The sequence below is a fragment of the Erigeron canadensis genome, chromosome 3 (assembly GCF_010389155.1).
Source record: "Erigeron canadensis isolate Cc75 chromosome 3, C_canadensis_v1, whole genome shotgun sequence".
Lineage (NCBI taxonomy): Eukaryota > Viridiplantae > Streptophyta > Magnoliopsida > Asterales > Asteraceae > Erigeron > Erigeron canadensis.
The window spans coordinates 1,691,267-1,763,355 of NC_057763.1; the positions used below are offsets into that span (position 1 = coordinate 1,691,267).

General features: G+C 33.0%; 6 protein-coding genes and 1 long non-coding RNA gene across 8 annotated transcripts; 3 read left to right on the top strand and 4 right to left on the bottom strand.

Moving 5' to 3' along the window:
• The first annotated feature begins 486 nt into the window (after nt 1–486).
• Nucleotides 487–3,705, top strand: LOC122593759 (LOB domain-containing protein 4-like). The gene is made up of 2 exons (XM_043766205.1): nt 487–752; nt 3,250–3,705. The coding sequence occupies exons 1-2, from the start codon at nt 555–557 to the stop codon at nt 3,583–3,585; spliced, it is 534 nt and encodes a 177-aa protein (XP_043622140.1). The 5' UTR covers nt 487–554; the 3' UTR covers nt 3,586–3,705.
• Nucleotides 3,706–10,162: 6,457 nt separating this feature from the next.
• LOC122594389 (zinc finger protein CONSTANS-LIKE 5) lies at nt 10,163–11,921 on the bottom strand. Its single transcript, XM_043766854.1, has 4 exons — nt 11,539–11,921; nt 10,965–11,105; nt 10,462–10,683; nt 10,163–10,377 (listed from the first exon to the last, which is right to left on the bottom strand). The coding sequence occupies exons 1-4, from the start codon at nt 11,908–11,910 to the stop codon at nt 10,297–10,299; spliced, it is 816 nt and encodes a 271-aa protein (XP_043622789.1). The 5' UTR covers nt 11,911–11,921; the 3' UTR covers nt 10,163–10,296.
• A 6,582-nt stretch (nt 11,922–18,503) lies between these two features.
• LOC122593326 (uncharacterized protein At4g15545) lies at nt 18,504–23,657 on the bottom strand. Its single transcript, XM_043765720.1, has 10 exons — nt 23,234–23,657; nt 22,927–22,995; nt 21,479–21,532; nt 20,961–21,024; nt 20,750–20,821; nt 19,832–20,068; nt 19,691–19,736; nt 19,395–19,473; nt 19,181–19,311; nt 18,504–18,715 (listed from the first exon to the last, which is right to left on the bottom strand). The coding sequence occupies exons 1-9, from the start codon at nt 23,522–23,524 to the stop codon at nt 19,219–19,221; spliced, it is 1,005 nt and encodes a 334-aa protein (XP_043621655.1). The 5' UTR covers nt 23,525–23,657; the 3' UTR covers nt 18,504–18,715; nt 19,181–19,218.
• Nucleotides 23,658–36,511: 12,854 nt separating this feature from the next.
• On the bottom strand, nt 36,512–39,701 carry LOC122593854 (sperm-associated antigen 1). Its single transcript, XM_043766304.1, has 3 exons — nt 39,421–39,701; nt 37,242–37,430; nt 36,512–37,141 (listed from the first exon to the last, which is right to left on the bottom strand). The coding sequence occupies exons 1-3, from the start codon at nt 39,610–39,612 to the stop codon at nt 36,701–36,703; spliced, it is 822 nt and encodes a 273-aa protein (XP_043622239.1). The 5' UTR covers nt 39,613–39,701; the 3' UTR covers nt 36,512–36,700.
• A 2,954-nt stretch (nt 39,702–42,655) lies between these two features.
• Nucleotides 42,656–43,556, top strand: LOC122594333. The gene has a single exon (XM_043766809.1). The coding sequence runs from the start codon at nt 42,717–42,719 to the stop codon at nt 43,335–43,337; it is 621 nt and encodes a 206-aa protein (XP_043622744.1). The 5' UTR covers nt 42,656–42,716; the 3' UTR covers nt 43,338–43,556.
• A 614-nt stretch (nt 43,557–44,170) lies between these two features.
• LOC122590786 (probable LRR receptor-like serine/threonine-protein kinase At1g56140) lies at nt 44,171–52,247 on the bottom strand. The gene is made up of 24 exons (XM_043762959.1): nt 52,160–52,247; nt 51,008–51,200; nt 50,659–50,730; nt 50,423–50,494; nt 50,277–50,348; nt 50,110–50,181; nt 49,957–50,028; nt 49,606–49,677; nt 49,456–49,527; nt 49,280–49,345; nt 49,117–49,188; nt 48,945–49,016; nt 48,704–48,769; nt 48,541–48,606; nt 48,352–48,396; nt 48,189–48,253; nt 47,720–48,087; nt 46,958–47,153; nt 46,707–46,874; nt 46,043–46,161; nt 45,713–45,923; nt 45,296–45,527; nt 44,680–44,830; nt 44,171–44,542 (listed from the first exon to the last, which is right to left on the bottom strand). Exons 1-24 carry the CDS (start codon nt 52,245–52,247, stop codon nt 44,171–44,173), a joined length of 3,054 nt encoding a protein of 1,017 aa, XP_043618894.1.
• Nucleotides 52,248–62,710: 10,463 nt separating this feature from the next.
• Nucleotides 62,711–64,668, top strand: LOC122592810. Of its 2 annotated transcripts, XR_006322766.1 has the most exons (3): nt 62,711–62,725; nt 63,426–63,513; nt 64,474–64,668. It is a non-coding gene; the product is annotated as an uncharacterized LOC122592810 (long non-coding RNA). The 2 variants fall into 2 exon arrangements; XR_006322765.1 differs by lacking the exon at nt 62,711–62,725 and having other exon boundaries at nt 63,393–63,513.
• The last annotated feature ends 7,421 nt before the right edge of the window (nt 64,669–72,089 follow it).

Genomic DNA, 72,089 nt, shown 5'->3' on the forward strand with positions numbered 1-72,089 from the left:
ACTTTTACTTTATTCTCTTAATCTATCATCTTCAAATTTGATACCTCATTATATTACACAATACATCCAATCAAAATTAAACAAAAGAATAAAATATTAAAAGAATCGACCATTACCTTCATATATATTTTACTTCATGTTTTTAACCGTTCGCCATTTTCACAATCTCACATCATGGATCCCGGTCTTATGAATCGTGACTCACAAGATTGAAAATTTCACACACATATTTCACCAAACAAACTTATCGAACTCCTCTTGAACTAATAAATGTGATAATAATATTAGTAAAAAAAGGGATATTCTTGAAGTAAAATAAATAAATAAGAAATGATATAATGGGACAAGGTTGGGGTTGTTTTTGTCTAGTGAAATCCAAGATTCTTTCAAGTCTTGGGCCCATTAGAGATTGTGTTATCTAATTTTGTCTATATATTACTACCTTATACTTTCTTCGATGACCCCTCCTTTCTTCCTTTTGCTTTTTTGTTTTGCTAGTAGAATATATATATATATATTTGCATGCATTCTTCAATCTTTCACGATTTGATACAATGAAAGACAGTTCTAGCAGCAGTGGTGGCGGAGGACGAAAGCAAGGCGCCGCGTCACCGTGTGCGGCGTGCAAGCTTTTGCGACGCAGATGCTCTCACGATTGTGTTTTCGCTCCCTATTTTCCTGCCGACGAACCTCACAAATTCGCTAGTGTTCATAAAGTCTTTGGGGCTAGCAATGTTAACAAGATGCTCCAGGTTAGCCTTAATTCGAATCTCCTTCTTTTAATTACACCGCCACCAATTAATGTCACTTTCGACTTATGCTATAATATTTATTTATAAAATAGCATGGTAACAAAAAAGTCATATTGAATTTGTAGTGGGACAACATTTTGTGACTATCTGAACGTGCTATATAACTTTTTATTGTATGCTTAATTTGCACCTGTTAATATTATGAGTTATAATGTTATATACATATGCACAATCAAATATATATACTTCATTATTAGTTGGTTAAATATAAGGATAATGATCTGTACAACAAGTTTAAGAAAAATAGTTTGTTTTTTTTTTTAAGTTTATTAAATGTACATACTGAACGATTTAAAACTATGGGGCGAAATTAATAATGCACCCAATTCAGTGTGTCTGATGGGCTTGACCATGGTCTTTAAACGTACTCACCCACATGATCTAGCTAGCTAGTTCCTATATGTCTTGTCTTATTGCGAAAACTTTGTTTCTTTTGTCAAGTCATGATGATCTAGTAAACAATTTACAACAGTTCATCTATCACTATCTTTTGGATTTCATTGTTACACCAAATCCTTCATGTCTATTCTTCATATAATACCTATTCTATAGGGGTCCGGACTCTAGACTTTAGTGGTCGGTAAGATGCATGTTGTCATTATCATTAGAATTGTTAATGGTATAGCAAAGTAATAATACTAATTTCTTTCATATTACCATTAGGTTTTAAATGTATATATTGTACTCTATGACATTTTATATTTAAAATGGTAAAAATTTTTATGGGCGTACGAACAACAGCACGGACACGGATCATCCGTGTTGTTCTCACAATAAGGTAAATAGTTTTTTCTTCATTTGATCACGTTATGACAGGGATGTCAAAGCTGCTGCAACTCGCAACAGTTTTATAGGATCATTAATTTGCTAATTCTTTATATAATCGTTGTTCTCACAATAAGGTAAATATTTTTTTCTTCATTTGATCACATTATGACAGGGATGTTAAAGCTGCTGCAACTGCAACTTGCAGCTACAGCAGCTTTACAGGATTATTAATTTGCTCGTTCTTTATATAATCTCGGTTCTCCTTACATTTAGCATATTATCATGACATGTAACATCAACTATTATTCTTACATTGTCTCTCTGATTGATCTCGTCATGCATTTTCATATCGTTTTTGTATGAGAACTTAGCGCAGTTACTCAACAAAAAAACACTAATGAAATTGCACGTAACGTTGCAAAAGCCTGTTTTCTTGTAGTGCAACTCAATCCAATTCCAACTCGTCTTTGAAACCTAGCTATATGTTAGCTCAACTAACTTGTTTTGCTACGAAAATACTAAATTGGATTCACAATGAACAGGAAGTATCTCTTTTTGTTCGTTGTAACCGAAATTTAACAAAGCCTTTTCGCCATGAATTCGGTTAATAACAGTTGAAAGCCTGTGGGACCATGGTAAAATCTTAAGTCAAAGAAGGGTTATGAAGTACTTTGCACGTACTTCGAAATTTGCCATGTTATAGTATCTATATCTATATATATATATTTAGCTTTTGTCATTTCAAGTCATATTCGACAACTTGTCTTACCCCTTTTTCCATTTCCTATCATCATTATTTTCCATCATTTCTTTAGACTTTTTCTCTTCTATCGTCTTCTTTTTTAACAAAAGATCCAAACATGTGAAACACTTTCCGCAAGAAACAATCCCACCGCACATTGATTTTTTGAAACTTTCGAATTTAGGCTTTCATATATTGCAACAAATAGTCTACCATATATCAATCTTTTTACCAAATATACAATGAATTGAATTTATAGGGTGAACTAATTACTAATAAAGGAAGTGTGAACCACAAGTGTTTAAGCAAATTAAAATTAAAAGAACGTACGATAAAAACGGTTATGATTTTTCTGGTCAAATGATTCTTGTGAAAATTAAAGGATTGTGAACATGCCTCTTTATTTTCTTCTTATCAATACAATACAAATCAGCTACATTACATGATTTTAAACCAGAAATACAATTCACGTTATAATAAACAGTTGGATTCTTTTAAATTTGTCCTTTCTAGCTTTCTTCAAATTAGTAATCATAAATACTACGTACTATATTCAATGTTAAATAAAAGGAAGATGCAATATATATTAAGGCAATTGGTCGTAATTCATAGGTAATCATGATGATGGACAAACTTGTCTTCTTTTGATTTTAAATCATAAACAATTAAACATCAACTCGTATAGTAGGTCAAGATTTTGGGTCCCAAATGGGATGATATTTCTTGAAGCCGCTAGCTAGCTAAGATCCCAAATGTGTGCCCCCTTTTGAGAGTGTACGTACGTACATGTAAATTAAATGACTAATAATTTGTTACTTTGCTTAACGTAATTATGATTTGATTGCTAATTAATCAAGTGATTAAGAAGTTGTTTAAACTAATTGACACTCATAAAAAAAATCATACATGTTTGTATTGATCATGTAGGAATTACCGGAGCATCATAGAGGAGACGCGGTGAGTTCAATGGTGTACGAAGCCAATGCTAGGATCAGGGATCCGGTTTATGGTTGTGTAGGTGCGATATCATCTCTACAACAACAAATAGACGTACTTCAAGCACAATTGGCCTTGTCACAAGCCGAGGTTGTTCACATGAGAATGCGCCAATACTCATCGAGTCCAACAAACCAATCACCCGAAAACATCTCACCTCAATCACGACACCACCCATCACAAACACCAACAAGGTCCCTTTTTGGCATGGACATGGTGGTTGACCAAACTAATATGGGCATGGGGGAGTCCTTATGGTCCTCATAACTAAAACCCATATAATATTTTTACTACTACTTGAGGCTTTCTTTGTTGTTTGCCGCACGCCCCCCCCCTTTTTTTTTATTTCGGTTTTGCTTTCTTTTATCTTTTATTTTCTTGATATAATATCCATAATATATATACTATACTAATATATATATATGTATCTCTCCACTATATAGTGAGACGAAGATGATGATGTTGACGATATATGATTAACCATATTGTAAATTTATAAATTATTGGTCCTTCCATTTTATATACTATATATGGTATTTGATTTGATTGAGCTAAACAAAATATATATTTGTATCATATTTTAAAGGTTATTTTAAGTATGATGGTTAAGTCTTACGTGCTTTTATATATTTAAAAATTGATCGGGTATGTACACTTATATTTGATGGTGGGCCGGGTTTTAATGATATGATATGGATGGTCTATATGAGGTCCACTTTGATGGTTCTAGAATTGGAACAACAACAAATACAAAAAGCAAAACACACTAATTAGAAATGGTTGAACCATGCCATGCCATATTTATGGGCTATATATATCATCATATCTTGTCCACAAAACACATGGAGAAAACAATATGATGCATATATGTTTATGTTGGTATCTTTAAGGTTTCTTTTGAAACATGGTGGCCTCTTTCCGCATAGCATAGACCAGTGTACTTTACTTTCTTTTTCTGGTTTACTTTGTCGCCAAGGAATTGAATATATGATGCATGCTTGTTACTACTCGTTTAAACCTCTTTTGGTGTGGCATATTAAACATGAAATGAGGATTTGAATTGAAATTAAGGTTTAGCCGCTTAAACATGTCCGGTTGAAATATATCCTAGTAGAGATTAAAAAGTTTTATATTAGTTAGAGGTCGGAGCGCCATAAACACCAAAGCAATTTCCAACCGATAGCCAAGGGAACATCACCTCGTGTGGCCGATAACGCAAAAGTGGGGAGTGCTTTCGGGACCGTGTCTCGTTTCTCCTCACCGGCTTTCTTGCTAGCCGTTGTCCTACAAAATTTGACCATTGAAAGTCAAAGGGTAAGTGGGAGGAGAAGGTAATATTCCTTGCAAGTAGAAAGAGATAATAAAAATAGGAGATATTGGGGAGGGTGTACTCCCCTTCCCCTATTTCTTATTGACAACATTTAAAAAGTTGTTACCATAACATCCACACTACATTAATAATTGTTAACCTTTAAATTTTGACCTACTAAATCTCACATAATACCATTATAGTTTTATAATACCCAATAAAAAAATCAAATGCATTTCAAACCCACCATGTGCCCACCATTTTGGTGGGTGTTGAGTGAACCAGGAGTTTACTATCATGGAACCAATAACTACGCTATTATATGTGATTGAAATTAACTAATTAAGTATATAAGTGACACATCAATAACATTTTATTTTTTTTTTAACAATAAGACTTTGCTAAGATAAAAGATTACGAAGAAGGTACTAACAATCAATATACCAAAACTAGAGATACAAAAATTTACAAAAAACTTTTGCTCAATCTCGAAACTTTAACTATGCTCCATACTATGTGACAACATATTTATATGTCTTATCTAACATGGTATTGTTAGAACTACTTCATCCTATATATGTTGAATCTATATTTGTGACATAATTTTAAAACTATGTACAATATAACGCCGAAACTTATTCTTGTTTTAATTTTTCATTTCTTTTGTCGGTATCTTGTTACTGTTTAAAGTTTGTTAATGGAAGCTGATATTCGTACTATTATTATTGATGGATGTATCATAACGTATAAGTTTTATAGATGCTTGTACAAACTAGATTTGCACAATAATGATAAATCTATCAAAAGAAATGGTATTAATATTACTCCCCTTTATAGATATTAGTGTTTAAACCATAAACTAGTAATCATTTCAATCTCCTAACGTATGGGTCAAAGTAACACGAAAACTTAACGACTGTTTAGTCAATAAGAGTCGGATAGTAAACACATTTTAATAAAATGATTACTTGAAAGTTTAAAATAAAAAGCTCATAACTTATTTTGAACATTAAAACAACTTAATGTTGAAAATTCTGATCATACCATCATAACATCATTAGCCCCTTTGACTAATCGGATAGGTCAGGTTATTGAGGTATTAAAAACCTCAACTACTAGTCTACTATAGAACATGCATCTTTTATTTGCTTTAAACTATTATATATAGACTACTGATGAACATTAGGGGCCCAATATACTAGGCCCAATAAGTTACCAATTTACGGGTACCTTTGGGCTTAATTAACCAAAAAAACACAATTCGATTTACTTGTAAAACGATCAAAGACTCCTTATTCAAACACCGTACCTTTTCATTTTTATTTATTTTCGTTCGATTCTTTTTTTTTTTTTGGCTAATGCATATATAAATGTTTATTTATAAAGTCCACTAAATTTTGTATTTTTTGTTTCTAACCAAATTTAGGTTGGTGATTTTATAACCTAGCTAAATGTCTATCTATCTGTTTAATATTTTTGATAGTTTAAATTGATGTTAGAAGCTATAATTTGAATGTATAAAACCCATAATATCTGTATTATCAAAAATTTAATATATATTAATCATCTATATCCACGGGCGGTACCAAAGGGGGGCCGAAATCGGTACAAACAAAATACAAACTTCGGTACGTGTTCTACTAATAAAATTTTAAGATATCTATAGCTTTAAGAAATTTGCTTTCTCGGAAAAAGGTTACTAATTAAAAATTTAACTAAAAAATGAAGTATATAGATTTGTTGACCATTTTTCTATGATAAAATAAAACTAGCTAGATTTGATTCATGTAGGATCTATGTACGTAAAAGATTACTTTTGTGATATATACTAGTGGCCCGGGGTCTTTTCTTCATGAAGTGGAAGACAGTCTACCATCATTATCATATATAATTTCTCTAAGGATTATTGTAATAACAGTACTCACAACCCAACTATACGATTTTAGTATGAAGTTAATTTTAAATCCTTCTTATTTGGAACCGACTCTTGGAGACAAGGGCTAGAAGCATTTATCCACATTTTTAGTTAACGTGAACAAATTAAAATTTTTGTCACGCTTTTATGTGCGTAAAAATATGTGGAACTAAAGACGTCTAGAAAATTATTCACATTAAAAAGTGTGTAGAATTAAATTAAAGTTCACACTTTTTCATAATTATTTTGTAACACCCCATTTGTCCACGCTAACTAAAACCGTAGCGTGGACAAATGAGGTGTTATAAAATAATTATGAAAGTTCACACTGAAAAGTGTGAACTTTTAATTATACACACTTTTTAGTGTGGAGAAATTTCTACACACTTTTAGTTCTATATATTTTTACAAACACAAAAGCGTGACAAAATTTTAATTTATCCACGCTAATTAAAAGTGTGAACAAATATAACATTATTTGTAGCGAAAGTAAGCTTCAATTCTTTTACAACGTTTAGTGTAGTTTTTATTTTAAAGATTTTAGTACGAAGTTAATTCTAAATACTTCATATTTTTAAAAAGAGCTTACATTTTTCAAAACGAAATGCTTTAATTAAGCTTAATTGGGTAAAAACTTGTTATTAAACTTACTCATGATTTGACACATAGTATTGCTCGATCGTCCTCCATCAGCATATTTTTTTGTTTTACGCAAACGAATGTAGACACACTAATAGTGGAGGCAGGAACACTTGGAATTTCGTTTTTTCACATAGAACCTTATATTCTAAGTTACGGGAATTTGGAGCAGACGTTGGTATCATCTTCTTTTAATTTGTAATTTTATTGGTTGATCAAACTCGAGGAACTCGATCAATAGATTCATATATCTGCAAAAAATTTTGAGCGCATGGAATTTATTCGATTAGTACTACTTTTTCAAAGAATCCACATACATATTAAGTGTACAAAAATACTAATAAAAAAATGTGAAAATTATAATATTTGTTATCATATGTAATAATTAAGTCAAACCACTTGTTATATGAGTTAATCAACGATGATAACATGAGAAATAAAATGAGTATTTGAAAATAGAATAAATTATGTCGTTTGATACAAACAATTATGATTCTCACCTCTTCATTCTTGATTTCGTTCTTGGGTTTAATTAAACAAGGGAAGTCTTTCTTATTTCATTTCTCTTTTTTCTATTCTATCGTACCAAACACCCCGTTAGATCGAATGGCCAACTGGAGCTCTCTTTTGGGGATGAACCGGAAGGGGGGGATTGATGATTGCTTGGAGACCCATGATCGAATCTTGATTCCCAATATTTTCGGTCATTTACTTATTGAGCGTGTGAGCATACATGTTATCACTCGTGTTCTGGCGGAGTGTGTGGGTTCCAACTTTTAGTATACTATCCACCTTGAATGTCACTACCGTTCAAATCATTAACATTTAACACTTTCGGTTTAAAAAAGTAGATAAATAAATAAATAAGAATAAAAATAATAATGTAATAATAAGTCAAAAGTCAACTAACTAACAAAGTAACAACCAATGTATATATGTACAGTTGATGTCTCTCAAATCACATCCCAAAAACAGGAAGAAAGATATAGTTATGAATCAACCACAACAACCATGATAATATATATATAATGATGACTCCAATTATATATGATATATCTCAAAGATATATGGTTTCATTTTCAGCCTTGTATTCTTAATTGCTCTTATACATCGTTTTCTTTAGTGGGGTGTCACCATTTCAATACATGTACATATATATATAGAGATATGTACCCATATATAATATATGTGGTCAACCAACCTCCATTACTATAAAGATTGCACCAAAGTAGCTATCATCAACCTTTGATTACTGCACAGATTGCTGATTTTGTGGTGGAGAAATGGGGCCATATATATATATGGAAAAAATGAATATATAAGGTTCCGGCATCTTAGCTTAGGTGTGGAACCCCTCACATACTAATTTTTTTAAAGTTTTTTGTTTAATAAATAAATTCTTGGGTCCCATGAATTTTATGAATTAGAAAACTAATATGTGAGTGTTTCACACCTAAGCTGAGGTGATGTACAATGTTATATTACCATCCCGTGTATATATATATACACTATATATATGCATGGTGAACAGTTAGCCCTCATGACATGGGATTGTGAAAGTTGGTTACACAGGGGGTGTACAGATATGAAACTAGATATAGCTCTTATTTGGCTTCAAAGGACAAGTTAGTTAATTGGTTAGATGATTTTGATATATAGCCAAGATTCTCGGATCCACTTTCTTAATTAATTTATATCGTCGACTGCTACTGGTTCCATTGTTATGGGTTGGCCCCTGTGGTCGAAACACAATCATTGTTTTGTCCCGTCGTCGATCTAATCACAGCTACTACACTTTTGTGCGCACTTTGGCATGAGATCGAAATACTGGAAATGAAGTAGATCAATAAGACTAATTGCTAATTACTACTTAAATGATAATCATGGCTTATAAAAATAAGTTCCTAGTGAAGTCTTTTGGGTATAATTAGGATAGAGTATTAGAGGCCGGCAATTATCATAAATCCGCGATAAGAACAGTAGGAATTTTGCCGATTTGAGTCATTTGGGAAAATGCACTAGGAAATTGTTTGTTCTAATTTTATGTAGGCAGAGGCAGCTTAGTTAGCTAGGACCATTATTTTATTTAATTATATGTATATGTTTTACTTTAATATTTGTTTTATTTTACCTAAAACCTATATATATATATATATATAAAAGTTAATTTTATCAATTTGCTTGAATATATAGAATGTACAGAAGGGAAAAGTTTCGAAATCAGATATAGTGTTTGTAGTTTTGATGAATAAGTAGTAATACGAAATAGTGTCCAATATATATATATATATAAAAATACAAAATTAACTTAATTAGATCTTGTGCTCCAAGCAGTCGATCAATCCTCTAGCTAGCTTGGACTTTCTTAATTTCCATTGTAATTACACTTGTCAAGATTCTAACTTACTGTATATAAGTTCGATCGGTTTCTATTATGGGTATGCTAATGGGTTGCATGCAAGACTTAAAAAAGTGTGTTCATTTGATGTTTTAGCAGGAAACCTAGCTTAGGCACAAAAAGTAGTATAACTTTGAAATCTAGGAGCATATTAAAAGGCATCTAATCCCATCCAATCCAATTCCAATCCCAAAAAGGAAGACATGATATTATTTACTAGACCATCTTTTTCAAAGAATAAATTAAACAAAGACTGGATACAATATTATGCTTTCTAGCTTTCTCACTTTCTTTATCTATCACCCAATCTATGATTACCATTTAATTACACTTAGTTCCCGTAATGACATGACTAATCATATGTTATTCCATTAATCATTCCCCAATTGTACTTCCAAGTACTTTGATCTTCCAATAAATACATCCATAAACTGTTACGATCTCTAGGGATCCGTGAAGCAAGGTTCGATCAAATTTATTACTTCTGAGGTTTAATTGTTTACACAAAATTACATTCTTAATTAATTTTTGCTATAGTAATTAAAAACATTCAGATAATCAATAAAACTGCAAGAGAAGACCCTAAAAATCTTTTAAACTGATTTTCATTGATCGATTGCTTGAAACCGTAATGGATATATATATATACATGGAAGGATATATATATTATGATCGATCATATAGCTAGATAAAAATTGAGATTAACAAATAATTGATCTAAATAATCTGTGGTGAATACAACAAACTAGCCATTGCTTCTTGCAGCCATTCTTCCTCTTCATCATAATCCTCCTTCATCTGCATGCATTAATTAACATTCAAATAATTAGTATTTGTTTAATTAAACTAGTGTAATATGTACACCATTTATATATTTTATACCAGAAAATTGTTAGGGTATTGGCGTTGAATCTCTTCCTCAGAAGGATTATAATTGGTAGTAGATATATTGGGAAGCGCTTGATCTTCACACGGTTGATGATGATCATGATGATGATGATGCTCGTGTTGATGCTCGTTTTGATGAAGATGATCATTGATGTTCTTTGCAAACCTCCCTCGAACTCGTACTCTCTTGTCAGCTAATGTCTTTCGGCATTCATACTACACAACAATTCATCTTGACATTAACAAAGTGTTTGGTTACAAGGAGTAGTCTAGCTTGAGTTTGAATTTCTAGAAGCACTATCTAGCTTCTAAGATTTCATATCAAGATATGCATATTATCATTAGACAATTAAGCTCAAAGAATGCACTATTTTTTTTTTTGTTAGGTATGCACATCTTCTATAAGGATATATAATTTTTTCTAAGGTATAAATCTACCGAATGTTCTAAGGTTTAAATTTTATTCTATATATAAACAAAGATAGATCAAAAGAAACCTTAATGGTCTTGTTGAAGTTCCTTTGGTTTCTCTTCTTGAGATACCTCATGATCTTGTCTTTCCTTTCCTCCATGGAGTACCTCCCAATTTTTAGAGTCGGTTCTTCGACTTCCTTGCTCGTTTTTGGGCTTTCAGATTCCTGCGTAAATGTTTTTTTTAGAACGACAGAAATTTATTACACATAAAAACCAACTAGCAAGGCGCTAGATGATCACAAGACAAAATATTACAAGCCTAGTATACACAAATTAGGATATTGCAAACCTAGCTAGAAAATTAAACAATAGTGCAACCCTAATTAAGTAATTATTTGTGAGCTAATAATATAGGGAAAATTTATAAGATAATTATTTGTGACTTAAGGGGGTAAAGCTAATTAAAAATTTTATTAAAAAGTTTGAACATCATATATTAACAACAAAAAGGAGGTAACACTCTTTCTTTTCTCGCTTATTATCATCAGAAAATGTGAAGTAAAGCATACTTTAATTAGGTTTTGCATGTAACATGCTCATGGAAGATTAAAGCTAGCATAGTTAACTAAAAAATATGTATGGAAGAAATTTGCTTACCCAATTATTAGTTGGAGTGGGATAGTTAGATGACCAAGAGTTGGAGTCATAGCCGCCACCGCCGTTACAAAAATACTCATCATGTTCAACCTTTTGATAATCACTTCCATTAGGAATCTTACTAAATCCGGTGGGTGAAGTTGGAACCACCATTTGATCAGAAACTCCAAATCGCTCCGGAATTGAAGCCTTCCAAGACGACGATCGGGATATTATTGGTGTAGGGATTTCATAATCTTGTGGCATTGTGATCCCATAATTGTCAAAGAAACAAGGTGAGATAGTAGTGTCATCACACCACATCGGTAACGGTGTCGCCGGAGTTTGAAAGTTGCCGGAGAAATTGTCATGAACCTTGGAGAAGAAGGCCATATGTTAAGGGTTATGGGGTGGTGACAATTATTAGAGAGTTATGCATGGGGGAGTATTTATAAGCAAGGCATCAAGGAAACGACATCATGCGGCTTTGAAGGAAGTTTGCAAAGGGTCCCATTTATTTTTGTACATTTTTGATATAGAATAAAATGTTAGTTCTGATGGTCATGTATGAGTCAAACCATGGTACCTAACTTTCACTAAATGTAAGCTATCTTTGATGATTTGTTTGGTTGGGTTTTTTATAGCATTAACATTGTAGCGGTTCAACTAGTTATAGTTGAACCAATATATTCGATCGAACTGGTTTTTAAAACATTAAATAATTGGTACATTGTATTTTTGTTTTTGGTCATACAAAACGAAGAGCATGATGAGATAGACACCAATATCATGTTTGTATTCCATATATATTTCACCCAAAAGTTTCTAGAGGCGAAATGATATATATATATATATATATATAGAACTGTCCAAAAATATTGTCACAACTTACAATTAACTCGTACTATATATTACTAGTGTTTAAAAAAATTAATATATTGATTACAATATTACAAGGATCCCCTTGGGTTCAGTTGAAATGGAGTTCTCCTAGCTAGAGAAATAATTAAAAGAAATGGTTTCTTGATTGTGATTAACTTCAATTCATATCGGTAATCGGTTGATCCAGGATGGGCTAAGGATATATATTATCAACAACCTCTTTAAGTACCGCGCGTGAACTTAATTATTTGTGATAACATATATAATTATGACTTAAAATTACAATTACGTATGTACCATTTCGCAACATATATATGTACGGGCCTGTGTACGTTGGCAGGATACCAATATCATTCTTTATTCATCTCCAAATATTATTTTATTTCTTTTATTAACTTATTACTTTAGCTGACTTTGTAAACAATTAAAACAAAACAGCACTGTTGCAGAACTCACCGAGACGAGCCGGGTACTCCCCGAGTACTTGCTACAAGGTAGGTCGCTAAGTTAATTGGAGTTGCCCGATTACTCCAACTACTTCCCGCCTGGCCTCTTTGACCCCACGAGTAGCTCTCCGTTTAGGCCCGAGTACTATCAACTATTTAGTCGACCGACCTAGCTAGGAGCACCTAGTGACTTTTGCAACCTTACAAAAGAGTACTAGGCATGTACGTAATATATTAAGTTTACGAAGTTTAGATACACTACAATTTATTTATTTTTTTCTAAAAACCATCCAACAGTAAGTATTACGCAGGTATAATCTTTAAAAGTTTAATATATCAAATCACAACTCAAAAGTCTCAATTTTCCATTGATGAGACCAAGATAGAAAAAACGAGATGTCAATCAATTGACTTTCAATTCCACTACCTAGCTACTTATAATTGTCAAATTCCAACTCAGTTTTGCAATGGAGAACCCTATTTGAACTATGCAAAAAATATTTTCATACAAGATCAGCATTACTACTTAATTTATTATTAATAACTACCTAATAAATTGAACATTATACAATAAGACACATGATCTGATTTTGATGATTGGGCCATGTATCATGTTAAATAGTACGGAGGTTTATGGAAACATAAGAGTATAGTATCGAATAAGAAAATGTTTAGGCCTTGAAATTAATGAATAGGATTCCCTTAAACAAAAGAGTGATCGAGGACTGTTTTTTCAAAACGCAATGAGTGTGAGCCACACGCACATCCACTATGGCCATCATTTTATATTTTGAAAGGAAATTAATCTGACCTATATTTCCTAGACCTAGAATCTAGCACGTGCCGTATCCACCCCACTTCTATACCTTTTCCTACGTTTTCACTAAAAGCCTAAAAGAGGTGCTTGGTTGGGACATGGGATTAAGTAATAACAACGGAAAGGCATGCCAAAGAGAATACTAAAGAGCATTCCTTATATCCTTAATTAATCTTTCCAAACACGTACACATAAGAATAAGACTATTTAAACCTGATAAGCAACGTGCAGTTGATGTTCTTTTCTAACCATTTAGGTAGAAATAGGAAGAAGTCTATCTATCTAAGTGGAGGTAAGGTCTGTCTAGCTAAATCTACCTCCCCAAACACCGTCGAAATATTGAGTCCCAAAACCGATACATGATCCTAATTATATATATGGCATGTGATTTACACTTGTTAAGGGAAAGGCTATAGAGATTGTCGATTTTATGTGAATGATGGACTATTTGGAAGTTTTGAAACGAATTGAAGCAGCCTAGCTTCTCGTATGGAAAACATCTAAAGGAACTTCTCTTTGAGTCGATTGTTTCTTACTCCTTTTATTTGGTATTCAAATAAATGTAAGAGTGTTGCATTTCATGGAATAAAAGACTTATAAACTTTCTTCTATTCATATGACTTTTATATTTTTGCATCAGTTTGATTCCTTTTCAACTGTTTAGCTGTATTTTAATTAATATAGAGAATTGTATATACCATTCAAATAAATTATCATTCATATTAACATTGTTTATGTAAAGATTACTTGATTTAAAATCAATAAGATTCATATTTACATGTTATATATTGTATATATGGATCTTTGTATAAGCACATGATTACTAGCTAGCTATTTTAATAATAAACTAAAAGAATCTTTGCTATCATCATTTTTACAGCTACACCAAAAGAACAGTACAAGAAGAAGAAGAAGAAAAAAAAAAGTACAGTTAAAGAACCTCTTGTTAGTTAAGTTATGCCCGACCACTTTATGAAAAAAACATGCAAAAGAAGATTAATTGATGAGTAGAAAAGAAAGATATATATATATATATATATAGTATCGGGTGCCCGGTTGTATGTTATTCTATTTCATCGTATTTGGGACCGATTTCTGAATGCATAAGACTTTTAGTTCCTCCAAAATGAGCAATTACGCAACAATAATGCATGCTTGTTAATTAATTGTTTGATCTCAAACTAGAAGATCGATGACACAATGCAGGACTTAGGATATACTATTCTAGCTAGTTTTCCAGTTTAGTAAACAAGCATTTTGATGTAATTATAATAGCCATAGATAATAAAGGAGCCATTTGCAAAATACGTAGCTTTGATGTGGTGTAGAGGCTTTTTTTTTGGTCATTTGATATCACTTATCGACCTAAATATATATCTTTCTATCTACGAATTTAAATCTGTGGGAAACTATGTTATATAAGCAAGATGAGAAAAAAAAATAGGTTGCAATTAATACACCCCACTATATATCACGACATATATTAGTATAATCTTTAATTTGCTAACAGAGTTAGTGATGGTCCATTAGTGAGGTTTAGTGCCTCGAACTCATGATCATCTACTCGATCGAATTCAACGCCCCTCCCCACAATTGTGGATATGGGGTTATTTGGCACAAAGATTGGTCAAGTGGTTAGTTTAAAATTTATAGAAGTAGGGATGGAAACGGACGGGTAAAAAACCGTGATCCGCAAATATCCACCCGTTATGGACGGGTAATTCCAATAAATTTTACCTGTGGATACGTAACGGATATAAATTTGTACCCGTTTGCGGGTTGCGGGCGGATAATGGATATACCATATCCGTCATACAAACCCACGATACCCATTTGAGAAATCCGCGAATATATTCATAAGATACCCATCTAACCCGCATACTATTTTTTAGTTTATATAAAATTTATATGTATATATGTGATAAGGATATTGGTGAACTTTAGATCTATATATGTATATATATATATATATATATATATATAATATTTTACACTTTCAATTTATAAATATGTTTTCATTGTTATGTTTAATTTCGATTTTATAGCTCACTAATATGCATATATATAAATTGTTTTAAGTTTCCAATTCAAATATAGTAAACTTAGAAATATTATTTTTTTAATGATAACCCGTGGATCTACCCGCAAGCTTGTATAACCGTGGATAATATGCACGGATCAAATATTTAACCCGTTATTGGATATCCGTGAATTGGCGGATCAAGAAAAACCCGCGGACATGGTAATGGAAAACAGATATCCGCACCCGTTACCTGCGGGTGCCATGCCTACATAGAAGTACAATGTGACTAACAATTTTTAAATGTTATTTTGCCATGACATAAGAAAATCCGAGTAAGCAAACATCAAGAGGTTGGCTATCAAGGTCTCTTTTGTGCGTAGACCGAGGGTTCAAATCTTCGAGACGACTGCCTACTTTTTCGTTTTTGAATAGCAAAGCCTAATTTATTATACACTAAATATTAATGGGCTGTCTACTTGGATGCATTTCTTAGGATACAAACCATTAATTAACCGTTAAAAAAAATCCATGTAAAATGATTTGTATATATGGTAGTGTATACCCAATCTAGGGCTACTTCTCAACAATAACCACCATTAATAGATTCTTAATCATATCAGTCAATCATTAGTTTAACTCAACTTCTTTCCTATTGGCCGTAAATAAAAACCTCAAGATTCTAAAGAAGCATAGTCCCCTTTACCAAAAAGTTAATTATCTTTATACAAGTGTTCACCACCACCATCTTGTACAATATGCTTAAAAGGGGACAACATATATTACTTGTATTAGTACCTATATTGCATTATAGCCCTAAAACATCTAAACATAGAAAAACAATAACATAATGACTACCAAGGTAGCCTGGCGGCCAGACATCCTGATTTCATTATAAGGGGTTTATGTTCAGACCCCATTGATAGAAGGTAGCCTGGGAATAAATGTTGGAAAACAATCACAAGACTAACCCGATTAGACCGTAGACACCTGGTTCTATGACTCGCGTTACTCGAATATCCGATTAATCACATGATGACCCCATTGCCAACAAACATGCATGAAAGTCAGTCGAGCCAGTCACTTTATAAGATGGTCAAAAAAACAAGTCCTTAAATTCAAGATGTCATAGAACCAAACAGTCATGTTCGATTGATGCCAATTGTGTAGTGGGCTGCAAAGAGATATGCCATAGTCTACATCAAATCAATTAAAACTAATAATTTGAGATAAATATAGAACTGTTTGGCTGCACCCTATTTGATTAGGGGTTCCAACAAGTATAGCTGGTGTAAGATGCAATTTGCCCTGAGAAAGTGAATTTTATAGAATGAGCATCAAATCGACCTGCCAGATTTTGTTCATACATATACAACTAAAGCGTAGAAAAGAAAAACATATACGCAAAAGGACAAACAGAACATTAACAATAGTATATAGTATATCTACAAGCAAATAATAATTCTACAGATTTTAGTATATTAAATCATACATATACATATATAATGTTATATATGTCTATATATTCTTTGCATTGAACAACATAGTACAACACTATCTCTTTTTCTTTATTGTGATTCGTTTATCTTTTTGCAACACATCTAATATATCTGTTCAATCAGGTCGGCTTCTAAATGTTTCTTCATCTCCATGTCTTATTATTATTTACTTTTACTATTACTATGATAATAACAACTTTTTGAATAACTATTTTTTCATGTTAAACCAATGTTGAAACTGGCACCAATCGCACTAATACCCACTACGCACCAATTTATGTGCTAATCGAAGTCAAGAGGTACTACCAATTTATGTGTTAATCAAACTCAAGAGATACAATAAAATATATTTCATTGGTCGAGTTTCAGACTGATATACTTATAAAACATGCGGGTAACACACATGTAAATGAGTACATGGATGCGGTTTACTCTATTTAGGTGAAAAACGAGTTTTTGACTCACATGTACGCAATCTAAGCATGATATCTTGTGACCGTTTCCACGAACTTCCCCTATTTATAGTAAAGCTCGAACCAGACAACAAATGGTATAAAGAATCTTCACTCCGGACTCATCCCAGGCCCCCAATTTGGTCAAAAGTTCTGCAACTTGAACAATTAGATTTATGTACGTAACGCAAAAGCATACTTAGTCTTATTCTTATATATCACCAAACCTTATGACTAAACACTGTATTCTCACTAAAAATATAATTCAAACCCCATAAACCCATTTCTTTCGGATCTGGGTAAGTAAATTCTAGGGATATTCTAATCATAGAGAATTAGAAATAGAAACAATGAATAAAGATTCAAAGAGGGGAAACATAAAAACATAGGCAAGAATGGACAAACAGAAATTACTATGCAAAAAAGTCTCTAAAACTAACTAGTTTTGGAAAACATCACATTTGCCTCTGATGCTATTAAAAAAATATATTCTATTTTAAACAACACGATCAATTCAAAGATCGAAACTCACAGAATATTTAATCAGATCTTAAAAAAAAATTCTCTACAGACGGATGGGGACACAATATACAAGTGATGAAGGATAAATGAGCATCTCTATCATGGTCTTCACCTTTTGTGGTTAAAACATTAAAAGTGAGACACATGCATATGACTAGTTGAGACTTATCTCAACAGAAGAAAGGGAAAGAATCACACAGGACACATACAAGTGAAATACTAAATTAACCTTTTGCGTTGCACTAAACAAATGACACAAGCTCGCGTCTTTGATGTTTAGCATATGCAAAACAAATGTACTTTAACAAAATAATGATATCCTGCAAATAGATGGTCACAAATACCAAGTACGAAATATAAAAGTGCATCCATCAAAACTGATAAACGGTTAATCAATCATTGGTTATGGGTTCAGGTACGCATTGAAGATTAAAAATTCAGTAATTTACATTTCATACAGGCATGAAAATCAGTAAACACTAAACCTACACAAACCTTTAGCTTCCCGCTACATTGTTTACTCCTGACATCTACGTTTCAACTGATTGTTCTCCGGAAACCTGATATAAAATTAGCAAGGAAATGAAACAGAAGGTCAAATTTTGCAATTATTGGAAACACTGACACAAAGTGGCAGTTTTCATCCATTTGGTCATAAGCAAGACATTTTCTCTAGTTATGTCTGTAACAAGTCAAATGGATAAATTCAAAAGTATTAACTAAACATAAAGCAAATCAAATGGGTTGAAAGTTGCCCAAAAGATGTTTTTGATGCATATGATACAGCCTAATTTGATCAGTTTATATGAAAACTAGATTACTGTAAAAAAAATATTTTGTGTAAACCTTTAAATCTTTAATACAAGAATAACCCATAACAAGCCATTTCAGGTAGACTCGAACCAGACCAAAAGCTTACTTGTTTTGACACAGAACCATTTTGACGGCTACCTGTGCCTGCCTGTGGCCACCTCTAATAATTTATATTTAAACTTACTTAACACACAGAGAAGTGAGACACTCACGTCTTATCAAGAAGGTACATCTGCAACATATGATACACTTATTGCTTATTGCGATTTAGCAGAGCTTGAAATGATAAATACAGATCTTTGTTATCAGTTCCGAATATTTCTTCTGCTTTCTTCAAAGTCTCCTGAAAATATAAAAAGAGCAAGATAAATAGCAAATTCGCAAATGGAGGTCTACTGACATTGAAACATAAGCAGTACTACTCACCTCACGGGATTGCTTTTGAGCATTTAACTCCTTTATATTTGCTAAAAAAGCGCTGAATTGCTCATAAGATAGACGACTCCTGGGTACACATATTTAGCATTTATTAGTGAATCGCCACTTATAAAATTCAATAGTGCATTCATGAAATTGGGTAATTGAAGCAGCAACAAACTACTGGGCAAAATTCCTTCTCTTTTTCCTTTTTGAATGATTAAATATATGTCCAAGGACCTATTCAGATTATTCAAAATTTCACATACATAAAAGCATCATAAGCATCCATGATTAGAACTCACCTTGCTTGACGGAAGACCTCCTTTCCATCAATTTTGGAGGCACGGCCTTCAAAAAAACTCGTGTGAGATAAAGAAAGAGACGACAAAAAAAGTAGACATGGAACAAAACTAGCAGATTTCCTATGGTTATAAGCCTTAAACCTGGCAGTGGGGGACCACGAGGAGGAGAGTTTCCAGCTGAAGATTGCTGACTCGATGAGTACCATGATGACATTGTACTACGCCCTTCATATTGGCTTTTTGTTGGGGATGTAGTACCAGAAGCAGAATATCTTCTAGGAGACACACTTGTAGAGATTGTTTTTGGAGTTCCACTTGGTGTTACACGGTTACTCATGTATGGTGTCACAGAAAACCTTTGACCAGCATGCTTTGAGGCTGTAATTTGACAATTAGCATTGTAAGAGATTAATTGTTTGGATTTGGATTTGCATTTTGGACTAATAATGTGATATTATATAATCATAATCATAACAATAAATCACTGTCATAAAATGAATTTTGACAAATAGTGTTTGGATGTGATCCTACTACTTAAAGTTGTAGAAATCAGATATACAGTTGTTAATGCTTTCGGAAAAACAACGCCTTAGCTAAGAAACTAACAAGTAAAATGATGTTTTAAAAATGAACATATTTCTGGTTTCCAAAAGTAATCAAAACTAAAATCTGCCAACTTGTTTTTATCAACTTGAAGATTATTCACACAGCAAGTTTTTTATATAACATTGTTACATAAAATTCGTGTAGTTACATATTTTGACAATACTTTTCATTAATTAAAATAAGAGTTAAAGAAGTCAAAAGTAAAATCTTAATTTTTTTTTTTCTATATAGTAAACTTTGTTGCAGCAGGTATGGAACTGATTATTTGACCTTTTAAAATCAGATAACCACAACATGAACCCAATTCATCTAAACACTAAAAATTGATTGTTACAGCTTCAAGTCACCGTAAGCAAATAATTGGATTTATAGAAGTATAAAGCACATCCAAACACTCCCTAAGTGGGAGCCACACATCATCACACAACTATCACAGAGAAAAAGTTTTCATACCGTCATCAGGTATATGTCCATCTGTAGAGCCACTAAAAGAGCGGTGCCTTCTATAACCGTTAGTCTCCTCTTCTGTAGGGTAAGAGTATATTGGGAGCACATTACAACCAAAATGGAAGGCATAAGACCATGGAACACTATCTAAAACCATCACTACTTGTCAAAGAAGATAAAGAGGTGCAGAATATTTCAAATCAAACATAAGATTTACCTTTAACCGAATAAGCCCTGGTGGCAGATTGGTCATATGTTCGTATATCTATAGTTGCTGATTGCTGACAATAAACATTATATAAAGGTTAAAGTTAGTTGAGCAGAATCAGAGTTTAGTATCAAATAAACCAAAAGTATTATCAGAGCCATCATATGTGTGAGAAAAATAATGTTAAGAAGTTATATGAACATACATTGACCAGTGGGTATTAGCAAAATTATCCTAATAGTTGCTGGAAGAATCTAACTGAGTAACCGCTTTCACTTCCTAACCATTTTCCCTCTTTCTTTAGCATAATCAATAGTGTGTGTATGTGTGAGTGTGTGTGTGTGTTGTGTAAAGCGAAATACGTGGGTACTTATGTACTATGTTGTATACTATTCACCTTGTAATTTTCATTTTATTATACTTTATTGAGATAATAAAGTTGCTATAATCTTTTGGCATCAACTTTTTTAATTCATTAATGCAATGCATGAGGGAATGATAAAAGAATAATGGTATGGAAATCTTACAGTTGAATCATTGTCGTTTAATGACTGCATTAATTGTCGTTTGAACGTCTCCAGCTGTCAAAACAGATAAATTAAGTTCACTATCAGGACTAGACTAAAACATATAAGGATCTCATTGCCATGAATTAATAGATAAGAAACTACTCAGCATCACAAGCATATTGCAAAATTCTGGTTTGTATGCAAGCATCAAATTATCATCACTTCAGATATTGATTACCATTTTAACAAATATAGGTGTGCAGATAGTTACGAGTATTACTTATTAGCAGGATTTCTATTTACAGAAGAAGCCATGCTCATGTGATAAACTATTAAATTAAAACTTATATCTCAACAAACTAAAAAAAAAAAAACAGTGGACACTATTTGGAATGGACAGAGTAATGATAGCGCTTTAGCTCAAAATATTTGCCATAAACTTCCAGGAAAACAACTATTATTGCCTCCATGACTTGGTAGAAAATATGGTCTCTTTCATACTAGCGAGAAAGACATTTTAGAAGTTGTGTATGGCAAACAAATTTACTAGAGTAGTAGGGATCACTAAATCTGTTAACATCAGAAAACACTGTCATATGACTTATTTGGGCATTGACAATCAAGACTTAATCAGCTTTATTCTGACAAATTACAAATACATGCTAATGCATGAACCAGAAAAAAGTCATTAAGAAAGCAGAAATCTATTGCAAGAGCTAACTTAGGAGTCTACATAAGAGCATAACTAATATACTATAATGCAACTTTCATCATCTACAGAGTACAGATACGTAGAACAATACTGTCAGTTCAGCAAATAGACACATAAAGTCTGAATGGAATACAAACTATGACATCACAAAACTACATAAACAATTTTCAATTTCCAATCAATTGAAGGAAATAATAAAGTTCAACTAGTCAAGCTATGGTATAGCAAATTAGCAACAAACTTTCCAATTAGCCCCGGCATAGGGGACATGTCCAATAAGATACTAAATCTAGACGCCTTACTTCATAAACTTCGGCCATGCTTATGTGGCGGTGACATGTCACATTGACTATTTCAGATCAAACTTTGGAAGCATAATGACTATTTGGTAACAAAAACTCTTTACGAAATTGACTCCTGATTCAAATTTACAAAACCTCCACAATGACTATTTCATAAAAAAAAAATTTGAAAGTACTAGCAAGGCACCCGCACAATGAGTCAGGGACGAATAGTTTCTGACAATTTCCTAGCTATATGGCGGTCTCAAAAGAAACTTTTTTTAAAAATTTTCGATGCTTTTTGGCAGTTTCTGTGGCAGTATAAGAGAGTGGACAAATGTATACTAGTATTTTATGAGTTATGTTTCCTATATCTAGAAAAACTTAAAACTAATAAGCTCCTATTCTATAACTAAAATAAATAAAAAATACTAAATAAAACAGGAAGAAATGTAAAATAAAAGTTATCAAACCTTAGCTAAATCGCGCCCTAATTTCTTCGTAGTCATAGCTAACGAATCTCGTTCCTCCACCAGTTTTGCCTTTAAAATCACCAAAACAAAAAAAATTACAACACTCAAAATACATACATAAAAAGTAGTACTTTACATATTAATAACCGTCCCCTGAATTTTCGCAAGACAAAGGACAAATTTTAATGCGTCAAATTAATTAATACTGACAGCCCTAAGGGCTGTCATTAACAAAACTATTACATATATACATACAGAATATATATATATATATATAACGGAACGCAACGAATAACTTAAGAATTACATTATCTTCAAGTGTAAGCTGCAACCGCAACTGAACATTATGACAAGTCTGTTTCAACTCAGAAACTTTGGCTTCAAGTTCGAAAATAGACCGATCTTTTTCATTCAAATTTTGTCGTAATTTATCCGCTTCGGATTCTAATTTCGAAACGCGCGAAGCAATCGCCATGGAAGTGATCTTGCGAGCAAGATCCAACTGATCATAAGGATCAGTTGGAATCACTGATAGTATTTCATCAGGTAAACTAAAATCTGGACTGCTGCTAATTGTACTACTGCTGTTTTCAGACATCAGGTGTAATTTTTTGAATTTTTTTTTAATGTTTTTGATTTTTGAATTTGAAACCCTAAAATAACTGTTATTTTTTTCCCCAATTTGAATTGTAGATTTGGTGAGAATTAATGTTAGGTAGACTAGACAGGGAAGATGAGTGTGCAACAACTACTACTTCGGACAAAACTATAGAATATTTTATTATTTTTACAAATTTTGTTTCAAAAGTAGTCCTCTAACTAATCTCATTTTGTCTTTTTTCTTCGAAAGACCGGTGAACGAGATGTGTGCCGAAAATAAATTGTTTCTTTTTTATTATGAAAATGATAAATCTTCCTTAACATGTTATCATCAAATAGTTATGATGATTTTTAGTCTATTTTATTAGAAAGAATTAATCATTTGCCTTTTTATTATTGTAGGTGTTAGATACACATCCATCTATATTTTTATTATAAAAAGGATATTACGTGCAAAATAGGAACATGTCATTGAAAGGTCTTCCAAAAAGATTTATGACAAGACTAAAATGATGACATGTATGTATGTGTTGGTACATATATGTATGGATTTGAGTGAATATATGGAATATAAACACGTAAATTGTATTCATATACACGACTACTATGAAACGGGATTAGTTTTTCAAGAAAAGTGATTGTTTTAAACTTCAAATCACATAAGCTTTTGTAAGATTGTTTGTTTAGAAACATCCAAATTTTGTTGTATTATGAAAATCAAAATTTTTACTGTCTCTATAATCACTCACATAAAACAAAGATATTATAACTTACCTCTCACGATATATTTGTAAGCAAATGTCACGTAAAAAATAGTAGTTTTTTTTTATTTTCATAGAAACAAAAAGCAAACGGGCAACAAGTTGTGTTGCCACTTCTTTTTGTATAGCAAAACTAAGACGTTTAAAAACTACATTCATCGATCGTGTCGTCATAACTAAGTTGTATGGCCACTCTTTTTTTCATAAGTAGAAAAACTTACATGGAAAGATCTTTTCCACATGTAGTACATAATTAGAAACTTTAACACTGTATTGTCGAGTTTTTATTAAAAGAAAAAAAAAGAGAAGATTGGATAGGGGAAGAAAGGATAGATAATTACATAAAAAAGAGGCATTCTTGAGTTGAAAGAAAAGAAAAGAAAGTTGATAGTTAAATGTATTCTTGAGTTAGAAAAGAAGGAAAAGAAAGAATAAAAAGATACAATTTTACATTTATAGTCTTGTAGTAATTAAAACCTTTATATAAGTTTGAAGGGTATAATAATAATTTTACCACTTCTCTTTCCAAATCTTGCCAAAAGTGACAAGAAAGTTTTGGGATCAAAACATCCTATTTTTCTCTTTCTTTCCCTTTCCTTTCTTTTAAAACAAGAACTCAAGAATACAAAAACTAAAAGTTTATTACCCTTTATTTTCTTATCTCTTCAAAATAAAACTCAAGAATGCACTCTAAGAAAAACTTATATGATATAACTATTTTGTAACAATTTGAAAAACATTAACCGAGATATAAAAAAAAATGTAACATTTGTATAATAATTACAATAAGATACAAAAATTATGAAATTTATTTTCGTGGCCAGAGATACAATATTTGCATTATCATATCATGTTATTATCCTATTAAATTAAATATTCAATGTAGTTTTTCGACCATAACATAAATTTCTCGTCAAAGTACCGTTTTAATATTGATGGAGGATAGACTCTTTGGTTAATTGTATTATCAGAAATATCAGATGGACCGGACATATAATAGAAGTCTATAGACCAAAACTAAAACTTTGGAAGCTATAGAAGGACTATATTTGCAATATGTTTTTGGCATTATCAGTTCTAAAATATTTTATTTGATTTCGGCTTTTAAATTTGTCTTTCCCTCCGAACTTTTGAGTATGATTTTTAAATTAAACAAAGATAGTGGCCTAAATTCATTGATTTTATATAAAGTTATTTATTACTAGGTGAAACCCGTGCGTTATACCGATTTATTTTATTTTTTATGTAATTCATCATAAATGACATGGAATGATAATATTGTTATAACAAAAATTGAACAGTTATATCTAATAAAAGAGATATTTATATGGATTGAAGAATAAAGGAGATAAACGGATTATCATTAGGCATTTTATATTTTTATGAAAGATGGTTTTCTATGACGCATATGACGATACATGTTCGTTATAGACAATTTAAATAATAAGTCTTCTTGTTGAAAAGATAATTTTAATCTTATTAAATGCTTAATCACTACAATTAATTGATGATGAATCGGTACATTACCACAAATGGAAACCAAAATCATAACAGATGCCAAGGTACCTACCATAAGAGTTAAAAAATGACTCAAAATTAAACCAACCATTGACACAAACCATAATATTAACTACCAACGGCCATCACGTAACCCTTGTGACTTATATTAAGTAAAACGTCAATTATTACATTAGCGCCATAGCAATAACAACATGTACGTCCTTCCATGATCAAATACGTTAATCTCTACCCTGTTGATGACAAAGAATTCAAAACAAAAGGCCTTATAGTTCGAGGAAAACCTTCTGGTTCTCTGTTATGTGGTATATTTACTTACCTATTTTTCACGTATTTTACTTATCTTTACGTTTTAAATAATATTGTGAACTTTTACATGTCATTCTCAAGTTTCTTTTAAGGGTAGGAAAAGAAAAGATTAGATAATTCTTCTTTTTTGCATTGAGTTTCTTTTATAAAAGAAAACAAATGGGAAGAAAAGAAAATTAAGACTATCTCCAATGGGGATATTTTTGGACGCCCTTAGGTGCCCTTGAATATCCTTTGCGGTTGAAGCTTGTCCAAAACTAAAGACTTTTTGATGCATGCCCTTACCCAAGAGCATGCCCTTAGGTGCCCTTACTTATATTTTTTTTGTTTTTAGTGGAGTTAAAGGATATGTAAGGATATGTAAGGATGTTTGTATGGTTAGAGATAAAATTATAGGATTTTAAGGATTTATAAGGATTTGTAAGGATATGATGTGGCAGCTCAAGGACGCCTAAAAGCGTCCTTAGCATTGGAGATAGCCTAAGGCCATTTTGATGTAAAAATTTTCCTCCCATTTTTGGGAGGATTTGGATGGAAACTTTTTAAATTATGTATATAATTACCAATTTACCTTTATTAACTAATGACAACCTTATGGAGAAAAGGACATAATTGTAAAGTTATAGCTTTTTTTCCCTTTATTTTCTTTTCTTTTCTTTATAACTCAAGAACACTATTAACTTTGTATTTTCTTTTCTTTTCATTAGTTTTCCATGTAACTCGAGAATGTCTTTTTGATATACTAGCACGTTACCCGCGCAATGCGGCGGTGGTCGTGACAATGCCGTTGTAGTGGGGGGCCGAGTGTTGGTGGTAGAGACGGCGTCGAGTAGTGTGGATAATTGATGTAAATGGTTAATGAAAAACTCGAGAATACAGTGTTAGAGAGAGTCGTACTTATTTTTGGATACATATTATTGTCTTGTCTGCATCGAGGTGTATGATGTTTCTATGAGAGTTGTAGAGTGGTACTTGTATGTCGTTACATATGTCACTTTTATCTCGGCTCTTTGATATTTATTTCCATTTAAGGATAGCATGTAAAGAATCTAAAACAATCATACCTTCCTAAATGTTTATTAATTCATTTGACTATTTGAGCAAACAAACGGTTCTTGCAACATCAATATGACGAATTTCACTTTTCTCTTAGGTCGCGTTTGGTTCGCAGATTCTGATGGAATTGGAATTGAATTCCATTCCTTAGTGCGTTTGGTTGCTCAATGATGAAGGAATATCATTCCGTTGGAATGTCAACATTCCCTCATTTGATGGAATCTCCATTCCATAAAAATGGGGGAAGGAATCCGTCTCTCCCTTAAATCTTCAAAAAATGAAAAACATTTCATCAAATTCCATTCCATCAGATTCCAATTCCTTTAATAGATTCCATTCCATCCAAAAATATTCCGTGAACTAAACGCGTCCTTATTTTCTATATATCCAACGGCCACCAACAAACTTATAAGGGGGTCCCTAATATAGGGATGGGTAAACAGAGAACTTATCACATAGCTCATCTGTGCTACCAAACATGGATAAAAGAGGATTAGTATATGGTAGGTAGCCTAAAAATAATAAGTCGCAAAACTATGAATTCGAGAATGATAATGACAAGGTAGAAGACGGATCTAATAGATTGCCACAATAAAACAAAGAATAGAAAATAAAGTTTAAAAAGTAAGAAATATAAGAACTACTAGAGTGAAGGCCCCGTGCGTTGCACGGCCGGGCTTCACGGATTGTTTTGTACGTTTGTAACATTTTCATTAGTTTTTGTTCTGGCTCTCAAACTTTGAAGTTTTTTCAAAATTTTGTCCTTAGTTATTTATATCAATTTTTTCTTACCAACTTTTGTGTTTTCTGTAACAGTTAAAATGTTTCATTGTTTCAACGCTCCGCTACAACCTTCTAAAATATTGGGCGCGTTAATATAAATTGTTCATAAGAAAGTAACTAAAAGGGTGAATGAACCATGACTCGATTAATTTTTCTTCATATATCCCTTTCCATGAATATACGATGAATCAACATCTAAGTCATAAGGCAGTATCATCCTCCATGTTCTTACCACCTGCAAATACGGATCAAAGGTGAAGTCTATACAACACTATCAGAATTAGGTTCCCTTTTGGTTTTTATTAAAAAATGCAAAAGCATATTTAGGTTGATCATCATTACCCATCTTTCTTTAAGGTATTTTACCCAAACCCAATTTGTCTTGTTACTCCACTGTTCCAGTGTGAACAAATACAAATAGAAAAGTTAGTGAATTCAATCTTCATCATCATCATCATACGAACTTGAAAACCTACAAAACAATATATAATATCACAAACCCTGAGAATATTAACCCAGGTAAAAAAAACAAACTATCTTAAAGAAAATCAATAAAATTATAAAAGATTCGTCTTTATAAATATAAAAAGGCAAAACATTAAACTAAGAATAACATATTCACAAACCCGCAACTTCACCTAAGCGATTTTACGAAAATTAGCCACTTTATGTGAACAAAACCACTATTAGAAGTAAACCGTCAATTACACATGACTTTAATCATCTTATTAGCATAGAAGCTTTCTCCTCTAATTTAACAGGTTTTAGTAACATCATCATCAAGGGAAATAACGAAACAGATGAAGATAAATATAAGACAAAAAAAGAAAAAAGAAAAAAAAGGAAAAGAATTGATGAAGATAAAGAGTAAAAATCAAAATTATGAAACTGATTTAAATTTAATACTACAATTGATTTCAGGTTACCATTAATCACATTGGCATTTTCAATAATTCTTTGGTTCTTCGCTTATCAATCCAAAACCGTTTCAAACTCTTACATATTCTTGAATTAATATATCATAAAAGCTATTTCAATACGTGCATCATGTAGTATCTAATCTTTAACCTTCAACCCTAATTGGAAAACCGAATTTCAATTAAAGCATTGATTAAACTATTTAAATGATATCATATATACATGGAAGTTGAAACACTCACAAAACATTTAATTCAGTCATTGAAAAATAAATAAATAAATACATATTATAGATATATCAACAAATACAAAATATGGCATCGATTACTATTGAAAGCATTAACAGGTCGATTAGCATTAACACCAGAGGTATTAAAATCATTAATAAGAGAGATTATTTAGATTTAGTATTGATTCAAAAACTCACTTTTTATAGATATATATAGATAATTAACCTTATTAAGTACCCTAATTAAATCTATTAAGTACACACATCCATAGAGCGTCAAGAATGCGCTAATTTCTCTACCACCGTCATTGAACTTCTAGATATAATAAGATACTAATAATATATAGATAGTAAACAAAAATAATTAACCCTAGTAATTAACCTTATTAATTATTGATTGATAAATCGTCAAGAATGCGTTAATTTTTTCACCACCATCATAGAAGTTATATATATATATATATATATAGATATAGATTTAATAAACTTATATATTATCATCACAAATATAAATGGAAATTAGATAATGTAATACACAAAACCACAAATATACATGCATTATTGTACATTAGTTAATATAGATATAGATAGATAATAGTAAAGAAAAGTAATTAACTACACTAAATAACCCTTATTAAGTACCTTAATATTAAGTACCCTAATAATGATAGAACTTTTAATTTTATATAGATAGATATAGATTAACCTCATTAAGTACCCTAATTAACACTATTTAAGTACATATCGATAAAGCGTAAAGAATGCGTTGTTTTTTTCCACCACCCTTGATAGAACTTTTTTATATATATATAGATCCTAGGCATAACCAACCAACTTCTTGCATCATTTTAAAAAGTTTTAGTCAGCTAATTAGTTATTGCTATTTTACATCAACTATGGTCGATTCATATACTTGATTTTGATGGCATTAGCCCAGCAACTTGCATGTATTAATGAAAATTATCAATCGATATCAAAATTTTGAATCTACCAATATATATATATAACAAGGTCCTAAATTCATTCATAAACAAATAGAATCCCTTAAATGAATTCCAACTTTGATTTATAACCTTTAGATCAAAATAATGGTATTATTACCTAAATTATTATTAGGTAAATACAACATTAGTCCTTCTCATTAATTTACACTTTTTTGTTTTCCATCAATAATTTACATTTTTTTGTTTTTTACTAATAATTTACACTTTTTTATTTTCCATCATTAATTACACTTTATAACCTTTTGATCAGAAAATAATATTATTACTCAATTAATTTTTAAGTAAATATAACATTAGTCCCACTATTTTCAAACATATAGAAATCTTAGATGATATCTATCTTTGATTTATAACCATTAGATCAAATTTAATTATTTCATATTTATTAAATGACAATATTAATACATACACTTTATATGATTAGACTAAATATATCATTCTTACATGTATACTTTTAATAATATTAAAATTAAAAAATCAATCAACTCTATAGTATAGCCGATAGCGTAACGTAATCCAATATGTGACGATTTCATAATGATTGGTCCATAAAATATTAGATTGTTAACAATTTTGAATATTTTATCATATATTGTATTGGGTTTTGACTTACCATAATCAAAAAACTATAACGCCTATATAAAAGCCAAGTTTTTGGTCTTTGTTTTTACTTAGCCGGTTACCAAATAAAGAAGGGGTTGTTCAATTTCATAAGATTAGCTTTAAAATTTTATTTAAGTTTCTAGTCTTTATTTTTACTTAGCTGGTTACCAAATGAAGAAGGGTTCAATTTCATAAGACTAGCTTTAAAATTTTATTTATTATCTTCAGTATTTTTGTTAATCCATGTTTTGTTAAATTAAATGTAAGGAAAGAAATTTAGAAAATTAATTCATTATCAAATATTTTATTAATATAATTAACTAGTATTCATGCAAGGCTTTACCATTATACGGTGAGATTTATTTGATGTTTTATGCCGACTGAATGTTCGAAAATAAATATTCATAATTATCTTTATTCATAATTTCTTACTAGATTTAGTATCATATCAAATAAACGAAATGTCAGTGACATTTTTAAAAGTGTAAAACTAAATTATAAGATCCAGGAACAAAAGATTATGTATTATTTTGTAGTTCAGAGAAGTTGGGTTGAGTTGTATGAGATTTTAGGTATATGTTTTGTAGGATGACAATTTAATTAAGTGGTAAACTATTGTAATACGTAAAAATATGTACAAAAAAGTCACTCTTCTTATAAACATCGTGGAGTATAGTCACTCTTGACCTTCATGTAGCTCCACCACTGATATCAGATATATAGACAAATGTAGTAAGCACGACATTAGTCCATATGTTTAGACTAAATATAACCTTATTTATATAAATTATACGCAATTGACTTATGGCGTTCGAACTAATTGCAATTTGATAGCTATCTATTTTTTATTATATAAGATGATCTCAATAAATATAGATATTAAAAGTTCTTTATTTTAAAACTATAATATAACTTATCTCGCCTAATACATGGTATAAACATAATTTTTTCATTATAACATAATTAATAGTTATTTATCGGTGTTTGGGGTTCGTTTGTAAAATAGATTTTGTGAAATTTTTGATAATTATGAGATATGTTAAAAGAAGATTACCACACAATTGTTTGTACTATTCGAAATTCAAAAATTCTAAAAAAATACTATAAATACATAATCTAGAAATCTTAATATATCGATGTAAAATTACTTTTAAAAATTCTTTAAAAAGTAATTATAAAGACAAATAGTAGAATTTTTAAGGATAAAAACCTTAAGAAATAAACTCTAAAATAGAATGCTTAAATAGAAGTGAAAAATATCTATTGATTAATTGAAAAATTGATATACGTTTAATACCTTTTAAAAAGATCTTCTAAAAAAATGGTATTTATATGCTCGCTTAGGCGGTAGTCAAATGAATATTAGGTGTAAGTGTAGTGCTTATATATTGCTATGATGGTATGATATTTATGTAATATTATTTTATTTTATTAAATTTTCGTTATGTGTGTATAAGTATTAAATTATGTGAGAGATTTTATATAACAACCCTCAAAAATACTCTTATTAATTAGCTTAAATATTAACCAAATCAATATATGTGCTATATGCAAATTTTTAGCTTAGTCAAACTAATTATATATTTTTGTATTATGTCTTGCCTTTATAAACTTGAATAAATCTTAATTGGAATATGATACATGATCTAATCTCCCCTGCGTAATTAACACAACAAGAAAATTTAGAATATAATAGTTACTATTATTATTTAGTTAATTAGAGATGGAGGAATTGTTACACTTAATAGCTTGTATGTACATAATATTATATGTTGGAGATATTTGAAACAAGCATGACAAACTATTAAAATAAAAGTCAAAGGTGACCCTCATTTTGGTTCCAATTGTTGTCGTACAAGACTAGGAGAAAAGAAAAGAAGCTGCTCAATCATCAATCTATGTCTAAAGAATTATCATCTAGCTTTGCTTCCTCATACTTATAGACTTGCCATTCTAAAGCTTTTGGCTTCATCACCGCAATTTTTTTCATGAGCAAGACAAATAAGATTGTGACACCTCTCTTTCCTTTCCTTCTTGCTCACGGCTTTGAATCAAATCACCTCTTTTCCTTGTACTATAAATAGAGACTAAATGCATTTCCAAACCACACTAACATCGACTCTACCTCTCATTCTCAACATACCAACATTAATAATAATAAACTAGTTTCAAGGGAAAATGGCAATATAAGGGTCGTTAGTTTGTTCGAGTTCGTTTTAAAATAAATTCTAAAATTGTATCGGGTTTGTTCAAGAGTTGCTTTAAGATAAATTACGGGTCTAGTTTCAAGTTCGTAATCAAAGTCCATAATCATCCATTAAAGGATAATTTCATTGAAGCTAAACTTGTCTTGCTTATAACTATACCTTTGCTGCTAAGGTGAGTCTCGTAGCCCCCTCTTTTTAAAATATTTTATATTTTGGGGTGAGAATACACTGCTCAATGTTATGGACACAAGTACTTTTAATAGTTTGTGTATAGCTATGTATATAATTACTCATGAAAGCCCCTTGTTAACTTGAGCCGTGAAACAAACGCGCGAATATTATGGATAGTACTATCAGGATTGACACCCCTGTCCGGGCTAGTCATGCTAGCTGGGTTAAACGGGCATATAATATTTGAAACTACAGTGTTGGAGTAAAACACAAACTAAAGGGGTAACAATGGTTAAGGCATCGGTACTCAAGGCATAACATACAAAACTATTGGTCTTTTTATATTTGTTATGATATTTATACTACTATTGAAATCTTGTGATCCATGTGAACGTTTATGGTAAAAACCTACGAACTCATCAACATTATGTTGACGTATTTTAGCGTGTATTTCTCAGGAAACTAAGGTTTAAAATGGAGCATACTATACAAGTCACATTTGCATATTTCACGAAGACAAGGAGGTTTTATAGTATTATAGTTGCTTTGTTTAGAAAATCTATGTGATAAAATTATGAACTCGTTGATATAATGTAATGAATAAAGAAGTTTTTATAATAAAAACGTCTCATTTAGAAGTCGGTTGTTATAATTTGCATTGTGCTTTCAAGAAGTCACCCTCTCCCTGGACCCACCCTGGGTGGGGTGTGACATTTTATAAGATGACTAAGATAGTTACATGAGTACAAAGAAAGTCAAACATATATTTAGTACTCCCTCCGTCCCAATTTAAATGTCACATTGACTAACTTTAACCGTAAATAACTTTGTTTATACTACATAGTAGTTGATGAAACTTATATGAACGAAAAGTACATTAAAAACTCAATTCATTCATATATTTTTTATAAAGTGTTACATGACACATACAAAGTTATTTACGGTCAAAGTTAGTCAACGTAACATTTAAATTGGGACGGAGGGAGTACCTAATTATACTTAGCTAAACAATTCTGGTTATCTTCATTTGCAAACTATCACTTAATACATTGATATTAAGTTTTACTAATTATTTATAAAAATATAAAATCATGAAATCTTATGTTTATTTTCTCTATATAGAGGACATATCTTAATTTTCATTGTAAATGAAATAGTTTTGAATAAAACTTTGTTTATTTGTAAATTAACTCATTTTAGCAGTTGTTTAAAAGTGAAAAATACCTCATTTTAATAAGATACTAATTTACATTTTTTGCATCATGATACTAATTAATCCATTTTCAACATCTTTTATTTATGTTTGTCATTTTACGATATTATGAAACGATAATATGTCATTAACAAAATATGTTTTCTCGCGTATTACGCGGGATAATAATCTAGTTTATTAGAGAACATTTAAATTACACTATTTGTATATGTTCAATTAAATAAAAACAAATTAGACATGTTAGGGTAATGGAGGGAACTCTATCTCGGTACCACAATTGCATGCCTATCAATTCACCCGTATGAGTCATATGATGCTGGTACAATATCTCCATCCTAATCCCCACATGATTTGGGCACTCCGAAGGATTGAACCCGCATATTTAAACTTTACATACGGGTCTAGACTTCATAGGTAACGAGTAACTTACAGGAATTATTTTTTGTGCGAAGCGGAGATCAAACCTAAAACCTTAAGGTCACAAAGTGTTTTCCTTTTCAATAGATGAATAATATCATTATACATCAAATGTATCAAACTATTTAATATAATTACTTGAATATATCCGTATATATAGAAGAAGGTAAAATCTAAACTTTATTATAATAATAAAAATACGAGCTATCTTACATTCTTACTTATATGTTGTAGTTGATAAAATATTCAAAGGTGTTTAAATGTGTGTGATTTATTATTTGATTTCTAAAAGCTGGAATCATGTATTGTATCATGTGTTAAAACATTTTAATTAAAATAAAACACTTCACGGTCTTCAATAAAGACCCCAACCAGCAATATAACAATGCAATATGCATTAATATGCATTATTTGATGTTTCTGTACAGATAGATCATAGATGATAGATGTATGATTACCCATTAATAATATATAATGCAAATAAAAAAGAAAAATGATAACCCTAGTCATTAAATGGTGTTTTTGACACCATAAAATAAATTATAATCCCATTTTCCCATTTCAATGGCATTTGACAATTCATAAAACATTGTAAACGTACTTTTATACCGATTATTTCCAAGTTAATTAAGAATTTGGGGTTTTTTTAATTACACGAATTAAAGATGTAAATAAACAAAAACAACCTCATGTGTAATGCACACTCAATTATTCAAAAGCCATGATCTGCCAGGTATTTCTTTTTGGACCAACCATAAAATGAAATCGAAACGTATTAACCTAATTTATTTAAATTACGAACGATAAATACAATTTCTCGGAATCACAAGACCATCCCCGTATTTAAGTGGACAATAGATGTTATACAAGGCCATCTGCAATCATGTCTCTATATAGTTGGTAACCACTATGTGTTGTAGCGGTACACAAACCCAAAAAATATCCTTTTGTACATGTTTAAATAAAATAATAAAGTTAATTGAAAGAAAAAATGGTCAAAGTTGAAACACATAAGGCTATTCGGAGTGGGGCGTGTTTCCTCCTTTTTCCGCCCAAAACTCGTCCGGAACACCGCCCCTCCTAGCCAAATGCGCCCCTTGCCCCCTCCAGGCGTTTTTTATTTCTCGCCAAAAATCACCTTTGACCAAGCTTTGGTACTTACTCCCTACTCCTTTCCACTACCAATAATGTGACAAGTTTCATAACTCCCCCAACCTCAAAACTTGCCCCACCAAAACTCTCTTGCTTACATGACGTCACATGGCTTTTATCCTCTCTTCTCCAACTAGCCCCATTCCTTTTTGCCTAAATTTGACGGTAAAAATTAAAAGCTTAAAGAATCTCCTTTAAAACTAAACATGTATTAAATAAATTGTTATATACCCTATATAGAGGAAAAAGAGTATTTTATAACATATCCCTTTTCTAGAAAAATCACATCTCTAACCATTACTTAAAAAGAGTGACTTATGTTTGGTTAATCATTTTTCACATGATACATGATAATTTAGTTGTTACATCAACCTTAAATAGGCTTTAACCAAACACCCGAATTTAAACTATCGGACCAAACTCAACCGATCGTATAAATGCCATTCCAAGCCATACAGTTTCAGATCAAAACGAACTGTTAGAACACACTATCTCGTAGAAGTTCTCATTCCTTTTTCATTCCCAAGTCATTGATAATTCGATATGTATCTAATCTGACATCATATCAAATCATATTAAAAGAACAAAAGAATGTATGCACCACCCACAAATATGATAAATACTCCCACAACACAATACAAGACTTCACCAAACCTAAATTCATTAGGTTGCAATTTCAAATGGACCATCATCATAATCTTGATCCAGTATACGCACCCTAAAAACTGTACAAGGTATTGTCTCACATATCGTTCGTCTCCATCTTCACATCCGCATGAAGAAGGGCTGAGGAGGGAGGTATAATAATTTACTAAAACTTTTAACTCATGTGTCTACTTTACGGACCTTACACCGATATTTTTTACACGGAAACGATACTGAGGTTGTGAATCTTCATCATCGTCGTCATCATCTTCGCTGCTATCATCTTCGACTTTGTCCCATCTTGAATAATCAAGACGTGAATGCCCTTTAGGCTTCGGAATTGCCTCCCTGAGGCTTTCTGTTTGAGGGGCAGTAGTGATGCCACTCTTAAAGTCTTTTGGGTTTCTGACCTCATTTTTCAGCATAGGTCCCTTCGAGTTATCGCTATGGTTTCCTTCTACTCCTGATGAAGCACACTCTTCAAGATCATGTTCTCCCAACGACGTAGATTGTTCATCTTTGTTGTTTTCTTCCAATGAAGCACATTCTTCATCTTTATTTTCTTCTTCATTGTAATCTTCTTCTTCCTCTTCTAGCTCGGTTTCAGCCTCGGGTATTGGAGCAAGGGACTTTCCTTGACCAAAAGGATAACAAAAGACAAGAAAACTTGAGAACAGACGTGTGAGGGATCTATAAATTATTTTTTTGCGAATAGTATTGAGGGAGTACCAACTGTGTCTTTAAACGCGCTTCAAGATCTTGATACACTTCAGATGAAGGATTCAACTCAATGAGGCGGTTTACATCAAATAATGCTGAGTGGTACTCCTTGAGGGTGACCAGAGTTTGAGCCCGTAACATCAACGCTCCTGTATGCTCATAATCAAGCTCAAGCACTGATGTACATTCTTCTGCCGCCTAAGATCATAAGAAAGATGTCAGTTAAATATTACAGTTAATTTATCATCTGTGAAAAGTAGATACTTTAATTAAGCTTGAGAACTTGGATCTTTATTGAATTTCTATTATCCACACAAGAAATAGCTATTGAAATAGGGGAAGACGATCATGTGTGTGGGTGTGTGGTATGTTATCCTTTGACCATCTCGTATTGCAGCTAATTTTTGTGAGGAGGTCGGTTGGCACCCATGTAGGCATACAAGCTGACAAGTCAGTTTTTACTTTTTAAAAGCACAATTCAACTACATCTGGAGTTGTCAAATTCTTTAAATGGCCAACTTTTATGACAGAGGTAGCCTAACTGTGATCGTCAATTATTGGTGCTAATAAAATGAATGATTGCTCATCAACAACTTAACCAAATATGTCTGCGTATTTATCAATTATGAAGAGTATTTTAAAAATTTTACACAATATAACATGGACGATTACTTGACAATTTACCACCATTCAACAAAGATGTATGATCATTAAGTTATGACAATCATTAAGTCATCACAGATTACAGAAATCACAACTATGCTTATACTGCTATTGATCTTGATTGAATGTCTGACTTTCCCTTAAGTCATCGCAGAATAAAGCACACACATTAAATCGAGAATATGCCTTGGTCCATGTTCTATTACACTAAAAACGGACGAGCTTTAATTACCTATTACAAAAAACAGAGCATTTTAGGAAGAGAAAACAGTCAGGAATTTATTTTGGCTTTGCCAACTGCATTCACGTCAAAGTAAGCATATTAAATTATTATAAAGATGGGTGGACCAATTGTGTCCATGTGATTAAAAAAAAGGGTAATTGGATGGGAATCCCCTGATCCCATGTACCATTTGGTACCCACTAATCCCCCAGCCAGACTATAATGCAGATGCTAAAAGAAGGTACAGCTAGACTTGATTAACTTCATAAACCCCTAAATTCAATGGGGCCAACTGCCCAACTAGAAAAGGCAAGATGAACAGGTTAAGTGTTAATATTAGACTTTGGGCGACTTTTCACCAAATTTTTATATGTACAACCCATTTCCCCTTTAGATACAAAACTTTATTTGACCTGTTTGAGGTAGAGCAAAACCCAAATCAACCCCTGGGTTGAAACTGCATAAGCTAATAGCTCATTAAAATCCAGAAGTATCATATTGCAACCTATAGGCCAGATATTCAAATTCAATCACAGGCTCACAGCTATATAATATTGAATGTAAGGCTCAAAATTACGATGTATGCATATGCCTTCAACACAAGAGAGCAAATTTTGTAGCAGAAAGCATATACGGCACAGGAGACGGCTTACATGTCAAAACATTTGATCTATTTTCTTATTACATTTTATACACGATGGAATTAGAGTCTATTTGTATACATATCGTGCAAACATGTGTTGACGAGCTTGCTTAAAAATCTATGTCCATGTGCAAATAGTAATCCTCCCAATTAACCATCTTGCAAACAATCGAGGAATATTACAAAAGTTAGTACTCCAATGGGTTAGTTACCTAGATGCTATCATTCTACTTGTTTCTAAGTCAGTCATTATTTCTGTTTTAGTTTCACCAGATCAATATACAAAATTTAAATCACTACACATTATATTCACACCACACGATTATATTCATCTATAAAAGTTTGAACCCAAAAACACTTATTAGCCAGACCTCGATAACAGCTTATTAGCCAGACCGATTGCCCGGCTTTCCTTCGGTATAACATCATCATCATCAACAACATCCAAAAGCAAAATCCTTCAGTTCAACTAAAATCTTGAATTTATCTATATTTATTTTACCTTAATAAACTTCCTAAAAAGAGTAGATAAGACAAGTCTAGTAAACATCAGACATATGAATGTATAGGTCCCACATATGAATGACATAAGCTAGTTACTAAAACTAAAACATATTCAAAATTTTTTTAAAAAAAAAAGGAAACAAAGAAAAAGGTACCTTTTTAAAGAGATGGAGTTTAAGGAAACAAGCAGCACGATTGCTATGAAGAGCGATTTTTTGGGGAACAGATTTGGCGAAAGAAAGAGCAAGGGTGTAATTCTCAAGGGCTTCTTCGTATTTTCCATCTCTATACATCTGATGCGCGCTTTCTATCTTATTATTATTATTATTATTACTATTCATGTTCATCTTCCTCTCCTCTCTCTATATCATATCAAACAAATTAATTCAGATATATATAACATATAGATAGATATAGATATCTAAACCCCGGATAGATAGATAGATAGATTCAATTTGTGTCCGGGTGTTTTTTTAGTTTTGAGTTTTTTCAGGGTGTTTTGTTTGTGTGTGTGTGTGTGTCTTTGTTCTTGCCGATTCTATTTGACTCCACGTTTTCCTTTTGGTTGTTGACTTCTTGTTGCTTTCGTATACGGAAAAACAATTTATTAATTTTATTAATTTTATGGATAACTGTAGAAAATACAAAGCACCTTTAGACCAATTCACGATATTAGCAGTGACCTTTAAAAGTTTTAGTTATTAGCAATGACCTTTCATTTATTGGCGTAAATAGCAACATTTGACACGTGTCTTTGATGACGTGAAAAATTTTGATGACGTGATAAACCTTTACTGATGTGTATTTTCTTATTTATCTATTATTCTTATTTTCGTTGCCAGGTCAGTTTCCTCCAAAATAAAAACTCCCACATCGTAACAGTGACACACATTTAGGGTTTACAGAGTTCATAAACCCAAAATTGATTACGGGCGATAGGGAAGCAATTGAAAGTTCTGATGGTTATATTTTTTTTTCTATTTAAATATAATAATGATTAAGAGATTTTGTACATTAAAATACAATATTTGGCCCGTTTCATTCGGCCTCATAGAGATATAGTATGATTCCCGGTGCCGTTCATCTGTAAATGTGTTGAATATGTCATGACTAATTCTTTTGATTAATGTGATTTGTTTTACAAGTTTGGGATTTGAAGACTACTGATTGTCTACAAACATTCAAGCCATCACCTCCATTGAGGGTATTGCTAGTTTACTAGTTACTACCATATAAATCACAATGGGTCCTTAATTTGTTTCTTCCCCATGTAATTTTGCGTTTCTTTTGATTATGATTTACAGGGAGGTGATGCTTCTGTAAATTCCGTTCACCTTTCCCCCAAAAATTCTGACCATGTAATAGTTTGTAACAAGACATCATCCATCTACCTTATGATTTAAGTAATCGATTTTCGGTTTTATGAATTCTATAAACCTATGTCAATGTTAGGATTTAGGGGTTTTTATTATGGGGGAACCGACTGAGCAACGAAAATAAGAATAATAGATAAATAATAAAATCCACGTCAGTAAAAAGTTGCCACGTCATTAAAATTTTCCACGTCATCAGAGACACGTGTCAAATGTTGCTATTTACGCCAATAAATGAAAGGTCATTGCTAAAATCAAAAACTTTTAAAGGTCACTGCTAATATCGTGAATTGGTCTAAAGGTGCTTTCTATTTTCTGCAGTTATCCCTTAATTTTAATATTTAAACCATTAACGTTTTTTTTGGATCAAGAACGCATATATGATGTACCGTAAAAGCTTGGGACTCGTTACCAACTGATTAAACTTATCCTTTTAATAAATAGTCTAGTAATCATTTTAAAAACTTTAAATTATATTAAGTGTAATTTATTTATCCCATATGCTAATCTTATCATTTGATTCGTGTTATAGTTACATAATTAAGAGAGTTTTTAGGAGGATTATTTACAGAAATTTAAGATTTTTCTTACCAAACTATAATAGCATCAATCACAATTTTATTTGGAGTTTAGTATCACTTTTCAGGCTCATGTCTTGATATCATATTTCCACATCTTGCCAACACACAATAGTTGGTACCCGTCCTGGTCCAACTTGATATTGATCAGTACAAGAAAATAGGCCTCAGATGGGATCTAAGTAGTCAATTTTGGTGGTATACCAGTGGTATTTCGGTTTTTGATTTTGTCGATATTTTGGTCCAAATTTCGGTTGCAAACTTTTTGGTGAAATTTATCAAAATCTCGCCAAAATTGGCCCAATTTTCGTTCCAAATCTCACTGTATACCGGTTTTTTGGGATTTTATAATTTTATTAATTTTTTGGTGTCCCAACTTAACATAATAAACACTAAATTTTGCATGTATTAACACTAGTTTATCAAATATTGACACTTTTAACCTTGATTTTTGTATTTCGATTAAGTATTAATTTTTAATTATATATAGATATTGCATAATATTAAAATTACCAAAGTCTCACCGAAATTTCGGTGTTTAACTATATAGAACGGAATTGAAACTTGAGAAATTATGCTCATCTTAAAATGGGACTGAAAGAGTGTTATTTACATATGTGATTTTCTAATGGGTTATATTATATTATTATAGCTTTTTGTTAGCATTATTAATGAAATTGGTTGTTAAAAAAAACCTAAAATGGTTTTTGTTACTATTTAGGATACGAATAATGTGATTGTGTGACAACTCAATAAATAATATGTTTAATAGTGTAAAATTTTAATTTTTAACTCAATTATTAGAAGATAAAATAGTAAAATATATTTGGATTTTATTAGTTCCAATTCCATCATATTTATCAATTTTTCTTTTTTGTCATCTTTTGTTTTATCTCCTTCATACCATAAAATCATTTAGATATCTACAACTTTTGTCTACTTTTAACAATCTTGTTATTTTGATATTGATGAAGACGCTTAGATCACAATTTGGATTGCATATTGCAAAACTGGAACATTTTTCATGTTGGCTTTAGTCACTAGTTGTGTATGCTATGGAATAAGTTTTATGCTTGACTTCAAGATTTAATATTTTATAAAATTTGCTGCTATTTATACAACCTTTATACAGTATGAGTCTTTGTTTTTATCACAATATAAACAATTTTGTTTTGAAAATTGATATAATATCATCCACTTATTTATAATAGTAAAATAAATTTTTTAATAAGTTAATATTATAAGGTCATAAGATTAGATCACCAAGATACAAATGGAAATGAGCATCACGCCATCACGTTCCATGACACCAATTTTGCAAGTAAACAAAAGCAAAAGGACTAAAAGTAAAACTTTTCAGAAATCCGACCGTTAGAAGAGAAAAATTCAAATACCCCCAAACCAACGCTCCTGTTTCACATCTATTAACCGTTATTCATTCATTTATTCATTTCCCAATTTTATATCTATATCTGTATCTATATATCACTCTGATATATAATGGCAGCAGCAGTAGCAGATGAACCCAAAACCAACACAGCAATCATGGAACCGTTATCGAAATCGTTACACCCACTTCACGAAATCGCAATGACACCAACGCACAAGCTTCTTTTAAAACAATGGTTGAAAGAAGAAGAACTAATCTTGAACCGTATCGCTCTCAAAGAAACCCAAATCGATTCCGTTAGTAAAGAAATTACTCATCTTTACTGTTTCTTTTTTCTTTTCCATTCCATTTCACTCATGCTCCTTTTTTCGTCTTCAAATGGGTCGTCTTCTTGTAATCGATCTTGGATTCCGTCGCTCTGTTCTTTACTCTGCTCTCTCGGGCTGATTTGGGCTGTCAGATATAAGACTGATACAGAAGCCCATTTGGAGAAAATGTTGGAAAGGGAAAAGGAAGATGGGAATTTGTTGGGGAAGTGTGTTGATGAGTTGAAAAAGAAAGGGTTGGAATTCGATTTGTTGAAAGAAGTCGACGCATTGAGACGGGCTAAAAGTTTGAAAGTTGAAACGAAAGCGGTTAAGAAATGGTCTGCAAGAGATTTTGTTACTCTATTTTTCTTTACTGTTTCTTGTTTTGTTCTTGTGCTTACTAGGGTTATTTTATGTAATTGATATCCAAGACTTCGGGTTTATGGGTTTTTAAGTTGTTTTTTAGGCGGGGTTCGGGTCAAGATTCGATTTTTTTTGATGTTTGCTGGTTTTTGGTGTTGATAGAAACTGTTGGTTTCTGGTTTGGCAGTGCATAGGTCTATGTTCAATTGGGAAAAGTATATGTATACTAAAGGTCAGATTCAGACATATCAATAAAGAAATCTTTGTTCTTTTGTTTAATTTTGAATGTTGGATTTTGTAGTTTGATGTTGATTTTGATGATTGTTTCGCTTTGCCCAATTTGATCAAAATTAGTAATAGATGATTAGACAGTGTAGTTTGTATTTGCACAGTGTCGTTTATACGTTATGAATCGTTCTTGGGATTGCTTATCTGTGGCTTTTTGGCCTAGCGATATATGAGGTGACCCGATCCATGGTTGAAAATTTTGGATATATTTCTTTCCAAAAAAAGCAATAAGCAATCGCAAACACCCCATAATTGAGCCATATATGTAGCGCGTTGTATTTGATTTGAAACCAAACGAGATACTAAATTATCATTATTTTCAAGTTATAGCTTTCTAACAAGAGTATTAAAAATTAAGTTTCTGACCAAAGCATAGTAGTTCGATACTTCATAGACTAAATACATTAGTACTGATCTTATTTGCTAACACATGTTAGTTTTAAACTCTATTCACCCTTTAATAATCATTTATAAAGCTTTATGAGTAGGATAACTATGCTCTCACAATTGTATCGATCACCTCCTGGTTCAGCCGTTTCCATATAAAGAGACTATAATCAGAAATATCCAAGTATCTCAATCTGCAGAAACATTGGCTACAGTCATCACAGTGCAGCTTCTCCACCGATATCTTGAAGCATTGGTTTGGAAGCATTATTACGTGAAGGAGGTGGAACAATGCAGTGATTTATATTAGGCAGGGAATCAGTACCGGAAGTTGAAATGCCACTTGTGGAGGTTGTAACATCACTAAAATTAAAACCAGTCAAGTACTCGGGCCGAGTAATAGCATCAGTTACTTCTATGTCTCCTGAGAGCATTGCCACCACCCGTGACATTGATGGCCGTTGCTTTGGTGAGGTTTGGGTGCACAAAAGGGCGACTCTCATCATTCTTCTTGCTTCATTTTCGTCATACTCAGACAATCTTTCATCCACCAACTCAAGTACGCTATTAGCTTCATATAGGTTCCATACCTTAATTCATACCAAAGGAATCACATAGATGAAGTTGTGCTTTAAGTCTCAATTAAATAGATGGGTGGGCAACAGTTTCAGGTCAACATGAGTGGTTCTAAAGACAAAAAGATCAATGAAGAAAAGGTGAAACATACCCATTCAAGAAGATACATTTTTTCATCTTCCAAACTTGAATCAGAATTAGGCCTTCCACTGATGATCTCTAAAGCTACGACTCCAAAGCCAAACACATCAGCCTTTTCTGTAAGGCGTCCACGCATAGCGTATTCTGGTGCGAGATACCCACTACATAGTGACTCAATAATACCGTGTTAACTTATTATTACTCGAAACAGAACAAGTCCAGGAATGTTAGCTAGAGACTGAAAAATGAGTGGGTCAGGCAGGCTGGGTAGGGAGGCAAAACAGGTAATTTATAGTGTATTCAGAAACGGGGCCAGGTTAAGTGCGTTGACTCACAAACACATGTTGCCCCTTTTTTATAGCTAAATAACTCACCCTTTAAGATCACAAAACATCAGTTTAAAGTTTTTGCCAAAGCAAGTTGTATTGTATGCATTCAAAAAGAAAAAAAAAAGTACACCTTGGCAGCACTCATTTGACCCATTTGATATATTTTCTCGACTATTTTCTTATTTGACCCCATTTGCGATATAACATAACCCACATAAACTCATAAAAGGAAATGGGCCGAAAATGTCACCACCAACGTCAATTCATGTCTTTCACACTAAAAAAAACTACACTTACATTGTGCCCGCAACATGAGTACTCATGTGTGTTTCCTTGTCATCATAGAGTTTGGCCAAACCAAAGTCTGAGATCTTGGGGTTCAGATCAGAATCAAGTAGAACATTGCTAGCTTTGACATCTCGGTGTACAACCCGTATGCGAGATTCCTCATGCAAATATGAAAGACCACGTGCTATTCCCAGGCATATTTCAAACCGGGTCGACCACTTAAGAGACAAGCTGTTCATTCCTGCACCATAGGCCCCAGAAGTAACATTATAGGAGGTCATATGCATTGAAAAATGACTATGTTCTATTTTCAAATCTGTTTGACCCCTTAGCCTATTAGACCCATTTCACTATTAGCTTTTTTTTTTTTTATCCGTTTCAGATTTAACACCCAAATCAACCGCTTAGCTACTTATCAGTTCTCACCGAATAATGCCTGATCAAGACTCTTGTTCTCATGATACTCGTAAACAAGAAGTCGTTTCTCTCCATCAATGCAGCATCCATACAATTTCACAAGGTTACGGTGTTGGACAGCGGATATTGTCGCAATTTCTGCCATAAATTGTTTCTTGCCCTGATGGGAGATTATGGAGAGCTGTTTAACAGCTATTACTCTACCATCAGCAAGTGTCCCCTGATTACCATCAAAGAGATTTTGAGAGGAGATCTTTTTGGAATATCAACATTTAACTAACCAAGATTAAGTTCGACTTTAAAAGGAAAAACAAGTGCTTGATCAAAAGTATACGTTACCTTGTAAACAGATCCAAAACCTCCCTCACCGAGCTTGTTTGCAGGACTAAAATAATCAGTTGCATCTCTTAGGTCTCCGTAACCAAAGATATTTGGTTTGTTATCGATGCCAAGGAACTCTACATATCATAACAGATGGATTGGATATTACAGATAAAAAAGTCTTGTTTGCTGCCTTATATATAAAATGTGAAATAGAGCTATTTAGTTAGGATCCAGACCTATATCATCGGGTTGTGCTCAAGTTCATGTAAATCATAAAACAAACAAATATACAACAACTTGTACAAAATGGGTCAATCTAGGCATGATCCATCTATTTACTGTAATATACTTGGGTCATGGGCATGATCTGATTCCCATTGACGGGACTAACGTGGGCATATCATTCGGGTCACACCGGTAATGCTTCTAGACATTGACCTGCATATGTGAAATAACTTGTACAAAATTCACTGCCTATATCTTATTAGGCACTTCCTTTCAAGATAATAAAACTTATTCTCAGGATAGTGCCTAAAAACTTTCATGTTGATACAGGACATGGAATAATAATTATGCAACAATAAAAAAGCAAAGTGCTTCTAGCAAAAAGACGCAAATGGAACAAGGGAAAACGATTTTCATCTATATTTTAGAAAAAAAAAAAAATCAGAAGTGCTACCTGGATAATTGTCAGTGGTATCCTGCCTTTTCCTTCGCCGACTAAAGATATATAGGGCTAATAGTGACAGAAAGCTGACAGTTGCAATAGGAGCGAAAATCCCTACAATCAAACCGGTCCTGTTCTTTTTTCTAGACAGTGGAGTGTTGCTCACAGAGGGGGTAAAGTCTGTACAAAGTTAAGTAAAGAGCATCAGTTGAAAAACATCAAGAGCTCAAAGTTTAGCACCCAGTTTCATGAATTTTTTATACTTGCGGTGGCAGTGATTGCAGAGATAAGAGGTCCAAAAGTCCCTTGAACAGGTACACAGCAAGTCCCTTTTCCAGACCAGAATAAATGTATCTCAAGGTAGTTATCTGAAACCTTAACCGTTGCTTCCCTTGAAACAGGACTAAAGGAGGCTCCTGCTGCCATCTTTATATCAAAATCTGGGAATACCAGGATTCCCTGACAGAAACAATATATGTGGCAAACAATAAGTATACTTCATAGTATGTGGCAAGATGGATGGGTCAGGCGGGTTGGCTAACAGGTCAAACTGGTTTCTGGACGAAACAACTCAATTTAGTACACGTCATAGTGGACCAGTCCTGGTTGAGCTCATACATTTTTCTGTCCATTTCTAACAGTAACCACAAATTTTATTATGATTACATAAACAACATTAAGAATAACCTAAATCTTTGAATAGCACCACTTATGGGTTGTATCTATTAAAACTAGACTTTGGATGAGTTTCAAGTTTCAACCCGTTTGGCCAGTTCCTTATAAGCAAACTTTTTTGATCTGACCAGGTTGAGATTAAGCACAGCCCATATAGACTAATTCCTTATTAATTGGGTCGAAATAGCCACATCTACTTGACTACTTCATACCGAAAAAGACTACACTTCATTGGTTAAAAGATTATACATCTGCCCAGTGTTTACTGAAGGCATGGAAAAATATAGGGGATATTATGAATGGTAAAGATGTGATGTTAACTACTTTCCGAAAGTCTATTCATCACAGACCTGAAGATAAATGTCAAAGACGCGCCTTCCGAGACTCCTCCAAGTGGGACCATCTTCTATCTGTAGTTCTGCAAATTGGAGGTTCACAATGTAGTTACCGTTCTCCAGCCCTAAACCATAGTATCTTAGCGATCCAGCCGAGATTCGTGCTGTCTGGAATAGTTGTGGATCTAAAGTATTTGTGAACTGACGTGAAAGGGATGCTGTGTATGCCGGGTTGTCCCTTTGTCCAACATTGCTAACACCCCACCTCCTTTCTGAAGTCAGATAGTATGTTGCTGGTCCAAGAGCTTCGTTTTCTTGCTCTTTAACTGTTTGACTAGCTGATGTAATTTCAGGACCACCACAATTTATTCCAAACTCACTGTCTGTAAATCAGTATTACAGGGATATCTCAAAGATCAATTTATGATAAATAATACTTATAACCTTTGAGAACAGAATATAGAAACTTCACGTTCTAGCTTACATCTTGGCGACCCACGACCACAAGGGAAGTTCCTCTGGAGACAATTTAGCCCCGAAGGCAAACCACTGGAGACAGATGTCGGACATTTCAAGTAGCACATGCATTAGCAGTTACTAATTGTTATAGTAATACGGAGCAGAGGTATAACATAATACACAATTACCTGTTTTCTGAACCACCTAAATCGAAGTTGTTAACAACTAAGTTACTGCACATTACACACAAAAACACAATATTATCTCCAAAATCTAATGCATGCTTGTCAATTTTCAGTAAAAAACAAATTTCAATGCCAGTCATCGAATACTGCTTCTGAACGATAAGGCACAAATCAGAATTTAACAATACTTACAGTTGCAAGTTTGGCACATTGACCCAGGAAGGAAGTGCCCCAGATAGTTCATTGTATGATACATCACTGCATGAAGAATGATTGTAACGAAATCAGAAAAAAAATCACCTAACCATCCAGCCTATTTGCATATATCTTATATGTGACCATGCATTTCACATACATATTGCGGAGGGTTGTGCTCTTTACATCAGGAAGCGTACCTGTTAAGCTGTTGTTTCCAAGAAACCTGAGAGTGAAATCATCTAATTTTAGCGTTGAGATAATATAAACCTCTTGATATTCATATCTTGTGATGCCACATAGATGTCAAAATCAATATATTATGCCATTTGTACTTTGAGACTTAATGTCCCAGTTGCATACAAATTATCATATATCATACATGGAGAATAGTGTATTACAGAAAAGAGATTTGATTCAAGTTGAACAATTCTCTTGGAATCTCTCCACTTAGATTGTTGAAACTCAAATCCCTGAAAAGTAGATAGATGAAATGAGGCCAACTAACTATGCTGGCAATATAAATAGAAAATAGCATCTGAGAACTTTTCTTGAATAACATGGATTACTCACAGTCGCGTCAAATTTTTATAATCACCGATGTCAGTTGGAATTGATCCAGAAATTCCGTTATTCCTCAAACTTCTGCAAGATATATATCTCGTTGTAAACTAGTTTCGAGGTTATAAAAGTTACTAATAAGGTAACATTGAGAAAGATTAAGAAAATTTCTCACAGAACGCTTAGGGACTTCAAATCCTTTATAAACTCCAAAGTTCCATTAGATAAACCACTTATCCTCCTGTAATATTATAAAACATGAGCAGCTAAAATTTTAATAGCTTAAGATTACAGTATTCAATATCGAATGATCGTGAAATATAATAATATATTCGTTGAAATAAGACTTACAAGTCTTGCAAAGAGGTCAGTTGAGAAAATGAAGGTGGAATTGAACCTTCAAAAGCAATCCCCTCAAGTCTCCTAAGCAAACATACAGCAAGAAAATGATTATATAGTTTCATGTCATACAACTTGAATATGCCATCTAAGCTAACTTACAATGACTGCAACAGCGACCAATTCCCTATAAAGTCAGGTATTCTCCCCGTGAATGCATTATCAGAAGCCCTTCTGGAGATCAAGAGTAAGTTATCCATAATAAGTAATGCAAAAATTGAAAAGCTAGTGAGACCAATAAGGACATAGCACCCCCTCCGTATAAGAAAACTGAATAGTTTAAACTGTCATATAATACAACACCAAGCAAAGGAATCTACCATCGATTTACTGGTAACTATACAAAAATAGGCCCTTATGACATGCCGACTGTTTTAACAAATCAAAGTGCAAATTTCATGGTATAGACGAAGTACTACTTTGAAACACCTTTAAAAGTACACACACTCTTACACTGTGACCAGGTTCTGTAAATTAGAAAATGTGGAAGGTATTTCGCCGCTAACTCCAGAACTATCAATGTAACTGAAAAAATGAACACATATGAAGGTTATGTTAGATTTGGTCAGGAAAAATTATCTAAGAACTAAGCATGAATATTCTTACAGCTGTTGTAATCTTCGCAAATTTCCAAGTTCAGATGGCAGGGAACCACTGAAATTGTTTGTGTCAAACGCCCTGCAATATTAGAATTATGTAACTTTCTTTCAACGACGACGAATCAAACAGAGGAAATGCAGCTTAATAACAAGAATAAAAAAATGTAAAAATACAGTGATCTAAGGTCAGTAAGCAGCCCTAGCTCCGGTGGAACCTTCCCTGACAAAGCATTGGCTCCAAAAGTCCTGAAAAGTAAAAAGCATTCAAATTCATAACTACGATCTCTCTTAGTTCAGAGAATGAAAAAGGGACAGCTTACATCCACTGCATCCGAGTTAAATTGCCAATGGAAGGTGACAAGGTGCCCGTCAAGTAGTTCTGGTTCAAATTACTGTAGTAAATACTTGATTAATAAGCGAGATACAAACATAAAGGCTCTAAAGAACTAATGTAGACTAACACACACACAGACACATATTAAACACAAGTAATAGTTGATCATCTAACTAAAGTCATAACATAATATATCAATTAAAGAAATAGTTGCAGACATACAGGTTGATAAGGTAAGTCAAAGTCCAGAGTCCTTCAGGGATCGGGCCCGTAGCATCCATTGCAATAACTTTTCTGTTGATTTGTATTGAAGCAATGATTGACAAACATAAATCAAACACACATAAGAATTGAAGTGCCCAAAAATATCATGTTCTTGAACAAGACCGTCTTTAGAGGTGTTCAGCAACCTCACAGGGAATCAAATTTTTAAGTCCTTATTACTAGTGGTAATTAGATAAATTTTGCACAGGCCTCCAGGAAAAAAAAACCCTCAAAGACATCCCGTTCCTAACGTTCATTTAGGTAAATGGAATATATGTCATGGAGAAAATACAAAAGAAGCACTCACATCTGGGTGATGTGGCAAGTTGAATTGGGGAAATTACAGTTGCATTTGAGGCCGGGATTGTAAGCCGGTGATTCAAAGTCTATAGAATCCACTGCAGAGCCACTACATGGTTCTCCGCTTAGGTTCCATCCCATTGCTGTAACTGCACTTTCTGGTATCCCCCATTGCCTGAACATTTCATTTATAACTTGCACTGCAATACCAGTTTCATTCATGATCAAGATAATAATTATTTCCTAGGAACCTGCCCACAATAGTGAAACTTTCAATGCATAAAACAACACTAGATTATATTCAAAGTTAGACTATTAAGTTGTAAATAGTTTTTGTAATCATATTAATTAGCATATTATATTATTTATGATATATATCTTAGCCAATAAATCTCAAGTCAACCTAGCCTGACCTGGCCCATTGCAACCTGTACAATGATTACCCGCGTTAACCTCTTACATTACCCATCAACTTAGCCACCTCCACGAAAATTTCGCTTTGATCATTCAAATTACACCTTGCAATTGAAAATCTATTGATGAGATTATTTACCAACTTCATTTCATGTTTTATTAAAAAGTCTTGTGAATCACAATCTAAGTCAATAATAATTGAATTGTAATAAATGATAAAATGAACTCGAGATTTACTCAGCGAATTTAAACTAAGCTTCAACTTGATTTTATAGCTTGACAAGCTTTCATGCATGATGCAAGCTGAAAGCTCAACTCGGGAAGATTTTGGGCTCATTTGAGATCTCACACGGCTCAAAAAAATATACATATTCATATAACTTTGTTTGATTAAGTGTACTTGATTCATCAAAATTTCAACTCAAATGAGCACAAGTTTAGTTTGAGCTCAAATAAATCGAAAATGGTCTTACTAATTTGCCACCTTTATTACGTATTAGCACTACACATCATACGAAGTAAAGTCCTTACAACTTTGACTCGTTACATGTTTTTTTCAAAACCATGTACACTTGATACCCTTGAGTCGAGTTTGTGCTTAAATATATAAGTAAAATTTTTTTGATTCGTCAAAATGGCATGGAGAACCACATTTAACAGCTGCATGATGAATTACGAGTAATAAATACATATATATATATATATATATATATATATATATATAAACATGGAGTCAAAAAAAGACCTTCAGCTGGATCAGTAGTAGCGTTTTGAGCTTGAACGACAGTGGCTGTGATCATCAACCACAACCACATCCACAACTGCGAATCCATCATCAGGCACCTTTGTTATTAATTTGTATCACAATACTAACTGCTTCCAAAGACCGTAACATATATATATATATATATTATGTATGTTTGCACTTTGCACCAACCAGAGAGCAGACTTTTTCAATCTTTGGACTGCTTCCTATTTAATCACCAAGTCCCAATCATATTCTTTTTATAATCATCTTTTTATGGACTTATAATAAACCTTCTAGATACATTTTGGGGTGCTTTGAACTTGAAGTTTTATTTAAATAACCTTTTTATGAACTATTCTGCTAAAATTAAAAATTCTTTAAAAGTATATCGAATTAGATCTCTAACGAAAGAGGACGAAATTTTAAGACTACTCATGTTTTTTGTTCGTCTAACGATTACGGTTTGTGAGATAAAACATTTTGAATGATTTGAGTGAATTTTATTATTTAGTTGAAGAGAGAAAGAGACAAAGAATGTGTGGTCCAAAATAGTTCTTGACTTCTTTTTTATTGCCCACAAATAAAAAAGAAGTCAAGAACTATTCTGGACTACACATTCTTTGCCTCTTTCTCTCTTCAATTAAATAATAAAATTCACTTAAATCATTCAAAATGTTTTATCTCACAAACCGTAATCGTTAGACGAACAAAAAACATGAGTAGTCTTAAAATTTCGTCCTCTTTCGTTAGAGATCCAATTCGATATACTTTTGACGACTTTTTAATTTTCGTTTTTTGTCCTCTTGTACTTGTGTACCTACACATGTGTAGGAGCATTGTTTTCACATGTAAATTAGTAAATGAACATATGTACACAACAATGAAGGTTAAGGGTGGAGCCCGTCAATCCATGGCGGAGCCATGGTAGCCAAGGGTGGAGCCCATCAGTCCATGGCGGAGCCATAGCGGCTAAGGGCGGGGCCCGTTAGGTAGATCACTCATCACCGGTCACCCCCTATGACCTACTACGACCTATCACCCCCACCAGCTTTGGTTTATTAATATCCTAAAGGGCGAAGCCCGCTCCGAATCATAATTTTTGTTCAATCTACACATGTGTAAGTTATGTGTAAGTACCAAAAAGAAAACGAAAATTAAAAAGTGGTCAAAAGTATATCAAATTAGATCTCTAATGAAAGAGGACGAAATTTTAGGACTACCCATGCTTTTTGTTTCGTCTAACGATTTACGGTTTGTGAGATAAAGCATTTTGAATGATTTGGGTGAATGTTATTATTTAATTGAAGAGTGAAAAAGGCAAAGAATGTGTGGTCCAAAATGATTCTTAAGTTTTTTTTTTATGAGTTCTCAAAATAACTTACCCAATGTATATAATGTTAAAAATGTAAAGATATTTATATTATTAATGGTAAAATTATGCCAAGAATTTTTAAGATATAAAATGTGGCAGTTAAAAAATGCTTACAAAGAAAGAATTGGAGATATCATTGAAAATGGTCTGATAAATGTTAATATCATTGCCAATTTTAATATTATCATTTCAACAACCTTAATGTGGCACTAGTTTATCTGGTAGAGGCCTATGATTGTGGCACTAGTCATATAAACTCTCTTAGCTATATATACAGATTATTATCATTGTTATCATCATAATTATGATAAACTATATTTAAGTATTATAAACTATACATAATCTACATAGTTTAATTTTTCTCATGTAATTCGAATTTAAATCCATAATGGTTTCATATAATCATTAGCAAGGTATGCAAATCTTCTTTCTCCGACACTTATAGTCAATTTTAATTTAACCTACGTGTTAAACAGTGGTTTAAAAGACTACTTTCACAAAATCGTAACATTTTAAATTTTGTAAATCACTAGAGTACTAGACAAAATAAATGCACATTACCTAAGTATATAGTACTACTTAGTATTTACTCATTCATTATGACCTTTCCAAAAAACTAACAATCGAACAAGTAAAATTTAAGTCAAGGTACATTTCTCCCAACATTGGGACATCAGTCATCACTACGCCATCTATAAATATTTAGTAGCATATTCGGATCCAGATCCTCTAAAGTTGATTTCAACATAACTATTAAAGTTGAGGATGTAGACCCTTAGATTAAAATCAACGGTTAAAATACAAACAACTTTAGAGGATCCTCATCCTATATACACAGTGGCGGATCCAATGAACAACTAGGGTGGTCACCACCCCACCCTCAACCTAATTTTTTTGTTAGTTTTTTTTTTCAAGTTAATAATTAGCCTCCGGAGTTATAGAATGAACGACAACATCAGTGGGTTCAAAGATATAAGGCCAAAAAAGAAAGAAAGAAACCCGTTGGAACGAAGTCTGAAATGTTGATGGCTGAGAATTAAGAATTTCATTGCAGGGTTACAAGAAGATGGTGGCGGATGTGAAGCAGAGGAAGATGACCCAGTTTTTATATTTGTCCATTTAAGCCCTTGATGTATATTTAAAGTTTTAACTTAGTCCCCAAGCTCTTTAATTATTACTTATTAAGATAAAATACATATCATTACTACTGCACAATTACCTCTCACCAAACTAAAGATATCTTTTTTTTAAGAGTAAATTACATTTTTTGTCCTTGAAGTTGACATGTTTTTCACTTTTGATCACTAAACTTTAAAAATTACAATTTTGACCTTAAAGTTGGCCAATTTTTTCAATAATCGTCCTTTGGCCTTACGGCGTTAAAAAAAAGCCGTTAACGTACGCACGTGCTAGACACGTGAGGGCACTAATGTCATTTCACCTTACACTGAGGGACGAAAAGTGAAAAAATAGTTACTTGAGGGACGAAAAGTGAAAAAATAGCTACTTGAGGGACGAAAAATGAAAATCATACAAATTAATTTATTCTTCCATTCTTTCTTTTCCGATCTTCTTCTCCGATCATTTTTACCGATGGAATTTTCCGACTTTGAATCCAAATCTATACCACAAACAAAATCATTTACTCAAATTCATGACATTCAAAACACAACCAATCAAACACATTATAGTTCAAACATGTCAGTCATCTTTTTTTTTTCTTTTCTAAATTTTGATTTTAATTGAAGGGAAGACGGTGGATGGTGGTGATTCTAGGTGGCGGCGGTTGGTTAGTGGTGAATGCAGACGGCGGTGGTTGGAGGTGACTGTAGATGGCGGCGTTTGGTGGTAATTGTAAGTGGTGGTGGTTGGTGGTGATTGTAGGCGGTGGTGGCTGGTGGTGATTGTAGGCGGTGGTGGCTGGTGGTGATTGTATGCGGTGGTGGCTGGTGTTGATTGTAGTGGCGGTGGCTGGTGTTAATTATAGGCGGCGGTGGCTGTGGGTGGCAGTTGCTCGTGGTGGTTATAGACGGCGGTGGCTGGTGCTAGTTACAGACGGCGGTGGCTGGTAGCGAGGCTGTTGTTGGTGGTTATTAGGTGGTGGTGATTGGAGAGGCTTGGGGGTAAAGGGAAAATAAATGTCTAGTAGGAAAATTTCCTCGGAAAAGATGATCGGAAAAGAAAGAATGGAAGAATAAATTTATATGTATGATTTTCATTTTTCATCCATCAAGTAGCTATTTTTTCACTTTTTGTCCTTCAAGTAGCTATTTTTTCACTTTTCGTCCTTCAAGTAGCTATTTTTTCATTTTCGTCCTTCAAGTAGCTATTTTTTCACTTTTCGTTCTTCAAGTAGCTATTTTTTCACTTTTCGTCCCTCGGTGTAAGGTGAAATGACATTAGTGCCCTCACGTGTCTAGCACGTGCGTATGTTAACGGCCATTTTTTAACGCCGTAAGGCCAAATGACGATTATTGAAAAAATTGACCAACTTTAGAGTCAAAATTGTAATTTTTAAAGTTTAGGGATCAAAAGTGAAAAACATGCCAACTTCAGGGACGAAAAATGTAATTTACTCTTTTTTTAATTTTGAGTATATTTAGTTCATTCAGTTCGTAACAAAACTGATACTTTTGCAATTTGATAATAAATTAAGCTTTTGATCAATATACAAAAAAAATATTTATTTATTACTTCATACATTTCATAAATTATATATTGTTTCATTTGTATTTGTATATTATATATATATATATATATATATTGAAGAAATTTAATGTTAAAAAAAAAAAGTTTAGGCCCCTCGTCATAAAAAAGTCCGCCACTGTATATACATATATAAACCACGTACCATCCAGACAAATAAAAAAATAATGTAAACTACATAAATGCTACTCTATCTAACATGCCCCAGACACGTAGACGAGTCAGTTAAAGGATGTACAAATTTGCCTTTCACAGAATAAATTAGTATATCGCCTCCTTCCTTGGCTCATCAAGCTTAGGCCGCACGGGCCACAATGTACTCTTCAGGCAGGACAGGCCTAGACACTGCAAATTTTCTTCTCCTATTCGGGAGATGAGGACGTTCAAGTGGACCGGTGAACGCAAGTGGTAGTAAGAATGTAAAAAACATCATCTCCGCTAGCACCAAGTCGTTGGGTAGCTGCCGCCAATAATGATTTGTCCTCATTATACCCATTGCCTCAAGAACCTTAACTACACCACCCTGCAAACAATCAGACAAGAACCTTAAGACACTTCCTGCGACATCATTAACACGTGAACGGATATAATAAATCAACAAACTCAGTTCAACAAACGAAAACAAAACAAAACTTTCCTAAATTCATGCAGATCTTGAAATAAACCTTGGTTTATCGATCTCTCTCATCTGCATATATGATAATGCTTGTTCTATGTCCGGTGCTCTCCACCTTTCATTCGTCAAGTAATGGTGGCGGCAGACATATAGAATCGGGATGTATATTATCTGTAAACACAGATTCCTATTTAGCACAAATTTAACTGCTCCTTACAATGGTTTGGGGATAGCACACAATGCTACTTCTCACCATTTTAACCCCTTGAGAGCATCTCAAATATAAAGATCAAAACTTTATACAACTGTGGAATCTTCAGCAAATAAATATCTCATGTCTGTATATCCAAAACTTCCACAAAGACATTTGGGGAGTAGACAACCCTTTTTGTGGTATTATATTTCTTTTTCACAGTGATTAACGATTTCAAATTTCTGATAGTTGTCTAAATTCACATACCTATCCAAAGCACTAGCGTTACTATACAAATATTTTAAAATTTCAATACCTTCTTAATGATTAATTTTACAAAGCGGGTGTGTTGCAGTCAGTCCCCTAAGAATACCAATCTGGGGGCATGCCCCCCTATAGAAGGAATTGAAGTCATCTATAAAACTTTATAATCATTGTTGAGCATGTGTTTCCGTGGTACTTTCAATAACCTCATACAAGTGAGAAATCCAGGTATTATATAAACAGCAGCAGTACCACGAGGAATCAGATGGATTTAAAAAAATCAACAGTACCCGAGGAATCAGATTTTAATAAGTCAACGGAGAATCGTTTTCAAGCTAACCATCCTAAGTGGCCTGATATCACACTCACACCCTATGGACCTAACTGACCGCTCCTTTGGGGTATACGTGTACCCAATGATTTTGCTGCAAGTTTTCTACCCACTGGTGATTAACTTCGTTACAGCTACCATCATATCATAATAATAATCTTGGCTGCAACTCAAACACTGATTGTTGTGACTCAAAAGATCGCAACAATCAGAGATTACTACTTTAAATACGCACGTCCAGACCTAAAACAAACCCTAGGAGGGAATCTAGAAATATTTAAACAATATAATAAACTGGACATAAGAGTGGAAATGAACCTGCCCAAAGCAGACGAAGACGATCCACCTGAAATATAAGAACTGGTGAAAATCCGAATCAGCAGTGAAATCTTTAATAAATGCTTGGTAGAAAGCACCAATGGTGTAATATGCCAGGGAAATCGAAACGTTCAAGATAGAAAAGAATGCCCAGCTTAGCCAAACAGGATACATGTCAAGGAGTTGCAAAATTATCATGAAAACGGAGCACACAAGGTGAATCACCACAAATTGCCATGTCCAATACTTGTGAAACTTCAGATTGTTTTGGTTGAGAAGAACATTGCGAGGCTGCATTTGGTCAATGGGATATGTCAGTAAAGCTGTCTATGAAATGAGAATATGGTTTTGAACGGATTAAGCATCTAGACAACTGTGAGAAAACATGCATGAGTTTTGGACGTGGAGGATTTAAATATATGAGTTTATGTATTTGAAGATTTTTTTGCTTTTCAGTTGTATTATGGTATTACTTGGTTCTCTACTATTTGTTTTATAAATTTTATTATTAGGTTTTTATCAAAATCTAAAACTGTCTTCTCCAAATGTATTGTCATTTGGAAATATTGACACAGGGCGTTTGATTAAATGTTTTTGGTGTTTTATTTATAGATTTTTGAAAAATCATTACTTTTTTATGTTTAATCTAGGGTTTTTTCAATTTAGTATAAAAATATTTGCTGTTTGTGTTTGTACTACTTTAAGGTGTAATATAAATGTGGTTGGAGCATATAAGTAGAATGAGAGTTGTGAATACTTTCACCATTGTAATTTGTGGTATCTGATACATATGATTTAACCGTAATTTTTAATAGAAGGGTGATTTAGCTCTTTACTTTTTATGCTTATGCTATCTTTTAATAAGTGTTCATTATGCTTTATATTTTCTCTTGTGTTTATCAACCAGGTAATAGGATTAAATTTGTATGTGTAAGGACTATGTGTGGGTTTTCTGGTATATTTTAGCACCCAGGACTCCAGGAGTATGGTGATTGGAGTTTCTTGTAATTATTAGTTACGAGTTTCTTGCAGTAGACCACCTAAAGAACAAGTAGGAGTAATAATCGAAAAGCTCTTAATGATGGGCTGACTTTCAAAGTCAACCTGCTAAACTTTTCAAATATTAGATTTAGTTTGTGCTTCATTAAAAATACCGACTTCATGCTTAGATTAACTATCATTGTAGTGTATAATGTGTTTATCATCTTTATTAAATTTTTTAAAAGGTTTTAAAATAAAAAAAAAAATGAAGTCAGACATTAGTTTCTTTGACCTTTAAAGTCAAGTTTAGTAAGTTCCTTCCACTCCTTTGTATAGTATTGTTCAAAGGAGTTTCATGAGCAACTCTTTGCAACTTTGTATTTGCGTAGACACCATTTTCTCCTTTTGACAAAAACTTAATCATGAGTTTCGGTTTCCAAAAAACCACCTTGCTGCAAAACTAATGTTTGTAGCAAGTTGACTGTATCGATATTACTTATATTTGTATACAAAATCAACAAGTTTATAACTATAAGTTTCCTGCAACCTTTAAGAAAAGGCATTGGTTCAACTGAATCCCATTTCGCTCCTGCCAACGTGCATTTTCAATTATTATTTTTTAACAAGTTAGAACCTTTCAAGTCTATAGTTATGCCATAATAATTCACATTATTACCGATTATTTTTTTTGTTATATTGATTTTTATTATTTATTATAGAATGAAAGAATACACCGGAAAAGGATAATATCTTTTGGGGACATGATTTGAGGTGTGAACATGGAGTTAGAGGAGTAAATCACTTACTCGCAATTCGTTTTTGGGTTTGATAAATTCAGGCCACTTCTCAAGCTGCAGTTTTTCGACTCATGATCGTAAAATATTGTTACAACTGTTGGGCCTCTGTTATAGCTGCTAACCAGGTCACACCTCTTGGGTCAGTTCCCAGGTTAGCTGTGTGAATTTTTTTATTCTTTCATTTCTCTTGCCTATAAAGTACAAACTTGAAGCCATTTTTACTAATTTTTTCTATAATATAATGCATCTTTAATGTTTCAAAATTACTCAAGGTTAAATGTTCCTGGTGCATCTTTAGTTCTGATTAAATGTACTCAAGGTGTTCTTCATCTGATGAGAATTAGCCAAAAAAATTGCGTCACAGATTAGATGAACGGTTTAGCCGTTCTCACAGGTAGGCTGCCTGCATCCTTAACTTTTGGAGTAGGAAATTTTGACAATAGGTTGGTTTGGGTTGTGTTTTATTTCAAACAAGTCGGATAAAAAGTATATATTAAGAAGGCTAATAGCAATCAGGTTGAGAGTCCCCACAGTCATGTTTTAACACATGTAACTTTCTAAATCATAAGTTAGAAGCTTAAGATTGTTGTTATATCAATATTGTTTTTGTGATAATAGTTTTCACAATAATAATTTAAATAAAAAGAATTGCTGGTCATGTTGGTCGTATGTTGTCTTAGGCCCAGTTAGGCTGCCAAGTCCGGAAGCTTCTAATAGGCAGCTTTCTAAATCATAAGTTAGAAGCTTAAGATTGTTGTTGTATCAATATTGTTTTTGTGATAATAGTTTTCACAATAATAATTTAAATAAAAAGAATTGCTGGTCATGTTGGTCGTATGTTGTCTTAGGCCCAGTTAGGCTGCCAAGTCCGGAAGCTTCTAATAGGCAGTAGGCCTTATTTGCTAGGGACAACCAGCCTTATTTTAAATTAGGCCCAGTTTTGTTAGGTTACTTGGTGAACAAGTTTAGCAAAGGGAACCCTAATTTGTGTAGCCTATAAATATATCTCTTGTACATGTATTTTTCGGTGGGATTCAATAAAGAAAAACCAGTTGCCCCCGTGGATTAGTTCACACAGTTTAGTGTGAGATACCACGTTAAATCTCGTGTCATTCCTTCTTGTTCTTTTCTGGTTCTTAATTGTGTGTGTGTGCAGTTTATTCCTAAAAAGTCAACATAATCGTCTCCTTTTAAACCTTAATAAAGCTTTAGTCATTTGTGTCCATGTATTTGAGAAGTTTTGATGTTTTTTCTTAGTTTATTTCTATTAATTTTTGTTTTTGCTATAGTAAATCATGATTTATCTTGAAACTCTTTGTATGTTTTAGTGGTCTCTAAACAAGTCTTACTATTTGAGTATTTTCACTAATACCTTGAGCTCATCTCTACATATTGTGTGTCACGGCCCTTATTTATTCCATATATATTATATGTTATGCAGTTTGGTTTCTTTACTTTGTACTTGGAGACTTCGGCGGCTATGCAATGGTGCATACGAGTCGTGCATATATTGAAGATATGCAGGATTCAGTTAAGGTTTGGCATCACCTTTAAATGTTTATATTGTACTCTTTTTTTAAATAAATCGTTCTATAGTAATTCCTTAATGCTGAATTACATATAAGGAGTACATCTATTCTACATTTCTTCAGGCTGATACTGCAAGCACAGCCGAAAGTCCTCTTGGTAAGCACCTTGCTCCTGATTTAAACAAGACAATGATCCTGTTTCCAATAAGGCTTCAATGACCAAGGTGGAAAAGAGACTCAAGTAGTAAGCAGTGATGACGGTTTATTATATAATGGATGTTTTATCCATTTAGACTAGATTGTTTTAATCAGCTTCTATTTCTATCTCACTTTTTTGTCATTACATACTCTCTTTTTGGTTTTAATGTTTTGGACAATGGTTTATTGTGGTTGGACTAAAATTGATTTTTACTTTTGTTTAATTAGAAACTGATATTATGCTTAATGCTCATGTAGACTACATATGAAATTATGAACTGAAAACCCATCAAGTGAGCGCTAGAAATAAGATAGTCCGTGCGTATCACCTAGAAATAAAACTTCACCCTACCTGTGCTCATAATGCGCTTTTTTTGTTGTAACTAATTAAATATTTGATTAATGAAATGCATTTTTTGTAACATTATTTATTTTTGCATGTCATTCACGATAAATTATGTTAGAAAAGTAGAAAACAAAAAGCTTGTGCAACGCACGGGTTTCACCTAGTTTGAGAATATTTATGTAAGTTTTGTGGACTAATATTTATCTATGACGTACTTGACAAGATTTTGAAAAGAAACAGATTAACTATACCAGGCGAGCTTGCATATTTTGTGAACTTAGATAGGGGTCCCAAGTAAACCAGAATCACTTCAATAATATTGAATGGGTCAAATGGTTTAAGAGTCGTCAAAAGTTTATTGTAATGCATACAACTTATGAGTCGTCCTTGAAAATGTAGGGGTGCTAAGACCTTAAATATTTTAGGAGAAAGTCTGTTCAATTCCACTATAACATTCGCGACTTTTGACCTATGTTGACTTGTAACAAAACGAAATTTAAGGTATGATTAAATGATAAATTCTGGAACGTTTTGACATGTTTCAACGTAACGTTAAGTTAGATTGTGTATACGGTTTCGTTTTAGCGCTTGAATGAGTAATGAATAGCTATTGGTCGAAGTTAGCGGAGCGGGAGCCATATTTGGACCTCTATAGGCCGGCCCCAACTCCTCCCCCCCCATTCCTTTCCCTTTTCATTCCTTTCTTCTTTTTTCCTCTCCAAAAGTGAACACCAAAACACCTATCCCTTCCCTCTAAATTCTTGGATTTTTCTATTATTGTTTGAGCTAGATTAGTGATAAATACTTCATCATCATCATCAACTAAACATCATGTCAAAGGATCAAACCTCTAAGCGCAAGAAATCTCCATCTTTGGGTCAAATTCGGATTTAAGGGCTTTTGGAAGATTTGGTAAGTAAAACCTAACTTAATTTCTCCATTTCATGTCATTAAACATGTTTCCTAGTCAAATCTTATGGGTTCTTGCTTGATTTCAGGTCAAAAACGGATTTGGGTCGATTTAGGGTTTCATTAGGGTTTTGGTTGAATTTGAGGTGAATCTGGATTTGTATGATGTTATGAATGGAATCTATGATAGGGGTTTTGTTTGTTTATGTCAAATGATGTTGGTTTGTGCTTCAAAACATGTCTTGAACCTTCCTTAGTCGATCTTGAAGTCAAGAATCTGCCCAGTCGGAGCACGGCCGCTCAGACAGACGCATCGTGCTTGTGGCCGTGCTACGTGCCCAATTATTCCCGTACTGCAGACGCTCACACGGTCGACGGTGCGAGCGGCCACAGTTTTTCTGTCCTTTCCTCAAGTTTTTCGTTCGGTTATCGGTCGACTTTTAATGATCCAAAACTTGTTTATTAGTCTTATATCATCATTTTAAGGTCAACAAAATTGATTAAACACATTCCTAAACACTTTGATTTCTACGTCAAATTTTGGTACTAATTAAGTCATTAAATCGTATTTAACTAAAACTCTTCAATATGGTTTAAGCATTCTTGGATCACTTTTAGATCACCCTTAGAAATTGTGGCGTAGTTTAACTAGTTAGACTTTACCGTTGGGATGCCTTTGTGATATTTTGATATTGTAAAGTAGGTTGTGATCGTTGTTGAAGTTTGGTTGTGGACCCTTGATGACCGTTGGACATTCTTAGCGTGATGTTAACTTGTTGTAGCCGCTTAAGGTGAGTTTCGTAAACCCTCCCTACTCAATTGAGATTCGGGCTGAAAAGTGTACGTGCTTGTTATTGTCGTTTAATCGATTGATTGATTTCTTGATTAACGTATTGACTTGTTGCTCGGTTATTATGCTTTCGTTTATGAATACTTGTTGTGGTTTGGGTAGTTGTACATACATGGAAGACAGTTATACTTTCAATGAATAGGAGATGTGGTGGGAAGGCTGTGGGTGACCCTATATATAAGCATCAATGATTCCTTGAAAGTAGAATCGTATGAAGTGTATGTGCATTGTGTTGTTGGATGATGGAAAACGTTTTGAAATGGAACGGGACATAGGATCTCACATGATAACATTTTCCCCCTTAACGTATTATAGATTTGTGATTGTGATACCGATTAAGTTCATGTTGATGGCATAGCGATAAGCCCACGATTTGTGGCATAACTTTGTTGTTAATGATGTTGTTTAACATGTATATTGAATATGAATGCTTAGTTGTAACGTAACGTTGATCATGCATTTGAAATATATGTAAGTCATGCCGTTGATCATGCCGTTGAAATATACGTAAGACATGTCGTTGATCATGCCGTTGAAATATACATAAGACATGCCGTGATATTACGCATTTGAAATATATGTAATTCGTGCCTGGAACGTATTTTACGCATTTGAAATATATGTAAGTCGCGCCTGAAACGTATTATACGCATTGTTTATCATGCAAGTCGTGTCGGTTTATCGCGCATTATTTATTATGTAAGTCGTGCCATTATAACTATAATTGAACCTTGTATTGATTTGTGATAACGTGAAACCTTTTAGGGTTTCCTTGGAACGTGATTAAGTACTCTAATCCTCATATATCGTTGACGGTTGTTATCCCGACACACTTATTTCCTGTTACTTGTCCCTACGAACTCACCAACTTTATGTTGACGGGTGTTAGTACACTTTTCAGGTGACAGGTTAGCTCAAAGATGTATTGGATGATTGATTGCCTGGTTTTGCTAGAATTGGATTTGGACTTGGACTTCTTGGATCCGTGATTCATTATTCCCGATTAGGGTTTATGCTTAGATGTGATCCGGTTGCTTGCACTACTAAATGGTTCGTATGGATTTACTTGATCCTTTTATGCATTTAGTTTACTCTACATAATTTCCATGTCGTGCTGTACTTTTCTTGTGATACCCCATGATTCCGCCTTGTTGGGGTGTTTCATCCACTCATCCACTACAGTCACACCAAGACGATCCTGACTACTTTTTTATGATATAGTTCAACTCTAATAATAAACTTAACATATGTTTTCTCATCCATAAGGTGTTGCAGCCTTGCAGGAAGCATCATGCCCGAATCCCATCCATAATTATGACCATCCTTGTCAAGTTTTAACATAAAACATATGAAAAATGTGGTTTCAAAAATACTTATTGTGTCTCAAGGTGTAAAGTTCTGTTGAACAAGAATGCTCCGCTAACTCAAATAAATAACAATGAAGAAGCTAATAACGTTTATTACCTGGAAAAGAGTCACTGGGAAAACGTTACAAATAACTCGTCCTCCAACTTTACGACGAAACTCTGTTTCCGACTGTTCAGTAGCGCTAATATCCATATATGTGTACAACAAACTCAAGTACAGGCCAAGACCCTGCAACAGTTAGATTCATAAAACAATAGTTAAAATCAAAAAATTAAAAAAAAAAAAGAAAGAAAAAGACATGGGGTTATAAAACAAGGTCAAGGGGGTATGAAATACGACTTACCAAACCAACATAACTTTCTTTGATGGTGTCGAGTACAAGAAATAACATCTTACTGTCCTCATTTGCATGTAAAGCAATAAGCGAGGCAATACCAAGAATTGATGGGATGAAAATTATAGGTATAATCTTGTTTTGTTCACGGGGTTTGTTCCAATCCATAAGATGCATGGCCATCACCATCAATGCTACGACAATAACAGTGAACAAAATAAATCCAGAGTTGAAAAGATACTTTTGTAAAATAGCGATATCGCGAACAATATCAGATTTGCAATCAGAAACCAACCTGCGTACATAAAAAGAGATTTGCATGAGAACAACAGAGCTCGACAAAACTTTACATATATTAATCATAAAGTTAGAATAGTAAATTTTGCCCTATAAGTCCCCCCAAAAAAAAAGGGGGGGCCGTTAAAACACGACAAGAAAAAAATTTTAGTAATCAATTTAATGTCATCACATTGTTCAACTGTGACGGTTTACGGTGGTGGTGGTTTTACCCATTTAAAACACACACATAAAGTTACTGAAAACATAATGCAAATTGCCAAAAAGAAAAGAAAAAAAAAAAAAAGGGGGGGGGGGGGGGTCAATTAATTTTTTTTTTCACGACAATAAAAAGAAGTCACAATTGATCAATTTGAAAAGAAAAAAATTTTGAGGGAACATATTAACTATCTACTACTCTGAGGATAACTGTTTTTCTAAGATTTATATTTTTTTTTTTTAAAAAAAAAGGAAAAACGGAAACTGACCTCTGAATAATGAAACCAAGATCCATCTGGGGGTTTCTTGTTAAGAAAAAAACCATCTGGTAATTTGAAAACTTTGTGGTGGTGGCCTTGTGTAGTCTGCCAAAGAAACAGTTTTTATTCTCTTTTTTTTTTAACCTACCGTAACTAATAAGCAAGCGTTTGTTTTAACTTTTAACCCTTCGGGCTTATTTTTTTGGGCTTTGTACAGATCAACATTTAAGCCTGTAAATAAACATTGGATGATTGGAAACAGGACGACGTGGAGTGATGACAATGTTCTTTTTTTTTTCCTACTTTCTTTATCAAAAGACTATCTGTTTAATAAACACTCATTTATTTTCATTTTTCTCTTTCACCCTGTAGTAAACTATTATTACTAGATGCAGAACAGCCTAATGTACGATGAAAATTGTGACAGCGGTGATATGGTGGTAAGAACATCAGGTATGGTTGCTCTACGCAGAATTATCCAGAATGTTTGTTCAGCGCCACATCAACTTTCACCACTTTATAAATTTTGAACCGTTATGGATACAGAACGCAGAACCCATATTTTTAATTTACAATTATAAATTAAAATGTGAATATTAAACAACTTTTTATTCAATTATATTAAGAAAATACCTCAATATATATATATATATATATATATATTAGAGTGAAGACCCGTGCGAGGCACGACTTAAGGCTTACCCATTCCAGAATATATATTTTCTCATCTTCTAATGTTGAATCAGAATTAGACCTTCCACTGATAATCTGTTAGGTGTCCAAGCATTGCATACTCTGGTGCGAGATACCCACTACATAGTGAATCATTAAGACCATGTCAACTTATTATACTCAAACCAGAACTAGTTCAAAATTGCCACATCGATTGAAAAATGGACGGTCCAAGCGGGTATGGTAATGGGTCAAAACCAGTAGCATATAATTCTGGTTGAAATGGTCAAGTCAGTTGAGATGAAAGCATAACTTGTCCTTTTTTATTGTTAGTTAAAGAGATATACTTAAAAAACAACATTGTCATAAAATAATTTGAATATAACATTTTAAGATCTTATATGCACTTAAAAATACACTTTGGTGAACTTTCTAAGCCATTCAACAAGTTTCAGCTAAGAAATATACTTGAACCAGTCAAAATTTAATATAACTCAAATGTACCCACGAATAAGTAAAATGGGCTGAGAGTTCCACTACTAGCAACTCGTGTACAGTGTACTCATGTGTGTTTGCTTGTCATTGTAAAGTTTGGCCAAACCAAAATCTTAGATCTTGGGGATCAGATCAGAATCAAGTAGAACGTTACTAGCTTTAACATCTCGGTGTAGCTTTAACATCTCGGTGTACAACCCCAACGCATATTTCAAACCGGGTGGACCAACTAAGAGATAAGCTGGTCTCCTGCAAAGAAGAACCCATATGATTGAGACTAGTAATATACTTTACATTTCATTTTTAAATCATACTTATGAAGGTACTATGTAGAGATGGCATTGTCGACCCATTTACATACAAATGGATGAATTTGGGTTTTATATTAAATAGATCAAATGGTTTATGCTAAAGATTAAACTGGAATGATCAATTGGAACAGTTACACGAATTGACCAAAAGTGAAATGGACCAAATGGGTCAAACAGGTCAAAAGTCACCCGAGGTGTATTTAAATGCATAAAACCACATCAAATATGTATAATATTTTGATAACGCATAAATAAGAGTTTTCAGATCAGCCTAACCCATTGTGGCCTGTTACCCAACCCACCCACTTTGCCATCTTTAGAATGCAATATGCTACTTCTCACCAAATAATGCTTGATCAAGACTCTTGTTCTCGAGATACTCCTACACAAAAAGCCGTTTCACTTCTTCAATGCAGCATCCGTACAACTTGACTAGGTTGCGGTGTTGGACAACAGATATAGTTGCAATTTCAGCCACAAACTGATTCTTTCCCTGATGAGAAGCAATGGAGAGCTGCTTAACAGCTATTAGTGTTAGAGAGAATTTAGGAGAGGAGAGAAATGATTTGATTTATTCATAACTGCCACAATATTACAAGTAATTGAGTATATATGCTGATTTCGTTGTAACTAACTTTCCCTCTAATGCTAACAACCATTTGACAATTACAAAAGACCCCCTGAACTATTAAACTCGACTAATATGACCCTTAATCCTAATGACCTGTAACAATACCCTCTCCTTTCAAAGAATTTTGTCCTCAAAATTGAAATTCTGGAAATCTGGCTTCAATATCTTCAGCATTCTCCCAGGAGGCTTCAGAAATGGGCAGTCCTTCCCAATGTATTAAGAGTTCCACTGCAGCCTTGTTCTTCTTTTTTATCAATCTTCTATCCACCACTGCCCTTGGTTGCAGAACAGATTTTGATGCAGAAGGCAGAGGAGAAGGTATAGGAGCTGGTCCATGAGCTCTCTTCAGTAAGGAAACATGAAAGGTTTAAGGTTGGATAAATTTGAGCTTCTTTTGGAAGTTCTAGTTTATAAGCCACCCTGCCAATTCGTTGCAACACCTTGAAAGGACCAAAAAGCTTAGCAGATAATTTCCTATGGAAATGGTCTTTTAAAGTTTTTTGCTGAAAAGGATGTAATTTCACAAATACCCACTCTCCTTCCTTAAATTCTCGATCGGTTCTATGTGCATCCACCTGTTGTTTCATTCTGTTCCTTGCCACTTCCAAGTGGTTTTTGAGTTTCACTATTATTGCCTCTCTATCTCGGTGAAGGTCCTCCACTGCTGCAATATTGGTGTCACCAGGAATGAATGGGATATGCACATTGGGTTTAAAGCCAAATAAAGCTTCAAAAGGGCTCATCTGAATGGTCGAATGCCAGGTAGTATTATACCACCATTGTGCTAAGGGTACCCATTTAACCCATGTAAGTGGTGCATCTAAACACATAGCTCTTAGATAAGACTCCAAGCATCTATTCAAGACCTCTGCCTGACCATCTGATTGGGGATGGTATGCAGATGACATAGCCAAAGTAACCCCCTGTAATCTCATAAATTCTTTCCAAAAATTGCTCAAGAAAAGGGGATCCCTATCAGAGACAATGGTGGAAGGAACACATTATCAGTAAATGTTTGAGCTACTGATGCTGCTGTGAATGGGTGACCCAACAGTAAGAAGTGACCATATTTAGTAAGCCTATCAATGACCACCAAAATAGTATCCTTTCCCTCACTACTACAAACTCCTAAATATATCCCGATTAAAAACACTAATGGAACCCGCTTAAGAGGCGAGTTTTATGTGGGAGAGTCCTATTTGAATGATAATAAGACCCGCTTAACAACCGAGCCCTTTTTGATAATAAGACCCACTTAACAACCTAGTCCTTTACAAAAACAACCGGATCTTATCAAGATACAATAGAACCCGCCTCTCTGTTTAGAAAACCCTTTCCTACTGCCGCCAAATTAATAAGGGAATCCCAGTTTTGTTTTTTGTTTTCCTCCAACTATCAACTTCACATTACAGAACACTAAAATTATTGAACACACCAATATCACAAGAATAAAAACACACCAAATTTATAGGAAAACTTTGATAAAATTAACTTAGCAACAACGACATTCCAAGGTAAAAACAAAACATCACTACAATGTATAACAAACCAAATCACCCTAAATAAAGCTTTAAAAGTAGAATTATCATATGAAATACAAAAATAATAAACCAAATCATTAGCTAAACATAATAGATCCCTCCACGGTCGTCTACATCAACATTGCACTTTGTTCATTCCGACATCAAGCATTTCTCTTTTCCTATGATATCCAAGTCAAAAGTAAGCCGCTAGAACATTCCTAAAAACATATAAGCAACATTAGTGAATACAATCTAGCTCAATACCCGCTGAGTGAGTGGGTTAAAAACATATATATACACTTAAATTATATTCCTCTATCCATTATATATACCTAAAAACATATATATATATTCTTGGTAGATCAACCACACCTCACGTGTTTCAAGCCATATCAAATTGTGTTTTGACACACATTTTTCACTTTGATAGTCATAAACCATAGAAGCCACATTGGAGTTTTAATAAGACATGCGTTTAGTTGTAATAACTCAACATGTGCGGTAATAATGAGACCATACTACACATAATACATAAACACTATCACAATATTATACCTTTTTATATTCCTGTTTCCTAGCCTCACTTGTCTCAACCTCATTTATCGTGACCAAGCCATGTGAAACCGGTTCCCAATATCAACACAAACTGAAAATGTAAAAGCATTAGGAAAGGGTTGAAGTTAGTATTGAGAACACTTGGATAAAAATACAAAATGTGTCACATCACTCATATATGATCGACATACTATGAAATTAATCAAGAACAAAATTGAAAATGTTATATAACTTATGAACTCATCGAACTTGATGTGTTGCAAGCGACATTAACTGTTCCACAAAAAAAAATCAAAACTTTAAATAAGAGCACAGTTGACCAATCATCTAAAATTAATATATATATTTAATTATTAAAAAATTGAATTCCTTCACGGAGGGAATAATTCAGGCGCATTTAGTTGTTAAAAACAATACCTGTGGATAGCTTAGTAGGCCATCCATTTGGTGTTGTAGTTCCCACCCTTATGAGATGAATGCAGAATGCACGATGAATTCATTCTCAACCTATTGTGAACTTTGAGCACAGACCTCATGTTTCTTTCATCCCCCACCATAGATAGGAGCTTCGATATTCAACCTATTGATGCCGAAAGTTAAAGTAAATCCTTGTAAAGTATCAGTATCGAGTTCAAGTTCAAGTTCAATGTACATAAATTTAGGTATAAGAACTATTATTAAGTGCATCTACAACTAACTTAAGCCAATCAACAGATTGTGCTGCAATAAGGTAAAACAAAAATAAAATTCTTTCGATCAAATGACTTATGTAGTACTACTCTACTTCACCAGAATATATGTACCTGGTTGGATCTTTTAACACAATCACCTGCCAATATATTGGGCATTCTTGGCTTCTCTATTACCAAAACAAAATAAAATTCGGCGAACAACTAGAAAGTAATAGCATAAGGGTATCAACCAAGAAATGTGATTATTTGAAGAAAATAGTTGTATTTTTTTGGAATAAAATTGAAGTATAAGAAAAGATCATACCTGTGTGAAAACTTATCTTCACAAAGTAATCATTAAAGATAATAAAATAGTTGAGTTACCTCTGTGAATACAATCTTGCTTTGCTTATTAATACGTTTTTCTCTGAGTAAACTAACCTGCATAAACAGAAAGGAGAAGGCTTTAGCTTCACTAATTAAAAACAATCTGATACTTTCACAAGGCATTTCATGATAACTTAAGGAGACGGGTCATCGTCTCTACCCTTGTATATAGAACTGCTTAATTCCTTAATAATAAGAACTATATATATCTTTTAATTTGCTGCAAAATGACAGCAGTATTGAACTTACAAAACAACATTAGTATGGAACATACCAAACAACAGCCACACAACTTCCAACTTGCTGCAAAACATCCTCAAATTTGCTGCAAAACAACACGAAACATCAACCAAAACAGCCACAAAAATCTGCATATTAAACCTACAAAACAACTTCTAAACAGCAGTCACATAGCTTCCAAGTAGCTGCAAATCAGCAGCTAAAACAGAAGGAGAAACAACCAAAACACCCAAAAAAATATGCACATTGAACCTACAAACAACAGTCAAAAAATTCTTAAAAGAGCTTTCAATTTGCTGGAAGAACGTAGCCAAAGGCCCAAAACACCCTGTAAAAAACAACAAATAAAAAACAGCAAAGATAAAACATTTAAAAAAACAGCCAAATGAGCATACACAACAATACTAAACATTAAAACAACACAACACTAATCAAAGAACAATCAAAATATTAAACTTTACTAAACCATGATCAAAAAATTACAACTAAAACCATGAGAACCAAGTCACAAAACCAACAATTTATTGTTACTGATAGAAACAAAATAACTACTTAGTCATACAGATTCATGAAAA

Coding starts and splice junctions, on each gene's coding strand:
- LOC122593759 (XM_043766205.1), top strand. CDS start 555: ATGAAAGACAGTTCTAGCAGCAGTGGTGGCGGAGGACGAAAGCAAGGC. Junction 753..3,249: donor ATGTTAACAAGATGCTCCAG/GTTAGCCTTAAT, acceptor TTGATCATGTAG/GAATTACCGGAGCATCATAG.
- LOC122594389 (XM_043766854.1), bottom strand. CDS start 11,910: ATGGCCTTCTTCTCCAAGGTTCATGACAATTTCTCCGGCAACTTTCAA. Junction 11,106..11,538: donor CCACTCCAACTAATAATTGG/GTAAGCAAATTT, acceptor ACATTTACGCAG/GAATCTGAAAGCCCAAAAAC. Junction 10,378..10,461: donor AATACCCTAACAATTTTCTG/GTATAAAATATA, acceptor TAATGCATGCAG/ATGAAGGAGGATTATGATGA.
- LOC122593326 (XM_043765720.1), bottom strand. CDS start 23,524: ATGTCTGAAAACAGCAGTAGTACAATTAGCAGCAGTCCAGATTTTAGT. Junction 22,996..23,233: donor AGCTTACACTTGAAGATAAT/GTAATTCTTAAG, acceptor GTGATTTTAAAG/GCAAAACTGGTGGAGGAACG. Junction 20,069..20,749: donor TGGACATATACCTGATGACG/GTATGAAAACTT, acceptor GTCAAATTACAG/CCTCAAAGCATGCTGGTCAA.
- LOC122593854 (XM_043766304.1), bottom strand. CDS start 39,612: ATGAACATGAATAGTAATAATAATAATAATAATAAGATAGAAAGCGCG. Junction 37,431..39,420: donor AACTCCATCTCTTTAAAAAG/GTACCTTTTTCT, acceptor TTATGATCTTAG/GCGGCAGAAGAATGTACATC. Junction 37,142..37,241: donor CGCGTTTAAAGACACAGTTG/GTACTCCCTCAA, acceptor GGTCAAGGAAAG/TCCCTTGCTCCAATACCCGA.
- LOC122594333 (XM_043766809.1), top strand. CDS start 42,717: ATGGCAGCAGCAGTAGCAGATGAACCCAAAACCAACACAGCAATCATG.
- LOC122590786 (XM_043762959.1), bottom strand. CDS start 52,247: ATGGATTCGCAGTTGTGGATGTGGTTGTGGTTGATGATCACAGCCACT. Junction 47,154..47,719: donor TCTTTGACATTTATCTTCAG/GTCTGTGATGAA, acceptor TGTTTCTGTCAG/GGAATCCTGGTATTCCCAGA. Junction 45,924..46,042: donor GTTTTGGATCTGTTTACAAG/GTAACGTATACT, acceptor GATGGTAATCAG/GGGACACTTGCTGATGGTAG.